Here is a 71,162-nt window from a genome sequence, read left to right as displayed (position 1 = left end):
AAATTGGGCAACATGAGATAATTCGATTTCCAAATGTGAAATGTGTGCCACATGTCAAAGAAGATAGAAGGGTTTGATTAACATACATAACATTGTGTCTCAATTGCACGAGCACGGAGGAGAATTTCCCAGTGTGCCTCCCCAGTTATCTTTGTGAATGCAGATGGTACTAGTAATACCTATGAGACAAAATTAAGACAGGATCACAATTCACAAAATATGCATCCCCTCTACACTTTCTATGATAGGATGGCATATTGGCATCCAATATAATCAATCATATTTCTTGTGTGAAGTATATTAGAATGAGTAACCACCTGTGTTTGATGCTTAAATCGCAAAATTTGATAAAGCTCTGGGAATCTCAAATCATAGCAAACAGTAAGCCCCAACCGTCCAAAAGGGCTATCCACAGCAACAATTGTATCGCCTAATAAGTAACAAGAGAGAGAAAACATCATATGGAATCAATTGCAGTTCAATATTACAACAGCAGGTACTACTTCATCCAAGACAGCACTATTACAGTACTACCGTAAAACAATATTCTTTCAGCCAAGCCAACAGGACGTTACTTCTACCACAATATTTTGCTCAACATAAGATATTCAGAAGTATAAGAATAAAAAAGGGAAGAATTGTTATAAACAAACTGCTACATGCAGTTCTTGAACAATCTCTAGGGGTCTGAATGATTTTGTATTGTTATAAATAGAAGAAAAAATTTAAAAGAACAAAGATGAGCAAAAGCATAAAATTTGTTTTTAATCGAACAACCAAGAGAACTGCATACCATTAGAAGCATATATTTTGTTCCAAGAGTAAATTTATATTTATAAGCCTGTTATGAGTATATTGTACATAATTTCATGGACTCATTGCCTGAAAAAACTAATGTGTAAAATTCAATCATATAGCAGCGGTTTGAACCAACGACGAAAAGTTTATATGTATTAGAAACAACAGATCAATCTCTGCAAGAAAACAGATATTTTTTGACATATATAATTACCTGCAGTTGTGAAACGACTTTCCTTGTACACCATATTGCCAGGTACATCAACATCAAACCTTCGCCACAGAAGATGAACGCACAAGGTGCAGTGCAGCAATGAGAAAATAGTAACAAGGAAAGAGAGAAAAGGAAGAATTTGACAGAATATTCGTAAATATACTTCTGTGCTAGGACCAGTATAGCTGAAATGTTTTCATGTCTTTGAGTTTATCACTATTAATGGTGTTTCCCTAATTCAAGAACAACCAACTCATAGTGCTGAAATAATGAAATGTGGCATCGTGTTTGCTCACTGACACAGATGGAAAAGAAAATAACATATTTTTTCCCATAACAGGATGAACCCCAGTTTCATTACAGGAGCAACGATATTACAGTTTTCTGCGAATATCATATCACGTTTTACCCTCAGCAATACAGTGTTCCATCGCCTACTGAGCTAGCAAGATGTACTAAAAATGACGATGCTGGAGGCTCTAAGGGCCTCAGAACTGGCCGCCACCACACCAACAAAACAACTCAACTGTGATTTCAAATGACAACACTGCCAGCAAAAGCCACTACAACATTATATAGAAAAACAGAACTATCACTAAACATCATAAAGATGTAATGTAAATCAGTAAATGGGTGATCAAGGCCATTAACAAAAGGTGTAGTAGGGGTTTTCTGTGGCTCAGGCGTGACAAGGTTAACGGAGGCTTGGGAGAAGATACAGCGGCCACTTCAGTTTGGAGGGCTGTGCATTCACAGTCTGGAGAAATTGGATTGGGTTCTTCGCATCAGATGGCTGTGGCTTGAGAAAACAGATCCTTCCCGCCCATGGGCTGGGTTTGCCCATTCAAGTTCCTCAAAATGCCCGAGTTTTATTCAGTATGACTATGGAATCAATTATTGGCAATGGACAGAGTACCTTGTTCTGGTTTGATAGATGGCTAGGCCAGAAGACAAACCCTGAAATGGCTCCTAATCTTCACAAAGTAATTCCCAAAAGACCTATGAAGTGTCGCACAGTGGTTCTTTCTGTACAGGTCCTAAGAGAGTATATTCTCGTTTGGGATCTGGTGGATGGTTCGGAGCTGCAGCAAGGAGTGGTTGGTCAATATCATTGGAAACTCACGAGGTCTGGAAATTGTTCCAGCAAGCCTTCCTATTGATGGATAAGTCTCATGTGTGGCTGGTCTTTGTGGGGCTATGATGCTCACATGGTCATGGTCCATGTGGCTGTTATTCTGTTTTTAGGACAACATCTTAGACTAGAGGACAGCATCTTAGTTAGGACAGCATATTAGCATCTTAGACTAGGACTAGCATCTTAGCATATGCTTGTCTGGCTAGTAGCCTATAAATATGTAACCCCAACCCCTCAGGTTGGTATGGCATTTGTGTGAGCTTGTGTGAGAAATAGACAAGAAAATTGCCCCAACTCCTAGTGTCATCCTTTCTCGACGAGAGTAAGAATTCTCCTACTACCAAGAGTGAGAATTCAGCGACTAACAACTGGTATCAGAGCCGTATTATCCTGTAGCCTAAGCATCTCTTGCTCATCTTCTCTCCCAGCCCCACAACAGCCCCAGCTGTTAGCAGCAGCAGCTCCTCCGGCCGCTCCTGTTCACTCCTCTCCTAGCTCGTCTGAAGCAGCCCTCTCCCCACGCAGCAGCCCCCTCGGTAGCGCGTCATGTCCGCAGGGCAGTCTCAGCGCTCGGTCGCCTCGAGCACGCGGCGTCGGCAGGAGGCCGAACTTGCCGCGGCAGAGGAACGCGAGCGAGCGGCGGCAGAGACCGCTGCGGCGGCGGCAAGGGCGTCGAGGCTGGCAGCGGCGGAGCTGGCAGCAGCCAGAGCGGAGGCGGAGGCAGCGGCGGCGGCGAATGCAGCGCGTGCGGCGGCAGCGGAGGTCGAGGCTCTGCGCGGCAGCATCGGCAGCTCCATTTCCGCTGACGACACCGCCGACGCGGACCTCGAGCTGCTAGGGAGGGAGGCAGCGCGAGCGCGGGCGGTGCAGTGGGCAGCCGCGCACGTCCACAAGCGTGGCGGTAGCCCAGACAGGCGCGGACGCGCCGGCGGCGCTCCTGGAGGAGGCGCGCACGGCGGTGGCGCTCCTGGGGCAGCCGCGCACGCCCATGAGCGCGGCGGCAGCCCAGACAGGCGCGGACGCGCCGGTGGCGCTCCTGGAGGAGGCGCGCACGGCAACGGTGGCGGACGGGTCGATGGACGGCCTTCACAGGCAGCGTGGCTCTCTCTCCCCGGATCGGTACCGACGGGTCGATGGAGAGCGCGGCCTTCACAGGCAGCGTGGCTCTCTCTCCCCGGATCGGTACCGTGGTTACCACGGGCTCCAGGCTGTTGTCAGGGACGTCGGTCCCGGCGGTGGGTAGCCTACCCTCACCAAGACCAACTACGTCGAGTGGGCTGCGGTGATGAGGGTAAAGCTCCAGGTGCGGCACATGTGGGAGGCAGTCCGGTACGGCGACGTCGACTACGACCTAGATCGACGGGCGCTGGATGCTCTCATCGCTGCAGTTCCGCCCGAGATGCAGTTCTCGCTTACCAGCAAGCGGACTGCCAAGGAGGCTTGGGACGCCATCGCTGCGGCACGCATCGGCAGCGACCGCGCCCGCAAGTCCACACTGCAGGCACTTCGCAAGGAGTGGGAGAACCTGGCCTTCAAGCCAGGTGAGGACGTTGATGACTTTGCTCTCCGTCTCAACACTCTGTTACAGAAGATGGTGCAGTTCGGCGACGACACTTACGGCGAGGAGAGAGCTGTCGAAAAGCTCTTCTGCCGCGTCCCCGAGAAGTACAAGCAGATGGCTCGCTCGATCGAGTCTCTGCTGGATCTCTCCACGATGTCGATCGAGGAGGCGATAGGTCGTCGACAGCGATGAGCCACAGTCCCTCTCGGGGCCCATCACCACTGGCGGGAAGCTCCTTCTCACTAGGGAGTAGTGGCTTGCCAGCCAAGGTGACCGGAGGAAGGGGGAGCCTTCTTCCGCGACAGGCGGCCGCAAGCGTGGCAAGCCACGCAAGGCGCGCAGAGACGCCCAGGCCGGGGCGCGAGGACGTGCCGAGGGTGATGCCCGCGGAGGCGCCCAGGGCGGCGCCGCCGGCAGGCACAAGCCGGCACGAGACGACGCCTGCCGCAACTGCGGCCAGCTTGGCCATTGGGCCAAGGACTGTCGACAGCCACGACGCGGCTAGGCCCACGTCGCACAGGCGGAGGAGGAGCCGGCTCTGTTCATGGCACATGCCAGCATCGAGCTACCTCCAGCGGCATCGGCCGCAGCGGCTCTCCTCCACCTTGACGAGCCAAAAGCACACGCCCTCCTCGGCGACAGCTCCGGCAACGACAAGACTGACGGGTGGTGCCTCGACACCGGCGCCACCCATCACATGACCGGTCGACGGGAGTTCTTCACCGAGCTTGACTCTAGCGTCTGAGGCTCCGTCAAGTTTGGGGATGCCTCCGGCGTGGAGATCAAGGGCGTCGGCTCCATCATCTTCACCGCCGTGTCTGGTGAGCAAAGGCTGCTCACCGGAGTCTACTACATCCCCGCGTTGAGGAACTCCATCATCAGCTTGGGACAGCTGGATGAGAACGGTTCGCGCGTGGTGGTTGAGGACGGAGTCATGAGGATTTGGGATCGTCGTCGTCGCCTTCTTGCCAAGGTATCCAGAAGCGCAAATCGACTCTACGTCCTTAACGTGCAGGTGGCACAACCCCTCTGTCTCACTGCTCGTCGGGACGACGAGGCGTGGCAGTGGCACGAGCGTTTCGGGCACCTTCACTTTGAGGCCCTGAAGCGGCTCAGTGCCACGGAGATGGTGCGAGGCCTGCCGTGCCTCGACCATGTGGAGCAGCTCTGCGACGTCTGCGTGTTGACGAAGCAGAGGCGACTCCCCTTTCCCCAGCGGGCGAGCTTTCAAGCCAAGGAGAGGCTCGAGCTCGTGCACGGGGACTTGTGTGGCCCGGTGACACCGGCCACACCGGGAGGACGACGCTACTTCCTGCTGCTCGTCGACGACCTCTCCCGCTACATGTGGGTGATGGTCCTCGGCAGCAAGGAGAGGCTGCGGACGCCATTAGACGCGCGCAGGCTGCTGCGGAGGCGGAGTGCGGCCGCAAGCTGCGCGTGCTGCGCACCGACAACGGCGGCGAATTCACGGCGGCTGAATTCGCGTCGTACTGCGCTGACGAGGGCATTCAGCGCCACTACTCCGCGCCGTACAGCCCGCAGCAGAACGGCGTCGTCGAGCGGCGCAACCAGACGGTTGTGGGGATGGCTCGGGCCCTCCTCAAGCAGAGGGGGATGCCGGTTGTCTTCTGGGGAGAGGCGGTGGTGACGGCCGTCTACATCCTCAACCGCTCGCCTACCAAGGCGCTCGACGGCAGGACGTCGTACGAGGCTTGGCATGGGCGCAAGCCGGCGGTCTCCCACTTGCGGGTCTTCGGCTGCCTCGCGTTCGCCAAGGAGCTTGGCCACATCAGCAAGCTCGACGACAAGAGCACTCCGGGAGTGTTCATCGGCTACGCGGAGGGCTCGAAGGCCTACCGCATCCTCGACCCGAAGACACAGCGTGTGCGCACGGCGCGCGACGTTGTGTTCGACGAAGGGCGAGGATGGGCGTGGGACAAGGCAGTGGACGACGGCTCGGCTCCGACGTACGACGACTTCACTGTCGAGTACGTCCACTTCGAGGGAACTGGGGGAGTAGGCAGTTCTTCTTTGGCGAGCACGTCTACCCCAGTCTCTGAGCCTCCACCGACCCCGGCACCTGCTACTCCGACAGCACCACGCTCTCCAGCCAGGACCTCGGCTGCGATGAGCTCTTCGCCGGCTCCACCACAGCCGGCAACGCCACGCACTCCAGCACCGACAGGCACCACTCCGGGCACGTCTACTCCACCACCAGCTCGTGTCGAGCACGGCCCGGTTGAGCTCGCTACTCCGCTCTCTCACGACGAGGAGCGCGTCGACGCGTACCACGACGGCGAGCCGTTGCGGTACCGTACGGTGGAGAACCTTCTCGACGACCAGCCGGTGCCGGGACCGGTGCCTCACGACCTGGAGGCGCAGTTGCACCTTGCGTGTGACGACGGCGAGCCTCGGTCGTTTGCAAAGGCCGAGAGACACGCGGCATGGCGCGCCGCGATGCAGTTGGAGATGGATGCGGTTGAGAAGAACCGCACCTGGGAGCTTGCTGACCTTCCTCATGGTCACCGCGCGATCACCCTTAAGTGGGTGTACAAGTTGAAGAGGGATGAAGCCGGCGCCATCGTCAAGCACAAGGCTCGCTTGGTGGCACGAGGTTTCGTGCAGCAGGAGGGGGTCGACTTCGACGACGCCTTTGCTCCCGTGGCACGGATGGAGTCCGTGCGACTCCTCCTTGAGCTAGCTGCCCAGGAGGGCTGGCGTGTTCATCACATGGACGTCAAGTCGGCGTTCCTTAACGGCGACTTGAAGGAGGAGGTCTACGTGCACCAGCCGCCGGGATTTACGATCCCCGGCAAGGAGGGCAAGGTGCTCCGCCTGCGCAAGGCCCTCTATGGCTTGCGGCAGGCACCGAGGGCGTGGAATGCCAAGCTGGATTCCACGCTAAAGGGGATGGGCTTCGAGCAAAGCCCGCACGAGGCGGCCATCTACCGACGGGGCAATGGAGGTAATGCCCTGCTGGTGGGTATCTACGTCGACGACTTGGTGATCACCGGCACCAAGGATGCGGAGGTGGCGGCATTCAAGGAAGAGATGAAGGCCACCTTCCAGATGAGTGACCTGGGGCCTCTCTCCTTCTACCTGGGAATCGAGGTACACCAGGATGACTCTGGGATCACGCTTCGACAGACCGCCTATGCCAAGCGCGTCGTTGAGCTAGCTGGGCTTACCGACTGCAACCCAGCTCTCACTCCGATGGAGGAGAGGTTGAAGCTGAGCCGCGACAGCACGACGGAGGAGGTGGACGCTACGCAGTACCGGCGTCTTGTGGGGAGCCTTCGCTACCTCGCCCACACACGGCCGGACTTGGCATTCTCCGTCGGCTACGTTAGTCGGTTCATGCAGCGACCGACGACGGAGCACCAGCAGGCTGTGAAGAGGATCATCCGCTACGTTGCGGGGACTCTCGACCACGGCCTCTACTACCCGAGGTGCCCTGGGGCGGCACACTTCGTCGGGTACAGCGACAGCGACCACGCCGGCGACATCGACACCAGCAAGAGCACGAGCGGGATCTTCTTCTTCCTCGGCAAGTGCCTCGTTAGCTGGCAGTCGGTCAAGCAGCAGGTGGTGGCCCTGTCCAGCTGCGAGGCCGAGTACATAGCGGCCTCCACCGCTTCGACTCAGGCGCTCTGGCTCGCTCGACTGCTTGATGATCTCCTCGGCAGAGACACTAAAGCGGTGGAGCTCAGGGTGGACAGCAAGTCCGCTCTGGCCTTGGCAAAGAACCCCGTGTTCCACGAACGCAGCAAGCACATCCGGGTGAGGTACCACTTCATCCGAGGTTGTTGGAGGAAGGGAGCATCAAGGCGAGCTACATCAACACCAAGGACCAGCTTGCGGACCTGCTCACCAAGCCCCTTGGGAGGATCAAGTTCCTTGAGCTCTGCTCCAGGACCGGGATGGTTCAACTCTCCCACAAGACGACGCACAAGACTTAGGGGGAGAATGATGGATAAGTCTCATGTGTGGCTGGTCTTTGTGGGGCTATGATGCTCACATGGTCATGGTCCTTGTGGCTGTTATTCTGTTTTTAGGACAGCATCTTAGACTAGAGGACAGCATCTTAGACTAGAGGACAGCATCTTAGCTAGGACAGCATATTAGCATCTTAGACTAGCATCTTGGCATATGCTTGGCTGGCTAGCAGCCTATAAATATGTAACCCCAACCCCTCAGGTTGGTATGGCATTTGTGTGAGCTTGTGTGAGAAATAGACAAGAAAATTGCCCCAACTCCTAGTGTCATCCTCTCTCGATGAGAGTAAGAATTCTCCTACTACCAAGAGTGAGAATTCAGCGACTAACACCTATAATGCTCTCTTTATGGGTACAATTTGTTTTGCACCTTGAAAGAGAACTTTACTTGGGATCCACTACGCTGCAAGTTCTTCGTGTGGCTTGCTGTGAGAAATTGGTGTTGGACTGCCGATCGACTTGCCAAGAGTGGGTTCCACATCCTGCTGCCTCCTTGCTTTGTAATCAAGCTGAGGAATCAATCCAACACATACTAGTCTCTTGTGTTTTTTGTGGGAGGTGTGGTGCACAATTCTTCAAACTCTGAGTCTGATCGCCATGTCGCCACAGCCCAACACTAAAAGGTCGGTGCCCAACTGCTGGTGTCCATCAGTCAAGTTGGTGCCCATGGAAATTAGGAATGGCCTGGGAGATTTGGAAACACCAGAATGAGCGTCTTTGATGGTGCAAGGATGAATGTAACACTGGTGTAGTGGTATTACAGGCCATTGCGAATGAATGAAACCTTGTGGTGTTTAGCTGGAGCTAAATGTCTTCAGGAGTTGCTGGTTAGGCCATCCCTCATGGATTTGGGGCGGCTGAACCCCTTTGGTACTTCTGGTCATCTTTAGCTTTCTCAAAAGGTGAGAGGTCTAGCCTTCAGTAGGTGGAGTGTGCTGTGAGTTCTTGGTTTGTGTGTGTTGCAGTGCTTTGTGCATGTGAGTTTTATTTGGAACCCTCCTCACCATGTACTCTCTTTTCTTCCTCAATGAAATGATGCACAGATCTCCTTCATGTTCGAGGGAAAAAAAAATGCAATGTAAAGTTCAGAGACTTTGTACAGTAGAGAAAAAAGCAAGTGATTAAGCTCCAGCTATTTGCAAATATTCCTAAAAGCATGTTTTGGCCAAAATGCGAACTTGAAGAACTTACAAATGTATTTTTCGATATGAGCTCCTAACTTTTCCAGTATCATCAATTAATACATGAGTATTGTACTGGTGAGAATCATCAGGTCCCTTTTCTTGAAAACCCCCAAGAGATAACCACATGCTTGATTCTCTGCCAAGTGAAGCTTTCATATGTCAAGTGCAAATTTCATAGTAGAAATCTGTATGTATCAAAAAAATTGTGAAGACTACCAAATACGCAGTTAAAGTGTAACATTGTTAAATATATGCTTGGGTGCATACATAGGGGCTAAAATATGTCTTTGTAAGCTAAAACAGATGGACAGGGGAGTATAACATGTACAAATGATAAAAAAAAAGATATGTGATGTGACAAAAAAATTCAATTTAGACAACCAGAATATAGATACCCTGAATACAGGAGCATTTCAGGAAATTAAATGATACAGTGTATAGTCTATGCACATTGAAATGTCACAGACGTGAAATATTAAAAGAAAAGCAACAATTTTGTTCTCACTAACTTTGCAAGTGAGCAATATCTCTGCATTATTGGCCCATCTAATGGTTCAGCTAGTTTAACAGATTCGCCATCCTTGGATCCAATGAATGAGAAGACCTCAGGGAAGCAAAGAAATTTCACTCCAGAGGCAGCTGCTTCCTAAATTAAAAAAATATATATATTAATGTAAGCTTCCATGTTAGTCTACTCAGCATTATTCATATATAAAAACCAGGAGCAATAGAAGAAACAGCTTAAGAAAACCATATTACAAAAGCCAGTAAGGTATGAATATGGGCAGTACAATGAGGCTACTGTCGTCCTAACTACAAAGAACTGTCAGTCTTATTGCCAACAGGTCTGTCAATATCAGATACACAACATTGTGTACAGCTCCATCTTTTGCAGGTTGATTAGCTGTCGTACCACCAAGGAAAGCTGGTTGCACCACGCTGTTGAACTATGACAATCGTGCTTATCTTCAAACACCATACATGTGTGCTCTCTCAAACTATAGTTGACACAGTAAAAGCAACACAACGTTCTAACCAGCAAGATTCGTTGACAATTACTTGTCTTCGCGTTCAGTGTTTACGTGAAATTGGAGGGAAATTTTGCATACCCACATGAGCATTTATCCTCTTTCATTATAGGTTGTATCAGTGATAAACAAATTGCATTTCCGTCATCACAATCCCCACCATCCAAAATACAAAACAGCCCCATTTTAACACGAACAAGTGAACAACCAGGTGCAGGACCAAGGCACAGCATCTGCTCTGCATCATCACAAAGCTACTTAATCATCAGTTGCAGAACACACCTACTACGCCCGGGACGGCACGGCGGCGGTCCAACCAGCGCTAGCCCCGTTAGCGGCGGCGGCGGGCAGTGGCCTATCTAGGGTCTAGGAGAGGGGACGGGGATACTAGAGGAGGGCTTGCCTTGGTGAGGCGGGAGCAGGTGGCGTAGTTGGCGTCGACGTCCCCGACGGAGGTCATCTGTACCACGCCCACCCTCGCCGGCGAGGCCCCTGTGGTCGCGCTCGCGCCTGGGGCGGCGGCGGAGGAGGAGGCCATGGCGCGGCCGACGCGGAAGCGGAATCGGAATCTCACCGCGGCGGAGGCGGCGGCGGTGGCGGCGGTTGGGAGCGAGGCCGCGAGGGAGGCCAGGGCCATGCGGCAGCGACCGCGACTCTGGCCGGGTCGGCGCCTCGTGCGCGGGTACACTCGACCGGGTGCGCGTACCGGCGGTGGCGGAGTTCACACTTGGACCTTTCCAGCCGTTGGATCAGATCAGAGGGGCATCCTCTGCTCTCCACCGTTGGATGTGAGAAGACCGCATGCGATGCGTTGCCTTGGAGGACCCACCTGCCAGGTGGAGGAGTCACCAGCTCCCGTCTCGTCACCCGGCGCCGTTGCTCGCCGCTGATACGCCCGCGCCGTCTCTGGACAGCAGAGGCGAGGAATGGAAGTTGGAAGGGACGAAATTTTCTGCCGAATTTTGTTTTCATATATGCTATAAATGCTAATATGCTACTACTCTACTAGAGGAAAGAAATTAAGTAGTTTTCTATTTCAATCTACGTCAACACATTCGGATTGAGATAAATATAAGTATTTATTATTTTTTCACTCCAATTCGTATAGACTGGTGGCTTGAAGTATAGTCAAACAAGCCGAGGTATCGTTTCACTGCACTAATTTACTCTCTACATGTATTGAGATGTTTTGAAGGAGGATTGATGAAAAACTAGTTACTTTTCTACTCCAATTTTCTGGATAGATGTGCAGCTAAATAAGCTTTAAATTTATATCTCTCTTGTCCCCTCTAACCCCTAGAGATCAACCGAACAACTACTTAGAGTGTTTTAGGATGGAAGTCAAGAATGTCATATTAAAATTTGATATACCTATAACCTTTAGCTGGCATTTGGTTCTACGTCAAATTTTGAGGTGTCTTGGAAAAAATTCACCCCGGCCAACTAGGGACAAAGATGTTATAAAAAAATGCAATATTTAAGTGGCCACCGCATGGCCCGCTCCCCATGCACACTCCTTCTCCATGCACATGCGCACGCTTCTCCCTCTCTTCGGCGGCGGCGGGTTCCGACAGCGCAGCGGCGGGTTTCGGCTCCTTCCCCACGCGCACGTGACTCCCTCTCTCCCCACGCGACGGCAGGTTCTGGCGACGGCACCGGTGAGGTGGGTCCTACTCCTCCTCCTGGATCTACGAGTTAGGGTTCTAGCGAGCTTCTCCTCTCTCTCTCTCTCTCTCTCTCTCTCTCATCCCCCTCATCTTCCCTAACTCCGGCGAGCTTCTCCTTTCTTTCCCAACTCCGGTAGCCTTAGAAGAGAAGGGTTTTGAGGGGGAGAAAGGCCGGCCAGGCGGTGAGGATGGCTGAAGGGCAGTTTAGGGACCCTGGCGGCGGTGGAGGTGGCCGGACTAGGTCGGGGCGGGGGAGCTCCATGGCCATGGCAGAGCTCTGACAAGAGGGGGAGAAGGCGGCCGCCAGGGCGCGCTAAGGTTTCATCGGAGCTCCACGGTGAAACCCTAGCGCGGCACGGCAGGGCGGTGAGCGGCGGCGGGGGTGAGGGTCGTCGGAGAGGGAGAAGACACCGGGAGGAAGAAGATAAGTTGTTGGGGCACAGATCAGATCGGCCAGCCGTGCAGGGTAGCCAGCGTCCAAAAAACTAGAGACGACGAAGATGGATAGCTGACCGGTGAGCGTTCTCCGTCTTTTTTCTTTTTGGCTTGGCCGACTACATAGGAGAAGCAATGACGTGGCAGTAGCCCAATGGTTATGCATAGTCCAATGTTAGCTACAAAATTCAAATGATAATATCTGTTAAATCATATATCCGATTTGCAAATGGTTTGTGGCACACTATTTCTTGTGATTTTGTTAACAAAACAAGATCCATATATTTTGACGAAAAAATATACAGTGAAATGGAAATCCTATATCCCATACTCACAAGTATGACAAAAGTTTGTCATGGTATCGATTTAAATGTGAATTTTTTCTCTCTAGATTCTAGGAATTAGTTTAGCCACGATCCAAACACAAACGAACCAAGAATATCAAACAAAAAAATCGACTCCTTTACCCCTCTATAGTAGTCTAAGATACCTTAACTATGATTTTTTTCAATTGATTACTAATCCACAGGAGCATCTACATAACATGATTCTTGTAATAATTTCGGATACACATCCTCTAGGCTAAATCATACAAAAACACAAAAAAGTGCCTAATCCTAGTAGCGAAGGTCGGTTAAACTCCACTCCGCAGTTAGCCTTGAGTGTAGATGAACCCAACTACCAATCTCAGCATTTCTACAAGCTAGAAATTTACACAACATCAGATGTGTGCAGGTCATGATCAGCATCAATAAACTTTATGGAAATAGAAAATAAAAAGAAACCGCAGTGTGCTAGGTTGTGCACTGCTACTGGCGGTCTCAACTAGGCTGAGGCCTTTGTGGGCTCTCACGGGAAGAGCGAGAAATGAAAACGAATTGGGCCAAGAGAAAACAGGAGGAAAGGAGGAGAAATGGACCGACTGAGCTGAGAGAAGAGTGAAGAAGAGACAGAGGGTTGTGTTTTGGTCTGGTGATCGACTTGAAAAAGAGAAACTTTATCTTTTTATTCAAAGCTGAGAATTTTAATTACTTTTAAAGCAAAAAAATAACTCAAAACAAGACGGAATGAAGACCAAGCACCGAATGCATGTTATTATTAATATATATGGATGCACAAAATTAGTTAGAAAGATAAACTTTTATTTAAAAGATCCTTAGAAAGAGATTCTAACAAATGTTTAAATTTAAATGACTTTGGGTTGGATTCATGTGGAGACTCATAACCAACGCTAATTTTTTTTTACAAAAAGAGAAAATGGTTTTAAATAAAACCTTAACTAGGTCAAAGACATGTTGGGAAAAGTTTTAACTAGAAATCTTTAGGTTGTAATTTTGAAATAGGGAAAAGAAGGAAAGTTTGGTAACGGTTTTGACTTGCTCCCTTCATTCCAAATTATAACACATTTTGGTTTTTCAAGATATATAGTTTTATTGTGTGCTTTAGATGTACACTATACCTAAATCACCGCCAAATGGGTTAGACGAGAAACGTTTCACTCAAGAATCACTAGAAACGTTTCTCGTTTTTATGCATAGTAAGGGGAAACACCTGCTAGCTGGTTTCGCGTGATTCTAATTCTTGCCCCCTTTAGCAACCATGATTTTTTAGTTAGTTCTTTTTAAATAAGATAAGTTAAAATATGTTGTACTTAAGTTGTTCTTCACCCACAAAAAGTTTTGAATTTTTTGAAAAATATTTTTATTGAAATATTTTTTATGAAAAAGTATAATTTTGAATTAGAATCCAGCCGAATGATTTCACGAAATGATTTTGATTCATCAAAAAACGTTTCTTGAGAGAATTTGAATATGAAATGTTCGAGAACCTAGATCCTTACCAAACGCACTCAGTCACTACACTTTGTCCACTTGTGTCACAAACCAAATATGCCCTTAATCTTATTTTATTTTGGAAGCTCGGGAACCTAGGTCGTTGAGCATCCATCCTCTAATCACATTTCCTAGTCACTGTAAATATGCATACATTTTCTTTTGCTTGGCCATTCACTACATACTCATTTCGTCGAAAAAATATATCTTGCTTTCATAAAAGTTTGACCAAATATATAAAAAGGAGAGTAATATTTATGATGCATGATAACAATTACTAGATTAGTCATATAATATTTTTTAAAATAAATTTATTAAAATAGAAAATAGGCTCCTCAAAAGGCGAGATGTCTATTTTTTAGGAGGGAATACGTAAAATGGCAACTGGCCACAAAATTTTTTGGGAGGGAATACGAAACCAAAATTGCCGAGTTGGCCCTGTTTCAAATTGTGACGCCAGCCCGCCCTAAACGCCTCTAAAACCCCAACCGTCGTCCACTCCTCTCCTGCGCCTCACCCCTCACTCCCCACGCCGCCGGGGCAGGGCCAAGACCCAAGATCCAGGGCACGCGCCGTCCCGCTGGCAAAACGCCTCCCCTTGTCGTCTTCCTCCTCCCGCGTGTTGCTGTGGGGGGCGCAGACGGCAGACCCATCCGGACCTGATTGATTTCTCCGTTTTGTTCTGCTGGTACGGGAGTCCTTCGGCGACCTTTCTTGGATAATAAATCGTTCGTCCTTTTTTCTGCAATAATACATTCCCTTGTTCGCTGTGACGGCTTAAATCCGAATCTTGAGTTCTTTCTTATCTCGTTCCCAATCGGCGTACGGCTCATCACAGATGCGGTTGATTGCGTCATACGAATTGGGGTACTACTAGTACTAGTACCAGCTCATTTCCCCAAATAGTCTTGAGGATTAATGTTAAATCCACCCCCTTTGAAAGTTAGGTTTTGTGACATGAAAGATATGTGCTTTGATTTCTCTTTGAAACAATAAATTTCTCTTTATCAACTTGATCTAATTAGATGTTGCATGGTCAAGCTGTATGGCGATTGTATTCCCCTCTGCATTGTCTTCTCAGATGCTCGGAAACGAAAAGAAATAGAAACCTTTCATGAACATGTAAACATTGTCGTGCCAAGAATACCTGTAATTTCTGGGTATGAGAGTTTTTTTTCTCTCTCGCCATAACAGGAAACATGGCCTGTTTTCACGTTTTGATTCTAGTTCATGTTGGTTTCGCAACCGTGCAATTCTAATTTGTTAGTTTTTCCGTTTTAAGTTGTGACACGACCAAGTAATTTGTTGGGACAAGATAATGTATTAATGTGGCAGAAGGAATATGTCAAAGTGCTTATGTGATTTTTATGCTCTAAGATAGTTTATTGGTTTCCGACTTGTGTTCTCATGCCTTCAGATAGTTTTAGTTCAACCTCTGCATTTGAGAGTAACAATGTCTTGTGAGCTTGCCAAAAAACTGATTTTTATGTTAGCCTTGCATTTGCGTTTGTTTATCTCACAGTGTTGCACAATTCCTAATGTAGTTCCGTAGTCTAATTTAGTTGTCCAGCCTGCAACTCCTTTTCACATTATTCCTGTCTTTATCCCTCGGTGCACATATATCCATAAAGTCACCATCTTATTAACAAATTCAGGTTTACATGGCTGCAAGAAAGGAAAGGCCTTTGCTTATTGCTGGCCAAGCAACCAGTGCCAGAATAACAAGATCTCAGGCTGCTGCAAATCGTACAAGATCTGGGCTGGCTCCTTATGTACCACTACCCCAGAAAACTGAGCATAAACATGCAGCGAAAGGAAAGATGAAAAGGGAAGCTTCAGATGAAAATGCTGCTGCTGATGCTGGAGCTTCAGCTCCTCAGCCTAAAAGGCGCACAGTTCTCAAGAATGTAACTAACATAAGCTGTGCTAAAGCTTCCAAAAGGTGCAATACTGTGACTGGGCTGAAGGTATCATGAAGTTCAACACATTACTACTTTATCCTACAATGATTTTCAATCTACATTTTGCCAACCATTGTCAATAGAATAATAAGTAGTTCCTTTGCTCCAGTTGGGTCCCTCCCAGAAGGTTGGACAGAGCATAAACAAGCAATGCACAAACAAGATCCCCAAGCTTCTCCCTCTGGCTGTTGCGGGGAGCTCACTTGTCAATGATTCTAATAGTGCTGAAGAAACACAAAAGGTAGACCTTTTGGCACAGAAAGAGAAGCAGATTGTTTTGCTTAAGGGGGCTTCAGCCATTACAAAATACTGAACGGAACAAAGACAGTGCTTGTGATGAGACATTCGTTGATGGAAGAAATGCCAGGAATATACTCGAAACTGCTGCCTTAAAGGCTGGTTAGTCCAGTTGCATCTTTTTTCCCCCAGCATTGAACATCTTGACTTCTCGTAGTTAAAATTAATATTATAGATGATGGAGTAATGCACATCCTGGAATGTACATCTTAAAATGTATGCAGCCATAATTAAAAATTAGTTAGAGGCCACAAGCACAGCTAATTCCACAAAAATGCTTAGGGCTACTATTGGCTTGTCATGTTATCCTGAGTTGCTGACTGGTCTGCATCTTCTCTGAGTAGACTTTTGATTATCATTTGGCCATTCTTCAGTCATGGATCATAGAAACAACAAAACTGTGACTGTAAATTTGTGTTAACCTGACTGATTCTGAGATACTTGAGGATCTCCATGTTAAGTGGGCATAACAGCTAAAGAATCTGTATTTTGTTACAGGGGTCTCTAATGGTTTAAACATTGTAGACATTGACAAAAATAACGGTGATCCTCAAATGTGTGTTACCTACGTTGCAGAGATATACAGAAATCTAATGGCCTCAGAGGTATGTTAATGTTTTTTTTGGTAAAAAATAGAACCTTCTTACAATTTCACAAGTCTTGTGATCTAGGGGACAAGTGTTATGTTCAGAGTACTTGTGTTTCATCTGTGTGCTGCATTTTGATATATTATTCTTGATTGAATGCATTCAGATTCTGTTTTGTGCTTGTCTTATGCCCAGCTTATAAGAAGACCTAGGTCAAATTACATGGAGACTTTGCAACAGGACATCACAGCTAGCATGCGAGGTGTTCTAGTTGATTGGCTTGTTGAGGTTTGTATGGATTGCTGTTGAGGAAGTTTATGCTTGCATTTCTATGATTTTAGGCCAATATCAGGTCACTAATCATTGGCATCTCTCTGCACAACATCATTGAATGGCCTGATATTGGCATTGTTGCGTGCTCACGTAAAAAGTATCTAGTTATATGTGAGTGCTACATACTGCATCTATGAAAATGCTTTCCCTCTCTGTCCATACGTATCATAGTCATCTGATGTCAGTGAAGAGAAATTTATATGAGATAATTGAACCATTTGATGATGACTGACTCATCCTTTGTTCTTTCAACACTTAACTTGGTGAGAGCATGATTTGGTGAAGTGGTCACTGTATAATGACTTCTGTCTTCAGCATTTGAATCAGACTATGCATTTCGTTCATGCTTTCAAGGCATCTGCCTCTCATGACTTCTCAACTTATGAAGTTTTATGCATCATTCTCAATGCAGGTTTCTGAGGAATATAAGCTTGTGGGAGATACACTTTACCTTGCAGTATATCTTATTGACCAATTTCTTTCTCAGAACTGTATTCAAACACGGAAACTACAACTTCTTGGGATAACTAGTATGCTGATTGCCTCGTAAGTTTTAGATTTTAATACTCAATTTTGAGAAGCTTTGCAGTTGCCCAGTTGATAGGAGAATGTATCATATAAAAAAATGTGGTTTACTTATAGCTGATGAGGCATCTTATTCTATAGAATGCATCAAATAGTTAAAAATAAATGAGTCTGCAAGTTTTATGTGATTATTTTTATTTGTGCCTTGGTGCCATTGATTTCCGTGTCACTGGTAATATTGTAAGTTTTCTTTTTGCAGGAAATATGAAGAATATTCTGCTCCTAGTGCTGAAGAATTTTGTAACATAACGGATAGTACATATGCAAAGGCTGAGGTATTTGTTTCTCTTGCAGTTTGAGAGATTGCTAAATTTATATGTAAAGAGCCCTTGAACTCCACAGCTGACATCTCCTGATTCCACAGGTTCTGGAAATGGAACAACATGTGCTTAATGATGTGGGCTTTCATTTATCTGTTCCAACAACAAACACATTTCTCAGGTCACCCTTGGTTGCCACATACATGTTGATGGATACTACTTTTTTCCACGCAAAGTTGTTTCTTCATTAACATTCTTTTTCTTGTTTTCTTTAATTTTGATCAGGAGATTCCTTAGAGCAGCACAAGCTTCTTGTATAGTAAGATCAGTACCCGAACCACATTGCAACAAGTCCTTTCAATTTATATGTATTGTCCTCAACACTAAGTTGCCAAACTACATTTCCAGGCTCCTTTGACCACTTTGAATTATCTGGCGAATTATCTTGCTGAGTTGACTTTAATCAACTACGGTTTCCTGAAATTTCTTCCTTCAGTGGTGGCAGCATCTTCAGTTTTCCTTGCAAAATGGACACTTGACCAATCTGACCATCCTTGGGTTTGTATGAAAACATTGCACATATGTGTCCACATCATCTTTAAAGTTTAAACTTATTTAACATTTAATCTGCGGTTTCTGTTTTACAGAACCCTACTCTTGAGCACTACACCTCTTACAAAAGCTCCAATCTTAGAACTTGTGTGCGGGCTCTACAGGAACTGCAGCACAACACCAGTAATTGCCCCCTCAATGCCATCCGTGAAAAGTATGGGCAGCAAAAGGTACATGAATTTGCTGTTTGAATTCCTTGCACGCCACTCGAATGAAGCCTCAGAATACCAACTTTCAAGTGAAATCTTGATTATCCTTCTTGTCTATGTGCAAGTCATAGCATGTTGATTTGTGCAACCATGTAATGAACTTTGTTCCATTGCAGTTCGAGTGTGTTGCCAACCTGAGGTCACCAGAGCTGCTGCAGTCACTCTTCAGTTGATGACTTGATGTGCCCCCCTGCTAATTCACAGCCATTTGCTGCAACGATCCTGACACCGTATCGTCAGCTTAGAGCATACCTTTTTTTTTTTTTGAACTTAGAGCATACCCTTCTTAGATCAACTTGCGCTGGCCCCCAAGCAGTTTCTGTTCCATTTTCGAACTTTCTTCAGTTTCAACCGGCATAGAATTTGCTTGCATGTAAAGCCATCACTGTGTGCAGGCTGCTGCCCAGAGTTGATAGTTATAAGGTACTGTAGTATCTATTGGTTCATATAATAATGACAAGATGGCATCTGTAAGATCCCACCACTGAAAACTTGTGCCAGGGATAAAGCATTCCAAGAGGGGAAACGGAGGGAATAGATGTAATAGTACTGGATGTGAATGCCTAATCCTCGTTAAGCTCAGGAAAGATAAAGGGGCAAAAGAAGTGACCAGCAATTTTGATTGAGATATTTGAATGAGTGTTTGTTAGAGAAACTGAGAGGTCAATAAAGGTGGTAAATCAAAATTTAAGCAAGCAACAAATGGGCTGGGGCAAAATATTTTAGTTTTGACACTATAGGATACTGAAATATTATATGTGGAAGTGTTTCCGTTGACATACGTTCTGTGACTTGGGTCACTGACACAAAAGAGGCGCAACACACTAATGTGTCAATTTGTAACTCAAAACATGTTACGCCTCTGAAAGGGACTGACAAATCATGAGATTAATGAAGTCACCATATATGCCTCATTGTTGATGAGCACATGGCCTACCACTTAAACAACACGCCGTTAAACCTGGAATAAATCCAAAAAAATATGAAAACCACATCAATGTCAATGATTTTAACATGTGTGGGTAAGTTCCACCATGAGAAACCTAACCAGCTAAACTATCAATTCACCAAAATATGTTACACCAGGGAAGGGAAAAAATATAAAGCTTTTGATTCCCTGTTGGAAAACCAGGTTTCCAGCAAATGATGCACGATAGGCCTTCGCCCAGCCGGGTGCCCTGGGCGAAGGTTCAGGGGTGTAATAAGTGGGCTCAAGGCACAATTAGGGTTTCATTAATGTACTCCTCAACCTCCTTTGTACAGAGTTTGAGCCCCCTTTTATAGGGCACTGCTTACTAGAGCTACTCTTTACAATTTTACCTCTTGTCGGTTATAGTACATTCTCGAAACATTCCTATGCCAATACAAGTTGCCTGGGGTAGTTTGGGTATCTTCTTCTTCGACTGCCTTTGCCTGTTGGGCCACCGTCGGCGGCCCGTCATCGGCCCACAACCCAGCGCTACCGCTGAGTGGGAGTTCTCCTGGGACCCGGGGCCTCCGCCCAGGGAAGCCTCCGTCGGGGCCCTTGCCTCCGTCAGCCCGAACCACAGCCTTCGCTCGTTCCGCAGGAGCCTCCGCCTTCGACCGTGTTCTGGTGCCTTCGCTGCAGCTCCTTGGCCTTCACCTCGGATGATCGGTCGGGCGAAGGCCTCTACCTTTTTTCCCTGCACACTTTTTCGTAAAACTCGTTAACCGTTAGTTCTTATTGCTGCTGTGAACTTTGCTCTCCGCGACTCATAACCGTGTCCCAACAGTTCCCCCATTGAGGGCTTGGTCTGATGCTGGCGGGCCTTGCCCTCAAAACATAGTCCTCAAGCTCTGAGACGCGGAGGCTCTAGGCGTACGCGGAGGCTTCCCCCTGGCGTGCCTTGCCCTAAAAACCTAGTCCTCAATCTCTGAGGGGCGGAGGCTCTTGAGCACGCAGAGGCTTCCCCTCTTTCCCCCTGGGACGCCTAGATCAGACCGTTGTGTTGGTGATGTGTCGCTACTTGATTCGTCGCGGTGGCTCTAGAACCGACGTGTTTTTGAACCGATGCGACCGTTGGCCCCGGAAGTCAAAGTGGCGTGGCGGGGGCTATATAAGGGTCGGTAGGTGAAGGCTCCTCCCATCCCCATCTGAGTAATCGCTTTCATTGTTGTTGCTTTCTACACTATTCCTTTACGCTTTGTTTTCGCTTAGTTGGTGTTTGCCTTCGCTCCCTTTGGGCTATCGCTAAGCAAGCCTGGGCAAAATACCCGATACCCATTACCCGTACCCGAATTACCCGAACCCGGACCCGAATTACCCGAACCCGAGGTACCCGATCCCAAATTCGGATAGCGATTTTGATTACCCGAAATTAGTTTGGGTAATTCGGGTAATATCCCCCGGTACCCAAACTATCCGAACTACCCAAAGATTTGTTTTTGTCTTTGTATTTATCATGTGTTGTTAGCTGAACCATTTAACTTATCACTTTATTAGAATATAATTCTCTCTATTTGAATGAGTGACTGTAATATATTATTCTCTACAAATTGCTATTGAAATTCTATACAAATTGCTATTGAAATTCTATACAAATTGCTGCCGAAATTATGTATAGATCGCTACTGAAATTTAGTGTAGTTGGTTGTTTTCTGTAAATTTGGGTATATCGGGTAATACCCGAACCCGAACCTGAATTATCGGGTACCTGAATTTGCGGGTAGTGTTTTTTCAGGAGTAATATCGGGTAGCAATTGCGCTAAGTCAAAGCTATCCATTCTACTACTTATATTTTCTAGAATTTTATCATTGGTAGCTACCTTCTTAGATAATCCTTCCATAAGTCTAGATTGGCTAGCAATTAATTCTCTCAAGGGTGGTTGGTTGAAGTTATTATAATTGTTACCTTGAGGGTTACCTTGGTAGTTACTTTGGTAGTTCGGCCTCTGTTGCTGGTTCCATCCTTGATTTTGTTCAGGACGATAGTAGTTATTGTTGATGAAGTTCACATCCTCATGGGTTTCAGGGCAGTTGTTCCCTGAATGCCCAGTGTTTCCACACTCTTCACATGTCATGCAGGAATCATGAATGTGCATGACTTCTTTCTTCTCATTAGCTCGGTCTTCGAGCTTCTTCATTAGCAGGTCCATCTTGGCAGACAACATGTCTACCTCCTTGAGTTGATGCATACCTCCACCTCTCTTCTGGATCTGAACACAGTTCTTCATTCCAACCTTGGTTGGAGGCCATCTTCTCTACAAGAGGCTGTTGCAGCTGGAAGTGTGAGTGACAGGAAAGCACCTCTAGCAGCAGCATCCATAGTCTCACGGGTACTGTTGGTCAACCCGTGGTAGAAGGTCTACATGAGTAGCCAATTTTCTTTCCCATGATGAGGACATTCTGATATGTAATCTTGAAAGCGTTCCCATGCCTAAGGGACAGATTCATCATGTTGTTGCTAAAAGCTTGAGATTCTCCCACACAGAGCATTGGTCTTGCCTGTGGGAAAGAACTTGACTAGAAGGTAGTGGAGTAGTTATCCCATGTAGTATTTCTATCTTTGTTGGCGTAGAACCACTACTTCGCCTTCCCCAAAAGTAAGAATAGGGAAGAGACGAAGTAGTATGGCAGTCCTTGGTTACTCCTTTGATGGTGAAAGTGCTACAGATCTCTAGGAAGTGTTGGAGATGTGCACTCGCATCTTCATGTGCCTTTCCACAAAACTGGCTAGCTTGCACTATGTTGATGAGAGCTGGCTTGAGATCGAATCCATTGTCTCCAACATTGACATTAGGTCCAGTACATATGTTGGCAGTGGTTGGAGCAAGAGAATTCACGAAGAGTCTTATCAGCCATGGCTTCAAATTCAGGTGTTAAGCTTCACCTTATCCGGTTGTCTTTCGATTCTAAAGCTATGTTTTTCTTGAGTTTGGATCTAGTTCAACTGATTAAAGTTTCTGGATCTTCAGCATAGTTTCTCAGAAGGTCAAAACCAGTCATACATTACCCTGTATAAGATATAAAAGTAGATAGAACAAGGGTAATCCTGTTTAAGCGGAGGTCAGTGGTTTATCTCGATCACATCAATAAGCATAAGTTTATCAATACTTCCTTTATCTAGCTACCTTCCCCGGCAACGGTGCCTAGAAATGCTTGTTGGTATTTATTAACTTGTCACTTTTTTTAGTAGCCACCTATGAATTACCTACATCTCCTAACATTACATTACTAGGTTGTCATCCCTAGTGATGGTGCTAGAGATGCTTGTTGGTACTGCCTAGCATCACTACTAGAATGATACTAAGTAGTTCTTTATCATTTTATGTGACTAGAAAGAATATAAAGATTTATAAATGAAAAGGAATCTGCAAGCGTATAGATAATTATACCATTGTAGCACTTCACCCGAGAGTATTCCAAGTATCGTTATTTATATTTTATCACAGGGAAGGTCTAGCATGGACAAGTATTGATAACTTATACCATTGATGGAGAAATAAACCATAGCCAATATTCTACTCATACCAGGAGTAAGTCATAGGATAAGAGATGTGAAAAGTATTGATCAATGATGATGATAAATCACTTAGAGTACTCCTTTCTATGGCATTAGCATGGTCAGGTAGAATATTAGAGGAATAATTCCTAGGTCATTCTTAATTACAAGTCAAAGCATACATTGATTAGTGCAATTACACCTAGTAATCATGGCTAAGATCATCTTTATATCTACACATAAGAGATATTACTAAGGAAGATTAAGAACAAAGCTTGCCCTTCCTTCGCAACCACATCCTACGTGCTACCTATATTAGGGAGTGAACTACAAAGGACTCAATGGGACTGTCACATCCGTGATCTACCACATGGCCTGGAATATAGGGTGTATCCATAGGTAAACAACGTATAAGCACCACGCTTACACAATATCGACCACTCACCCCATGTACTTTGGAGCGAGCGCTTTGTGAACTTATGCATAAACATAATGATAAACTAGCTATACTAAGTATATAATCAAAGTAGACAATGAACATTATTACAAAGAACATGAATAAGATGAATACTAATATTGTCATAGAAATTGTAGCAAGCATATAAAAATAATGGAGATACAAAAGAGAGGGGGTACAAGAATTATACCAAACCACGCTCTTGACATGATAGGGAATCCAAGCGAAGCTTGCTTGCCTCCCTCTAGACCTAACCTAACTAGCTATGCCCTAGAATTGATGGAGCTCTGAGAATGATTAGGGTTTCTATCTTCTTAAATGACTTGATGCCTTAGGGAGGATGGCAGGCGCTGGTATATATAGCCTAGAGCATCAAATGTAAGCCCTTAGATCAAACCTACTTATGGAATGACATAGATGCAACCTAGGAGGCGGTGGAGAACTGATATTGCAATGCGAAGACCGATAGGTGGGCCTAGGGGCTGGCCAGCCCTACCTGGCAGCCTCTATCTCTCTGCCTCAGCGTGGTGTCCTCTGGTGTCCTCTAGAACCTTCTAGTATCCGTTTCAGTGGCAGATAAGCGCAATTAAATCTGACATGTAGGTCCACCTTGACGGTTTTCTGGTTAAACGTTGTAGAAAATACAAATTCACCAAAACTCATGGAATTTATTAGTTTAAACCCCTAGACCTTTGTTGGTGATCATATTTATGCCCTTATTCATGTTTCTTTGATAGTTTATAATGGTTGTTAACTACCGTCAACACTAGTGCGGAGGCGTCGGAGTTTGTGGAGGATCTTTGGAGCGTTGAAGCCTCCAGTCACAGACCTCATTACAGCGAAAGAAGCGAAGGATATGGCTGGCCCAAGCAGGACATGGGATTTTGGGCCTTCGCTCCTGACGATGGATATGATCAAAGACCTACTGGAAGTTGGGTGTTTTTGGCGATGCTAAAGTGAAGCCTTCATAGGGGGAGATGATTCCTAAACCATAGGCCACTGATGCCATGATTTTTCAAGGACTTTTTCCTTTGCGGCCATCGCTTCCCAGCAGCACGCTTCCTTCACCAAGTTTTGGAAGCGTTCGAGGTATAGCTGCATCATCTTACTCCCAATGGTATTGTTACTTTGAGTAAGTTCTGCTGAGCCTGCTTGTCTTATGGTGTGGAGCCTAATGATTGGTACTTTCTACAAGTATTACAAGCTCCAAGCGTCAGCCTAAATGGGTTGGCGAAGGCCAGATGGTAGCAGTAGTATGGAAGCTGCGCTTTCATGCCGCGAAGGAATTAGAAAGGCGAGAAGTTGGAGATCTCCTTTGCTTAGAAGAACAAGTGATCGAAGGATTGGATGCAGTACTGGTTCTACGTGAGGACTGGCAGGCATGACATCTACCATCTCAGACGGGAAGAAGGACACTCGCTATCTATTGGCTTTAGTGATGACTCCGATGAAGCCTCTGACTCAAGGTAACCTAGATCCAGGGACTAGGTGAGGGTCGCAAAGCCTATGCCGGTACTCCGGAGGCTGTGATTTGGTGGAGATGGTGGCCGCTAACTACTGGCCCCTTGGTAGGAATAGGCCTTCCATGACCTTTGAGATGGTCAATCTTCCTGTCTTTGGTGAAGGTGTTGAGGTTCCATTTCCCCTGCTTTGGCTTTGAGAAGAAGGAGGGTCGGGCCGCTGAGAAATTAGTGAAATCCGCCGAGGCGAGGGAGCATGAGATACTCGGCTGAAATGTCTAACAAGGAGTATCTAGGCGCACCGAGCCCTCACCGGTACAATGCCCTGGCTCAATAGGGTTTTTGAGGAGTTCAGGATCCATCATGAGGAACATGATGTTCCTGCGAAGGTGCACAAGTCCTTGGAGGACAAGGCGAGGAAGGCCGCTAGCAAGAACGTGACTACTGTGGAGGAGGCGAAGAAGAGAAAAGGGGCCAGGCACGCCCAAGGTCATTAGCAAGAAGTAGAAGACCACGACTGCTTCTGCTGCTGCCTCCGCCACTGCCTCTACTAGGGCTGATGAGGAAGTCACGGAGAATGTTGGTGGAGGCTCTACTTCCGTGGGTGTTGGGATGGATATCGAGCGTTCTGCCGCCTCTTTAGATCTCAGTGGTGATGACTTTGTCGACATCGCCCTTCGAGGAATAGGCGGTGGCCCTACTGCTGAACCCTCCATCGAGGCGCCTATGCCTGGTGTTTTGGGTGATGAGTCTTCCGATCCTGAGGGCGAAGGTACCAGAAGTGGCGATGCCTCTCCACCAAGAGAAGAGGAGGCCGCTAGCGCTGATTGTCCCCATCCTGTAGCTGGTCTTGTGGAGGTGTCCGAGGATGAGACGGAGGCAAGCCCTCCAACTGCTCCATTCTAGAGCATGGCATTTCATGCCACAAGTCATCAGGCCCAGGATGCTGGTGGCTCAGATGCTATTCCGAGCCCTTTGCATCTGGGTGAGTTGCCTCTTAACTTGCTTGTGTTTTTTTAGTTTTATCAGGACTTGAATTGTTTTGATTATTTCAGCGGGTTTGACGAAGGCCCTCAGGAACCCTAATGGGAACCCCAACGATCCTTTGGGTGTGGACCTCGCCCGGATTGGCTTGGGAGCACCTCCGAGGCCTCCGCTTGCAGGCGCGACTCCTCGCCCATCTGGTCTGGGCTAGATGGCGGTGAACATTGCTTTTGCTTCTTGTTTTCTATTTTGAACTGTCTTTATTTTATTTGTCTTGCTGATGTTTGGTTGATGTTCCAGGTACCTCCAACATCATAATAAGTGGGTGGGTGGATGTCCTTGAAGCTATTTACAATGATATAGGAGGTTGCCTTTTCTATTTTTCTTGTTTTCTTGCTTTTGGTCTTACGCTTGATTTGCTATTAGGACGCCTTCATCACCACTTGAAGAATGTTGACTACTTCAAATTGTTGTGGATGAACTTGGAGCAGTAGCGTATGGTATGTTTCTTTTTCATTTTCTCTACTAATACTCTGTTGTGTTGTGGCTGACGTTCATCTTGACAGAGCCACTATCTTTCGAATGCCATTGAGGAATGTGGCACAGCAGGAGGTGGTCGACCTGCAACCTGGCCATCGAGGCTTTGAAGAAAGAAGTGAAAACTCTCAAGGCCGAGATGACTCGGTTCGTAGGGGAGGTTGGTGGCCTCCGCATAGCCCATGCTGAGTTGGAGGAGCTATAGAAGAAGGTTGATTTGCTGAACAAGAGGTGGATGGTGTGAAGGCTGCCGAGGAAAAGGCTATTGAAACAGCTGATAGCCTTCGCAAGGAGGTGGATGCCAAGAGGGAGTCCAATCCTACCTTGAAGGCACAAGTTGACATATTGACTAAGTGCCTTTAGGACCCAAGGCTACTGGATTGGCCATAGTCGAGCTCTATGTGGGTGCCCTCGAACGATTCGGGGGCTCTATGTCTTTGATGCCCCACCGAGCCTTCAGCCTTCAACATCTTTTCATGGATGAAGGCCAACTTCGAGAAGCTGCCTGACTTTGTTGGCAATGCCATCGACTTTGGAGCCCTGGCCTCCGCCACCAACCTTTCCAAGATGTTGATGCAGGATGGTTGCCTGGCATGTCGAAGGCGTGTAGGAAAAAGACCTTGAAGACCCAGATGAGCTCTGTGTGACTTTCCACGCTGTGAAAAATCTGTTCGTCACTTCATGAAGTCATTCTGGGTAAAGTTTGGTCAGGCGGAGGCTCGCTCGATGGTGGAGGCACGCCGAGCTGAGGTTAGTTTTTTCTTCGTGGCTTATTGTTTTTTGCTTAAGTTTCTGTCGCTTGTTTGTTGTTTTTATAACTTTGTATTGATTTTTGCAGGAGTTGCAGAAGAAGGAGTCTGCGCATGGTACTGCTAGGGCGTAATCTTCCTAGGATATTGAGGCATCGGCTCCAAAGGCTCCTTCCCCTGCAGCTGAGGTCCTAAAGTCTAGGGAACCTACGCTTGCTCCAGCTGACTCGGAGGAGTAGTGTCTAGGTTTTAGCTAGTTTTTTAGGTTTGGTCGAAGGCGATGTGCTATAGATGCCCACCCTTTTGTATATATCTAGGTCTAAATTGTGAACTTGTCCTACGTAGGTCTCCTTCTCTGGGCCTGTGTAGGACGTACCTCCTATCACTATGTATCAAGACGGAGTTTATGTTAGCGGTGAATTATGGCAATATTGGCGAGAAGCTTTTCCCTGGCATTCTGTTTGTAACATGTTTGCTTTCGTGAAGTATGATATTGATAATGAACGTGCCGAGTTTACTAGGTTGCTAGCCTGGCGAGGGCCTCAACCTTAGCTTTGTGTTGATTTATTTGACTAGGCCTTCGCGCCTTTGTAGCTGTTGCTTTGGAGGCTTAGCGCCTTTTGTACTTTGCTCTGTTATTGCCTTCTGGCTTTTGTATTATTGCACTTCTAATGCGCTATTGTTGTAATCATGTCCTATTTCTGTTTGAATAATTTTTTCTTGAAATGCTCAGTTACACACTTGTTTCATTGAAGATTCTGGTTATAGTTGCTACTTATGCTGAAGGGTTCTAGTTCATAGTGCTTATTTTCTTGCTCTTGCCTCCACTCTTCTCTTCTCTTGTCGACGCTGAGTATGAGTCTACGCATCTGTGTGAAAAAGCTAAGGTTCTAGTCTTCGTCCTTGTATGGCTTACGGAGGCTTCATCGTCTGCTTTGTTGCTCTGGCCTCCGTCTTTATGCTTGCTTAGGGTTGACAGGGGATTTTCTAGCATGTCGCAGCAGGGAAACTGAAGTGCTCGTATTTGATCTTGCAGTTGTTGTGAAGGCTTTGGTACAATTTGAGCATTCATCGGAGGTGTTGGTTTTTAATCTTGATGCTTCTCTAGAGGCCACAGAGCAATTTGAGCAAGCAACAGAGGTTGAAGAAGCATTTCTTGGACATTGCCTCTGCTTGCACCAGGATTGCCTTGTTTTTGCCTTCGGCCATGCTAGAGCAGCTACGCTCCTGTCGAACATGGTTGATGCTGGGTTGCGCCAGATGGTGTCTTCGGCTATGGGGGGATGTTACGAGCCTTCGTGCGATACCCTCCCGCAACCTCTAACATTGACTGCTTGCTGCTAGACTAGTGGTCATAAAATGCCCCATGGACTGTTGTACTACACCAAGTGGAGGATGTGTACAACTTCAATGTGGCCTTCGCTGGGCTACGCGAGCTGCTGGATTTATGAGTCTTCGCACGGTACCTTCTAGTCTCTCATTTCTAAGGAAACTCCGGCTTCCATTTTTGTCTTGCTTTGCTTATAGTACATTGGTTCTTGGTTGGTTTGGCTTCCCCCTAGTGCTCTTCTAGAGGTAGGGGTATGAAAATGCACTGATTGGGGCTGGTGCTGGGGTAAGGCGCTGGATTTTATTGTCTACTACTTGTATGATTTAATAAATCTTGGTGGTTGGTCGATGTTTAATGCTTAGATACATTTTGAAGTCATAATAAGACCGATGGATTTCTTTGTACCTGGTGTATCTTTGGCCTTTATTCTAGTTGTACTTTAGCTATTAATGCCTAATAGTCATCTGGTGCCTGATAAGGATAGGTCTTCGCCTTGTGTTTTCCTGCCCGATGCCTACAGGCGAAGGTAGGTCTTTGTCGGGTTTTTGGCTTTTTTGGCCGTTTAGATGAATCCTTGATGCCAAAATGTGGACAAGGCTTTGGCAAGGTTGTAGGCTAATTTAGCCATGGAGGTCGTTCCATGTTTTTTGAGCCTTAGGCTAAAGAAATGGAAGGTCCTCTTTGTCGTGATGTTGTTGTCGAATGCTGTGGCTCCGTTGCTAGCCACTTTCGACCTTCTCTTTTCATGTTATTCTTTGGGGGGAATTTCCTCTTAATATTTTCAGAGGTTTTTACATGGGTCCTACCTCGTTAAAAACCTCACCTCCGCTAGGAGCCCCCTTTGTGAGAAAAAGAGTGCAGGCCCTTTTGCATGAAATGTAAAGAAAATATGTAAAACTAGAAGAGGTGCGGTGGCCCTCGCTTATAGTTCCACGGAGGCCACCTTTTTACATTTAGATGTAGAACCTATGCAAATTATCGATGTTCTAGGTATGTGTGGTTGTTTTACCTTCGTCGTCTGTTAAGAAGAATGACCCTGGTCTTCCGGCAGCCTTCGCCGTGTATGGACCTTCCCATCTAGGTTGGAGCTTTCCTATATTGGCCGCACTGGGCTTCCTTCTTAGGACTAGGTCTCCATCTCGTATGAGCTTTCTGACTACCTACTAGTCTCTGCATGTTTTGGTTTGCTCTTGGTATTTTGTGATGTTTTCCACTGCTTCCTAATCTTGTGCCTTCGATTGTTTCTTTGGAGTATTCTTAGTCTTCCGCCAGGGCTTGTTTTATGACGCGGAGGCTTTGATACTTGACTTCCTCGGGCATCATTGCTTCTTCACTGTATAAGAGTTTAAATGGTGTAAAACCTATTGTTCTGGAGGCTGTGGTGTTATGGGACCACACAACCTTCGGCAGTTCTTCTACCCATTTGCCTTTGCGGAGGTTGAATAAGGTCCTTGATATTGTTGAGAATATTACTCTATTAGCTCTTTCCACTGCTCCGTTTGACTCTGGGTGGTAGACCGAGGCGAAGGCTATCTTGGTCCCTATGCTCTTGCAAAATTCCTTGAATTTGTTTGAGTCGAATTGTTTCCCATTGTCCACTATTAAGGTTCTTGGTACTCCAAACCTGCACATTATGTTCTGCCAAAAGATTTTTTTCACTGTCTCTGAGGTGATTGTTGCTAGAGGCTTGGCTTCAATCCATCTTGTGAAGTACTTGATTGCTACTACTATGAATCTGGTCCCCCCTACGAAGGTGGTAGTGGGCCTGACCAGGTCCATACCCCATCTTTGCAGTGGCCAAGTGGGTAGGATGAGTTGTGCTGCTGCCGAAGACTTTGACTAACGCGAGGATGTGGTCTGGCATGCTTCACATGTCTTAACAATTTGCTCTGCATCTTTGATGTGGGTGGGCCAATAGAATCTTTGCCTAATTGCCTTCACTAGACAATGCCCTTGGACCAATGTGAGAGCCACATGACCCTAAATGAATTTCTTGGAGGAGCTCTATGCCTTCACTCTGAGTTATGCACTTGAGCAATGGTTGGACTACACCTTTTTTGTACAAGACTCCATCTATTAGAGTGTAACTCCTTGCTCTTGCTGCTATTCTTGATGTGCTTGCTTCATCTTTTGAATGATGGATATTGTTTAAGTAATCTATGATTAATTGCCTCCAATCTTCAGATTCAGTGATTAGGATTGTTTTGAATGCCTTCGTTGTTACTTGTGTTGTCGGCGCTTGCAACACTTGGTAAAAGGTTCCACTTGGTGTGGGCAAGTTATTTGCTGCTGCCTTCGCCAGTTCATCTGCTTCTGAATTTTCTGCTCTTGGTATATATTTTAGGGTGAATCCCTAGAATCTTCGCTCAAGAGCCCTTACTGTGGCCAAGTATTTGATCAATTCTAGTTCCCGTGCTAAGTATTCCTTCTTGACTTGTCCTGCAACAACTTGGGAGCCTATTTTTGCTAGTAATGTTTTTGCTCCAAGTGCCTTTGCTTTGTTGAGGCCTAGTATAAGGCCTTTGTATTATGCTATAATATTTGTTGCCTTGAATTCAAACCTTGCTGCATATTTTGTGTGGAGGCCTGATGGTGCTACCAACACAGCAGAGGCCCCCAAGCCCCGTCTAAGTAAAGCGTCCAAGTTTGAACTTGGGGTTGTGACAGGCGGAAGCGCTTGTGATTTGATTGCCGTTCTTGATACGTAGTTGAGCTCGAACTAGGATAGTTTTGTTGCCCATTTCCCTATTCGTCTGGAGGCTTCTTTGTTGCTAAGTATGTCCCTGAGTGGTTGCGAAGAGGGCACTGTGATTTCATGTGCCTAGAAGTAGTGCTTTAATTTTCTTGAAGAAATAAACACTGCATATGCTATTTTTCTATCTCCGTACAGTTCAGCTTTGCTTCTAAAATGTAGTAGAGAGGCTGTTGAATGACCTTCGACTCTTCTTCTTTCTCTTGAATGAGCACACCACTGACTGCTTGGTCGGAGGCTGCAACTTATAACAGTAATGGGGCCTCTAGATCTGGTACTGTCACCAAGAGTTTGGTAGCCAAATAATTTTTGAGTTGCTGGAAGGCCTTTGACTGATCTGGCCCCCATTCTACCTTGCCTTCGCCCCTTAGAGATCTAAAGAATGGGAGGCTGTGTTCTGCTGACTTCGAGATGAATCTATTTAGCATTATTATTCTTTCGGTGAGTTTTTGGACTTCCTTTTTGGTTGATGGTTCCACCATTGAGATTATGGATTTTGTCTTGTCTAGGTTAGCCCTTATACCTTTGGGCCCTATGATGTATCCGAGCATTTTACCTCTGCTTACGCCGAAGACATATTTTTCTGGGTTGAGTTTTAGCCTGGCTTCTCTTAGATTGGTGAAGGTTTCTTTAAGGTCTGCAATATGGTCTTCTTCTCTTTTGCTCATTACGACGATGTCGTCAACATAAGCTATGATATTCTTCTACAACTAGGGGGCCGAGAGCTACCTTCGTCATTCTAGAGAAGGTTGAGCCTATGTTTTTTAGCCCTTCTGGCATTCTGGTGTAGCAATATGTTCCGAAGGGGGTAGTGAAACTTGTCTTCCCTTCATCTTCTTTTTTGAGCCAAATCTGATGGTACCCTGAGAAACTGGTCCAAGACTGAGAAGCGTTTGCATCCAGCTGCTTTGTTGACAGAGGTGTCTATCCTTGGCAGCAGGAACAGATCCCTTTTGCAAGCTTTGTTTAGGTCGGTGAAGTCTATGTGCATTCTCATATTCCCATTTTTCTTTGGCACTAGTACTACGTTGGCCAGCCATTCTGAGTACTTGATGTAAGGGACCGTGACGCCTAAGAGGGGGGGATGAATTAGGCAACTTTAAAATTCAACTTCTAACTATGGCCTCAAATTTCCACCTTAGCAAAACCTATGCAAGAAAGTAATCTATCCAAATATGCAACTATGGTTTTGCTAAGTGTGTTACTATATCTACCGCAAAAGAGTTATGCAACCTAGGTTCCAATCCTATCAATTAAGCTAGGAAAGTAAAGTACACACCAAGGTAGAAATATAAATGTGGAAGGTAAAGATGAGGTAGAGATGCAAACTTCCATCGACGACTCTGGTATTTTTATCGAGGTATCGAGAAGCACTCAAGCTTCCCCCTAGTCCTCGTTGGAGCCTCTCGCGAGGAATCCCTCGCAAGGGCTAAGCTCCTGGTTGGGTAACTCCGTGGATAGCCCTGGGCCTTCCCCATGCACAAGTGGGTCTCCAGTGTGCCTTCTGGCAAGGCTCTCCTAGACCGCTCTCCTCTGTCTTCACTATCAAGCTTTCAGCCAAACCGCCGTGGGTCTTGTTCCCTTCGGTACACGATGGCGGCCACACCACAAACGAGGTTGGTGTGATCTCACAAGACTACAAGCCCCTCCGATATACAATAATGGTGCGCGCAAGCATCGAGTGATAAGAGGTGTGCAAACCTCACTAAACACTAGGCCTAAACCTAGAGCAAGCGCATAAGCGGTGGTCTAATCAACCTAAGCACTTCATAAAGCACCTACACTAATCACCTAATGAATCACTAAACACTATGCAAGTGGAGATCACTAAAATCATGTATCAACACCCTTGATATATTTCCTTAGCTCTCCACACCTCAAATGGCCGGTTGGAGGCATATTTATAGCCCCACAAGTGAGAACTAGCCGTAGGACCCGTGACCCAACTTTCTGGTAGTGACCGGACACTGGCCACATCCTGATCAAATGTGTCTGGTCCTGCCGACTGTTGGAGCGCACGCGTTGATTGGACTCTAGGCTGAGTCCGGTCTCACTCGATCAGACGCGTCCGGTCACGCTAGCGCCACTCTGAAACCTTTCTAGACATGATCGGACGCTACTTCTTGGTGCGTCCGGTGATGCTGAGAATGGAGCGGTGTCACCTATGCATCCGGTCACTACTTTGCTCAGTGTTTGGTCATCGCGTCTGTCACTATGGTTGCACAAGCAATGATCGGACATGTCTGGTGCCTTCGTGGCAGCGTCCGGTCGTCTCTGCTGAGCCCCTTCTTCATTCGTTTCTTCACGATCCTTGCATCTGGCTTGGTTCCCATCTTCATGCTTGGAGCTTGCTTGATATCTTGGGTCTTCTCTTGTACTTCTAGGGTCTTGCTTAGGGTGTTGATCGTCGGATCATCATGTCGCCTTCATCCAAGTCATGTCTTGCACCATATTGAACTAAAAAACAACTACTTGCAAATTCATTAGTCCAATTTGGTTTTGTTGGTCATCAAACACCAAAATCCAAAGTAAATGGGCCTAGGGTCCATTTTTCTTGCAATCTCCCCCTTTTTGGTGATTGATGACAACACGGCCAAAGCAAGCAAATAATAAAATCTCTGGAATTAAAAAAAAACTATCGACTTGCTAGGATGCAATGCAAAGGCAAGTTTATATGATGAGGAAAGATATCACTTGTGAAAAACTTTGGAAACTTATCTTGCCCTTGCAAATGTCCTCAAGTGGCATTATGGACTTAAGCCTCCCCCTAACTCCATAATCCACTATCCTCCCTTTCTCGGACCATTACCACTTGTATTATACTATGATTGAGCTTGCTTTTGGTCCTACAATTTCTCCCCGTTTGGAATCAAACACCAAAAAGGAAGACATTAGTAGCACAAGGGATGGTCAAATTTTGTGATCCATTGAATGTGGAGTGGAATAATAGATCACAAGACTTGACTCTCATATTACATGGACTAAGCTCCCCCTAAATATATGCATACATATGGTGGATGGAAAAGTATATGCATAATTGGCAAATTAATGCACAAGGGAGTTTAATCTATATAATGTATGGAGAAAGCATATAAATACCAAATTGAAATCAACATGATAATATTGGTTTAGGAACACCACATGTAGATACCAATTTAATTGACACCACTTGCAATGGGTGGTGGATTTTTGAAGCATGATGCTTATCTCCGGGGACTCCATTTTTCTTTCAATGAGACTACTACACATACTAATCTTGAAAAGAATGTTAGTCTCAAAGCATCCAACTTGTAGAGTAACCTCCCACTAAATTTGTGCATACAAGCATGTAATACTTGTAGAAGACATGCACATTGATTTTTAGAATAAAAAATACCACTTGAAAGATGATATCTCATGAATATAAGAATCATTTTAAAAAATGATATTCAGGGGGAAAAGTATATACACTTTGGACTTTGGCACATATTTAGATAAATAATTGTAAAACAAGCTATGTGTCGTGCTCCTAAACAATTTAAACCATATAGGTTTGCTCCTAGGGTAAGAGTGATGTCGAGCAAGCGTACCAAATGATTTACCTACTGTATGCATGACAAAAGATTAAACATGCAAATGCAAACCTAGGCATGAAAAGGAACTAGATGCTAATTGTGATTGCAAGAAAGTTTGTAAGAAAATACATCTAGTTACCTAACATGGGGAGGGGAATTTGGGTCCATAGTATTCACTAACTCACTTGGCAATTACCTTGATCATCATGATGCACCCCATAAAATGCACCCATACTATGCAAAGTCACCAAATTCCCCGTAGTCCATCGAACTTCTCACTTCCCTTTTAGGATCCAAACTTTTTTGGTGCTCTTCATGTTGAAAATAATCTCCTTTGGCACCTAAATGCATTTGGTCCCATTGTTGGCTTGCTTGTTCACCTTGATGGCCACCACCTTGTCATTCTTCTTCTTCTTCAAGAGATAAGGTGTGGAGGTCTTCTTGTCCACCTTGTTGGTGTAGGTGTTGGAGAGCTTGCTTATTTGCTTTTTGTTTTTCTCTTTCTTCTTTTCTTCTCCCCCATTCTTCACCTTGCACTCATAGGACTTGTGGCCTTCCTTGTGGCATACGTAGCAAACCATGGTTTATCCTTCATCAAGCTTCTTCACTCCCTTGACGGTGTTATCTTGATGAAGTTGGGCTTGCTCCGTCTTGCCTTTCACTTGAGTCAAGTCCTTGGTGAGGCGAGCCACTTCTTGCTTGAGTTGCTCATTCTGCATTGCGACATCTTGTGTGCATGTTTCTACAACAACTTTCTCAACACAAACTTGGTTGCATAAGGGTGAGTCTAAACATAAATTATTACAAGAAATAGAGGCATCCTTTTTAGGCATGTCAAAATTGAACCTTTCTTTTTAGGTGCCTCGGTGAGGGTTGTACCGACGGCTTTAAGATTTGCAACTTTATTAGTTAGCTCATCACAATGTTTGTACATAGTTTCCATTTTAGCGAGCAAACTTTTATAAGCATCTTGTGAGCTAGCTAACTTCTCCTTTAATTTTTCATTTTTCTTTACAAGTTGCTCATCATTGATTGTGCAATTATTTGTGTTTGCACTAGTCTTAAGTTGCTCAATTTTAGTAGATAGCTCCATATTAAGATTGACAAAAGTTTTATATTGTTCAAGCAAAGTAGCATAAGCTTGTTGTGAGCTATCTAGTTTTTCTTTTAATTTTTCAAGCTTCTTTTGTGGACTAGTGCAAACTTTAGTAAAGTTAAGATTTTCTTGCACAATTTCATTATAAGAAGGTAGCTCATCATCACTATCACTATCATTGTCACTATCACTAGGGATAGGCTTTTTGTTACCTTGTGCCATAAGGCATATACGTGAAGTGCTTGATGATGAGTGCTTGTGCCCAGCGCCTCTTTTGGTGGTCTTCTTCTTCACTTGAAGAATCATCCCATGACCTTATTGATGTGAGGGCTTTGTCCTAGGCATGCCTTCTTCTTTGTCTTGGGTGTGGTCTTGTTTGGACAAACTTCCACAAAGTACCCCAACTCACCGCATCCATAGCATATTTTCTTTCTTTGCTCATTTCTTTGATTAGTGAAGATGAAATCTCGAATTTGGATGGGCACACCCTTGATATTGAGCTTTTGGATCATCTTCTCCATCTTGTTGATAAGCTTGATAGATTCCTCATCAAGGTCGGAGGTGGAGGAGGAAGATTGATCATCATCACTTGATTCTTCATCATCATCCCTCATCTTTACTTGAGGAGCTTGAGGTTGAGCTTGTCTCAACTTGCTTGCCCTTCATCTTCTTTTTCTCACTACATGCGAGAGCTTTGCCTTTGCTTCATGAAGAGGCTTCTTCTTGACCCATCTTGCATGACATTTCAAATGCCACTATCTTGCCAATGACTATGGCCAGGGGTCATGGTGCTCAAGTCCTTCATGTTGTGAAGGATAGTGATGATGCCTGCATATTTCTTTTGTGGTAGCATGGAGATGATCTTCCTCATGATGTCCGCATCACCTAGCTTTGTTAATCCTATAGAATTGAGCTCATTGATAATTAGATTCAAACAAGAATACATATCATGAATAAGCTCATCGTCATTCATTTCAAAAGAATCATAACTTTGTTGAGCTAGGCAATGTTTTTGCTCATGGACATTACTTGTGCCGTCATGGAGCTCTTGTAATTTTAACTAAATTTCATGTGCCGTATTTAAAGTGAACACTTGGTTAAACATATCCATGCTAAAAGATTCAAACAAGCAATTTTTAGCTCTAGTATTGAAATGAATTTCTTTTTCTTCACTCTTTGTAGGTTTATCGGGATTCTTAATGGGTTTCATCCCGTCACTGAGTGACTCTCCAAACACCCAAATATACCGTCTCAAGGTGACAAGCCATTCTAACTTTATAGTAGGGGAAGTTAGTGTCATCAAAGTGCGGAGGCCTACAGGTATCCATCCCAACCACTCTAAATAGTGTCGGCTCAACGGCGGTGAAGCCAAAGGTCCAAATTGAGCCAATCGGCTCTGATACCACTTGTAAGGGACCATGACGCCTAAGAGGGGATGAATTAGGCAACTTTAAAATTCAACTTCTAACTATGGCCTCAAATTTCCACCTTAGCAAAACCTATGCAAGAAAGTAATCTATCCAAATGTGCAACTATAGTTTTGCTAAGTATGTTGCTATCTCTACCACAAAAAAGTTATGCAACCTAGGTTTCAATCCTATCAATTAAGCTAGAAAAGTAAAGTACACACCAAGGTAGCAATATAAATGCGGAAGGTAAAGTTGCAAACTCCCGTCAACGACTCTGATATTTTTACCAAGGTATCGAGAAGCGCTCATGCTCCCCCCTAGTCCTCGTTGGAGCCCCTCACAAGGGTCAAGCTCCTAGTCGGGTAACTCCGTGGATAGCCCCAGGCCTTTCCCATACGCAAGTGGGTCTCTGGTATGCCTTCCGGCAAGCCTCTTCCGAACTGCTCCCCTCCATCTTCACTTTCAAGCTTTCGGCCGAACCGTCGTGGGCCTTGTTCCCTTCGGTACACGGTGGCGGCCACACCACAAATGCGGTTGGTGTGATCTCACAAGGCTATAAGCCCTCTGATGTACAACAATGGTGCGTGCAAGCACCGAGTGATAAGAGGTGTGCAAACCTCACTAAACACTAGGCCTAAACCTAGAGCAAGCGTATAAGCGATGGTCTAATCAACCTAAGCACTTCGTAGAGCACCTACGCTAATCACCTAATGAATTACTAAGCACTATGCAAGTGGAGATCACTAAAATGATGCATCAACACCCTTGGTATGTTTCCTCAGCTCTCCACACCTCAAATGGCCGGTTGAAGGCATATTTATAGCCCCACAAGTGAGAACTAGCCGTTGGACCCGCGATCCAACTTTCTGCTAGTGACCGGACGCTGATCACGTCCTGATCGGACGTGTCCGGTTCTACCGACCGTTGGAACACGCGCGTTGATCGGACTCTAGGCCGAGTCCGGTCTCACTCGATCGGACACGTCCGGTCACACTGGCGCCGCTCTAGAACCTTTCTGGACATGATCGGATGCTACTACTTGGTGCGTCCAATCGTCCTACCGTCGTCTCCGGTGATGCTGAGAACGTTGCCGTGATGATGAACAGTGTCACCTGTGCGTCTGGTCACTGCTTTGCTTTAGCATCCGGTCATCATGTCTGTTACTGTGGTTGCATGGGCAACGATCGGACATGTCCAGTACCTTCATGGCAGCATCCGGTCGTCTCTGTCGAGCCCCTTCTTCATTTGTTTCTTCGCGATCCTTGCATCTGGCTTGGTTCCCATCTTCATGCTTGGACTTTGCTTGATATCTTGGGTCTTCTCTTGTGCTTCTAGGGTCTTACTTAGGGTGTTGATCATCGGATCATCATGTCGCCTTCGTCCAAGTCATGTCTTGCACCCGATTGAACTACAAAACAACTACTTGAAAATTCATTAGTCCAATTTGGTTTTGTTGGTCATCAAACACCAAAATCCAAAGTAAATGGGCCTAGGGTCCATTTTCCTTACACTTGACTTCTCTGATAACGTTGGCATCTAGCAATCTTTGGACTTCAGCCTTCGCTGCCAGGATTCTTTCTTCTGACATTTTTCTTTGACGCTGCTTTCTCGGCTTTACTTTTGGATTTGAATCAAGTGAGTGCTCTATAATATTCCTGTTTCACTCCCTTCAGGTCAGAGGCTGACCAGGCGAAGACATCCCTATTCTTGGCTAGAGTTTGTATGAGCTCTACTTCTTCTTCCTCCGATAGGTTGGCCCCAATGATTACTTTTCTATCTAGTACTTCATCATCCAACGGTATCAATTTTGTTTCTTCTTGATCTTTGAGGTTTGTTTTGCCCTTCGGCATGTTCGGAGGCTCTAGTGAGTTGCTTCTGATTGCCTCGACCGAATTGATGTTGCGCTGTGATTTGTAGATTGCTCTTTCTATGTTTCTTGCCTCTTTCTGACTGTCGTGGACTATAATGGTTCTATGCAAGGCTAGAATTTTCATACACTAGATAGCCCATGTGGATGGCTATGTTGAACTTGTTTGCAAACCCTTGTTCCGAAGATGGCATTATAAGGATAGTAGAGATCTACTACTGTCGAAGGTCATGTATTCTGTTCTTGCGTTTTCTTGACCTCCGAAGGAGACTGGCAGGGATATTTTTCCTAATGCCTTAATCCTCTTTCCTCTGAAACTAATTAATGGTGAGTCCGAAGGCTGCAGCTGACTCCTGCTTAGCTTCATCTGGTCGAAGGCATTGACAAAGATAATGTCTACAGAGCTTCCAGGGGTCTATGAGAACCCTATTGATTTCCCATCCTACAATGTTGGCCTTGATCACCATGGCATCGGTGTGAGGGTAGCTTTTCAACTATAGATCTTGTTCTGAGAAGGTGATTAGGCGTCTTCGACCAATCTATGTGGTGCACTGGGCTTTGGACTGCTACGTTGTTGATCAACCTGAGGTGATCTTTCTTCTGCTTCTTTGTCTGGAACTCCATCGAGGAGCCTCTGGCTATAGGCAGTATCATGCCGATGGTAGGTAGTGGTGTGTGAGGGTTAAGTTGGTTCTCTAGGTTGGGTTCATTTTTGGGTGTTGCCAGCTGTGTTGGTGGAGGCGAAGGCAACACCTCTAGCTACCTATTGTGTACTTGAGATGGCTAGTTGGTCTCGAAGAATGTTATGTGTGGAGGCCTCGTGTTTATGTAGGTGAGGTTGGCTTCTGCCCAGTTGGTTGCTAGTCTTGCCCCTGCTGTTGAGTACTTGGTCGCCATGTGGGTAGGAAATTTAGATAGTAAGCGGCAGCTAAGGTGGATGGGTGGAGTTGGGTGGAGTTTAGGCTTGGGTATATTGGGTAGTATTGCTGCTGAGAAGATGCTACGAAGGTATGGTATACCTCTCTTGGGGGTTGTTGTGGCGGAGGCTGCGGATTTGCTCTGCTTTCAATCCTTTCTTGGGTCTACTTGGCATCTAGACAATCCCTGGTGATGTACCCCTTATTCTCTCCATGAAAGAAACAGTACTGTCTTCGCTGCTTTTGGTTTTGGTTTCTATTCTAGTTTCTGCCTTGGCCATTTCTCTTGCCTTCGGATTGTTTCTGAGGTGCACTATTTGGGCCTGTCTTCGCCGGCTATTGCCCTTGCTGGCTGCTTCCTTGTTGTTCTGTATTAAAGACTTGCTAACTTTGCCCTTGCTATTGTTGTGGCTGGCCTTGGTTTCTACTACCTCTCTGGACGTTCCTGCCATTGCCCTCGAACTGCTTGCCCTGGTTTTGCTCTTCTAGCCTTCTGCGGAGGTCATTGTCAGATCTGCAATACTTCTCAAATTTGTTGTATAGGTCTTCGATGATCCTTGGCTTTTCTCTGGCTAGATGAGCTGTGAAGGGTCCTATGCTGAAGGCCCTTGATCGTTGCTTCGATAGCAACGTCTTCTGGGACATTGGGTGCTTTTGCCTTCATTTGCATGAATTTCTAGAAGTAGTCTTTCAAGGCTTCTCCTTGATTCTGCTTGCATTGAAACAGATCCATGGAAGTCAAGGATTCACTTGTGAATCCCTTGAAGTTTGCTAAGATCTTGTCGCGAAGATCTTTCTATGAATAGACAAAAGTTGGCTTCAGCATTGAATACCAGGCTAGCGCGCCACCTTCAGCTGCGATGATGAAAGATTTGGCTAGTACCGCTTCATTTCCACTGGTGGAAGCTACTGCTGCCTCAAAGCTCACGATGAATTGGCGTGGATCTGATCTTTCCATTGAATTTGGGTAAGGTGATGGGTTTATAGGAGAGAGGCCAATGTGAGTTCTGGATGCCCTCGGATAGTGATGATTTGGAATCAATGGTTCTGTGGATTTGTGGTAGGATGTAGGGCGTGCTAAAGGTTGGCTGAGCTGTTATGTCTGGCGAGGGGTTGGGTTGGCTTTGACTTGCAGAGTGAAGCTGGTTGGGTGTGCTGGAAGGGAGTTGCGGAGGCTGCATACTTTGTATTTCGGCCGGTAAGACGGCTAGCTGCTGCCTGATCTCTGCTGCCTAGGCTGATGTTTGGGATGCCTGTTGGTTTGCAGCGAAGGCTGCTGCGACCATATCCCTTTCTCGCTGCATGTTTTGTAGCTACGCCTGTAGCTGCTAAAGCTCTTGTTTTGGGGTAGGATTTGGGGCTTGCTGTTCTTCAGGTGCCGGAGGCTGGTCCTCGCCGGTTGGCTCCTCTATGGCTTGGTCTTCCGTGGTAGTGGCGTAAGCGCTACGGGTGTTACGTCTGGGTCTTCCCCTTGACGCAGGATCCGTGGGTGCCCTCGCAGAGGCTGCTCTCTTTCTTGCCATCACGGTTTTTGCTCGGCCAACATGCGGTGGGCGCCCAATGTTGGAAAACCAGGTTTCCAGCAAATGATGCACGATAGGCCTTCGCCCAGCCGGGTGCCCTGGGCTCAGGCACAATTAGGGTTTCATTAATGTACTCCTCAACCTTCTTTGTACAGAGTTTGAGCCCCCCTTTTATAAGGCACTGCTTACTAGAGCTACTCTTTACAATTTTACCCTTTGTCGGTTATAGTACATTCCTAGAACATTCCTATGCTTATACAAGTTGGCTGGGGTAGTTTGGGTATCTTCTTCTTCGACCGCCTTTGCCGGTTGGGCCACCATCGGTGACCCGTCATCGGCCCACAGCCCAGCGCTACCGCCGAGTGGGAGTTCTCCTGGGACCCGGGCCTCCGCCCGGGAAGCGTCCGCCGGGGCCCTCGCCTCCATCGCCCGAACCACGGCCTTGGCTCGTTCCGCAAGAGCCTCCGCCTTCGACTGTGTTCTAGTGCCTTCGCTGCAGCTCCTCGGCCTTTGCCTCGGGTGATCGGCCGAGCGAAGGCCTCCGTCTTTTTTCCCTGCACACTTTTCGTAAAACTCGTTAACCGTCAGTTCTTATTGCTGCTACGAACTTTGCTCTCCGTGACTCATAACTGTGTCCCAACAATTCTCATACTTTGTTTCTCCATTTTATTTCTTTTATTTGTTATTAGTAAGAATTTTTAGGCTGATCTTGATATTAAATTTTGTTCCCAAGTACGCTTTCCTTGTTTAGATTTTATGCGGTGCCCATACATTCCAAAACTCCAATATTGAGATTGAAAGAATCCAATGGCCCAAGTGGGGTTGAACTGGGGCATAAATTTTAAAGAACAAATTTAAACCTTAATGTATCCTACTTCACTACTTGTCTTCTAAGTCGTAACTTACAAGCTAGTACTTGCGATAAAACATACTACAATAAGATCTGCAGAAGATGCCTACCGCCGCTAGAATCATAGATTCAACTCCGGAATTTTACATCAAAACTTGTCTGAGTGATTCCCCCCAAGTTCCCCGAAATTTTACAAATGAAACACCTTGCAACCATCAATGGAGATCGATTCTTCTGTGGATTTGGGGAGAAATGGGGTGTTGTTTAATGGATTTGGTAGGGCAGGATGGATTTTAGGCAGGTGAGTCGCAACCACCACGACGTGCGGACAGAATCCAAAGAACGGAGGCTTTGGAAGAGATGAATTTGGCCAAAGACTACTAACTCTGGATAAACGTCATATAATGACACATTTCTTGTAGTGGAGGATCAGCGACGAAGAAAGCAAATCCACACAAGATGAGAAGGGAAAAATAAGGGAAGTAGGAGAGAGATAAATTGTGGCTGATATATTACTTCTAGAACCAGACATCCATCACGATACAGGATAACTCAGGACTATAGCTACCACTACTTAGCTACTCCCTCCGTAGACATTACCTTATATTTAGGTGCGTAGCAAAAGTTATAAATCTAGAAAAACCAAAACATCTTATAATTTGGAACGACGGAGGGAGTACAATTTTAGGGTTCATATTTCCTAGTGATATCCCCGACCAGGGAGACAAACATACTCCCTCCATTCTTTTTTATACAGGTCCTAGATTACTAATAGTGCTGAATTAGGATGCTGCCAAAACATACTCTCTTCATTTTTTTATAAGATACACATGCATATCAAGATTTAAGCTTTAATTTTTTTTACCAGTAATTTAGCTAACAGATTTTAATTATTATAATATAAACTCAATACGGTTAGATTTGTAATTAAATGTATTATCTAATTATCATAATTTTATAAGTATAAACAATATAATACAAAATAAATAAATGTCCAAGGTGCAATTTAAGAGGCCGTATCATACCGTACATAATATCAAACTATGCCTTATAAAAAAGAATCGAGGGCATCTCCAAAAGAATACAATTATCACTTTTCGAGGAATCAAACGATTTAAAATTTAATTAAAGTTAAAAAATAAATATTTATATTTATGATACAAAATAAGTACCATTACACTAATTTGAAATATATTTTTGTAGTAAATCAAGTTGGAGACATACGCTCGGGTGGCTAGGTGGGCGTGCAGCTGGCGCGAGTTCGATTCCTAGGAATCGCACTCACGTCTCTTACCGGGGTTCACCTCCAATAAATTCTGTTGCCTCTCAATATTACTCTTTACTATTATCATCATTTTTTGTTGAATTACTAATGACAAGTTTGTGCAAATATGTGGCACACACGAATTTCTCTTTTTGGATGGACCCATATAACAAACCAAACATGATCTTGTACCAAATCTTATCATTTCATACAGTTATCCAAACAGAAATCACATATCATCCTACAGATAACCAAACAATCAACATATGCACCACTTTATTCAGAATTCTCTCATCCATAATCCATCCATACAGGACGATCCATCCAACCAAACACTACCGAAGTGTTTGGATGCTCATACTTTATATGATTTTAAAAATCATAGTATTGCTGTAGTTGTAGTCTTTTAAAGATTTATAAACTTTATTATAAACTTCTTTTTTCTAAACCATAGTTTTGCACATCTATATAGGTTCTAAAAGCCTATAGTTTTTCAATACAACACCCGGACAAGACCTAAGTGCATTTAGGCGCAAGGCAAAGCTAAACTAAGGCCATATTTGATACAGTAACTTAAATTAATTGTAGTCGGCTAGCATGTTGGATAACGACTAGCTAAAAACTTCTAAAAAATAGTCCTCCTGTCTGGATGTACTCAGCTAATTTAAGCTAAAATTAGCTAGCTAATAATTAAATAATAGCCTTTGGAAGGCCGATGTGCTGACATAATCGGTGAAACGGTACTGCTGGTGCTAAAACTAGTAGCCGCTGGATGACAATGTACATAGTCGGTGAAATACTGATGGTACAGCTGGTGCCGAATTGGGAGTCATGCTGCTGGTAGCAGAAACTGAAGAGAGCTGAAGTAGGGGCCACGTAATCGGACTATTTGAAGTTTAAGGATTCTCGTACAAGACCCCATTTGTAAGCCAGATCGACTCCCGCCAATGAAGGCATAGCAACTAGCAAAATGACCATATAACATGAAAGTATGCCATGTTTGCCGGCACAAGGAGCCGGCATGCAACGCACGATTCGAAAGTTCCACACAACTCCGACAACTCAGACTCAACAGAAAGACTCGTTCCATTATTTAGACATCAGGCACCTATCATGTTAACAGGAAACACTACCGAATACAGATCATACTGGATTCTTATCTTGACGAGGACAAAAACTAGCTCCTCTTGTCGGCGTAGCTGTCAGGCTCATCGTCCTTCAACATATCATCCATGATTTCATCATTCTTGTTACCGCTTAAGTCACCACCAAGTGTGCCAGCAGAGAACTCATCAGCATCAGTGGAACCACCGGTTGCGTCAAAGCTACCAGCAGGGTTTCCACCAAAACCACTGTCAGCACCAAAGTTACTGCTGGCAAAGCTGTCATTACCTCCAGCAGCAAAGTTGCCTCCAGCTCCACCTGCAACTCCATAATCAGCACCACCACCACCATAGCCACCACCACCCCTGTTGCCACCATAGCCACCACCGTATCCACCGCTGCCACCACCATAGCCACCGCCATATCCACCGCTGCCGCCACCACCATAGCCACCGCCGCCGCCATAGCCAGCACCACCATAACCACCACCACCGCTGCCGCGGAAGCCACCTGTCCTCTCGTTAGCATGATTAACCCGTATGCTCCGTCCATCGAGAGTCTAGTACAAGAAAGAGTCAGGTGTAGGCAGAGTAATTATATGTTTCAAGTGCAACCTACCTAAATAGCAACATTAATGTACAGAGCAAATAATAAACAGAACAATAAAAAGTTGAAATTTAAATACGAAATCAATAAAAAGTTAAAGAACAATTATAAAGGAGTGTCAGAAAAATATTAAAGCGTAATCATAATGAAACAGTTTCATTTATATGACTATAAAAAGACATGATCTCTTGTTGATCAAATACCCTCCATCTCAAAAACCTGTTATTCTAAGTTTGTCCTAAGTTAGCTATTTTAAGCTTGACCAAATTTATAAACATTGTCATAATTTACGAGACCAAAAAATATGTTCCATGAAAAATTTAATTGTATTTATTTGGTAATACAAGTCTAAGAATTTTTTAACTTAGTCAAACTTAAGATAGTCTGACTTAGAACAAAATTAGAATGTCAAGTTTCTTGGGACAGGGGTAGTAACTCATTAGTGCTGCCCAAGATACAAGTTACAACTGACTGGAATTCATATTAGCAACACACTTGAACTAAATTCCGGTGTTGACATAACCACATACCATGACCATGAATGACAAACAACACAGCATCACTATAAATTTCAAAAACCCCTTACTAGCTATCAACAACCTAAATCTATCATAGCTTCTATTTTAGTCTAATGCATAAAAATTAAGACAACAGGGTTAGTTAGGATTAATAGATTCTGGCATATATTAGCCTAAATTAATGTTGAGGGTGCAAATCTAATAAGAATTAGCCAGTCGTAGGCAATATCCTAACTGAGACATGATGAAATATCACTACCATAAATCACAATCATTCAAAGTATGAACTAACCTTTCCATCCATGGCAGTGATGGCAGCTGAAGCCTCCTCAGAAGATGTGTAAGTTACAAAGCCAAAACCTCTAGACCTCCCAGATTCACGGTCAAGGATAATCCTAGCTGGACAGATTGAAGCATAACTGGTCAGTAAAAGGTAGAGCCAAGGCAAGTGCAGCAATGGGAATGATACCTTCAACAACTTGTCCATATTTGGCAAACTCATCTCTGAGACTGTGATCATCAGTTCCATAAGAAAGCCCTGCAACAATATTTACAGCTATCAGGAAATCATAGAGAACAGAAAATTTTGACAAGCAGATACAAATTATAAACAGGCTAGAACCTCCAACAAAAAGCTTGGATGACATGCATCTGATTGCTTGATAGACCGACAGATTTGAACTCGTAGCTTTCTTGAGCAGACCACCAAGCTTATTAGCCAGCGCCATTGTACCAAACTGCAACAGGGTAAGATTCTGAGATATCAATAGATAATCCAATACACATATACAATCAAGGAGGGGGTGATGTTTTGAAGTACTTAAGTCCTAAGTTTACCAGGAATAAATAAATGTTCTAATCAGACATAACTAAATGAATGGCTACCTTCCAATTGGTTGAAAAATTTTATAGATTGCAATAATTATAAATGTTAACAGGCATTGATACCAAAGGGGAAAGAAACAGTTGCCCACCATCTTGTTATAACAGAGGATGAAGGAAACATACATCCTTGCCTTGTTTAAGGCATAAAAAATGCACACAACGTTATAGAAAAAAACTGTACGGAGATTCAGGTTTTAAATATAAACATAATGGAGATACTATTGTATGATGATCGCATGGTAACAAAGTAAAGAAAAAAAAAAGCTTCCATAATGGTGACATCGATATTGAGTGTTGTAGCATCAAGAGACAGCCTAAGTAACAGCAGAAGCTTGGGTGTTACACAGTGGTTGACTAGAGCTACCTAATACACCATTTCTTATGATGAAACATTGTAATCGAAAGAAAACAAAATGAAAGCATTCCATTTGCCCATTTGCACCATAAGGACCCATACAACATGTGGCACAAATGGCTACAGACGCAAAAAGGATGAAAACAGCAGCTTCATGTTCACACAGGCACGAGAGCATGCCGCGAGTAATAAAGTAATAACAAGTTAATCACCCATCCTAGAAGTTCGGAACCACGAAGCCGATCGATAAAGACCAAAAATGCCCATCTCGCGGGGATCCAGGCAAAACCCTAATCACCGAGCCGCGCACGAGCGCCAACGACCATAAACGGCCCACGTCCAAACTTATACACGAAATCATAAACCCTAGAACACACTACTTCTACTCCCCAATTGCCCCCCAACGAGTCAACGACGCAAGGAAGCCGAAAAAGACACGGATCGCCAGCGCTCGCGGCATGGGGGCGCATCATCCACCGCGACGGGTTGCATCAGCCCGACGGAGAACAGGCTGAAATAATAAATCGAAAAATTTAGCAGCTAGGGTTTAAGCACGCACCTGAGAAGGACCGGGGGTGGGGAGGGGTTTAGCGGCCGCGACGAAAGGCGGCGGCGGCGGCGGGGGCGGGGGCGGACGCGAGTGAGGCGCAGGAGGTGCGGGGCGAGGATCGTGATATAGGGCTCCTGAAAGCCTCGCGGCCGTCCGATGGGCTCGACGGCCGCTGGATCAGCCGTCCATTCGATCCACTGCCGCGGGTGGGCGAGGGCGACGGATATTTTTGGAGTACAAGGGGTTGCGTGTAGCGTCGATGGCATGGGGGTCCCACAGACGAGTTGATCGCATTGTCAGTGGCTGGGGCGGGTTGTCCTCTCCTCAGTGAGGCCGTGTCGCCCGTCTGCTGCAATTTCGGGGAAGCCTAGGGGCCGAAGCGGAAAAGGGGAGCTAAGCCGACTGACTCCGCCGAGATCGGCGGCGGCGGCGGCGTGCGGCGATCATGGCCGCGCAGAGGGAGAAGTCCGCCGCGGCCGTCGCGGTCGCCGCAGCACACGGCGCTGCGGGGTCGGGGTCTCCTTCTCCTTCGTCGTCATCTGGAGGTCCGGCGGCTGCGGCGGCGGCGTCCTCGTCGGGGGAGCGGTGGAGCGCCGCGATCGGGAACCTGGGGGAGCTCGGCGCCAACGTGGACTCGCTGCAGAAGTTGCTCGGGCGGAAGGCCGTCTTCGTCGACGACGACATCTTCTCCAAGGCCTCCCTCGCCGCCGACCAGGCCCGCACCATTAAGGTATATACGCAGTAGCTGCTGGATCAGACCATGAGTCCCATATCGCTGTCCTCCCCTCTCTATGCTCTGCATCCGGGTTCTTGGATCAGCGGATGCCGCCTCCGAAGGGCGTAGATTCGGTCCCCTTCACTTTAAATGTGGAATTCACTGCTCAGAAAGGAAGAGGGGATCTTGAGCTGGTTGTGATTTTGAGTGCTTGAATGATTCAGTTTAGTGCGACTTGTGTCTCTTTGGCATAGGCTTGTAGAGCTAGGCAACTCTGGTTCCGCATCCAGTGACATGGAATTGATTGACCTTCCATGGAACGTAATTCAAAAGCAATGGGTAAACTTGAATTCAAAAAATGGTACTTTGTGTTCCATTTTTCCAAATCGGATTTCTTTGCATTTGTCTTTGTTGTAGGAGAATGTGTTAGACTTAATACATCCAAAGGCGAGGTTGTTGTTTTACTGCAATTATCCAACATCAGTATGATATGAGTTAAGCCTTATTTTGAAGATAAATTGATGTAAAAAGTGAGCAGCTTGGACCTGAATTATTGATCTAGTGACTTGAGGAATTATTACAAAGGTCAGAGGTGAACTTATGCGCCCATATTGTGGATACCAATTTATGTTTGCTCAAAAATTGTTCCTTCAGATTTTCCGTATTTTGTCAATTTGGAGATGTAGAACGCAATAACCTAATCTTCACATGCAAAAGTTCATATTATCCTTCTAAGATTTATTATGTTGTAAGTTTGTACTCCTAGGATATAATATGTTGTATCTTGTGTTTCTTACCACTGATTGCTTGGAGCATTAACTCTAGCTTAATTAACTCATAGTGATCTAGTTTCAAGTCATTTTACGCAAAATCTTAAGACATATGTATTTAGTTGACTTTGTTGTAAAATTGTATTTCTTATTTTGAGTTCAAATGAATTTAGTTTATTTAGATTGCAGAAACTTTCATATATTGGGATCTCTAGAGAAATTATTAATAAGTCAATGAATAAACGTTAAGTTCTTATCATTTAATGTATACGTGACAATTAAGTGTTATACTGGTAAGGTAATTATTACAAACAATGTAGATACCACAACCGCAGAAGATCAAAACATATTGTTTCCTTGATTTGCATTCACTGATCAGGTTTGATAAGTGTAACCAGAGGAACTATATGTGGTTGACTGTTTGACTCTGTTACAGTACAATTAGTTCTTGATGGGGAAATAGCCAAATAGGCCATCATGTCTTCCAAGTCAACCATTATCCCATAAATCATTGACCTAGTTTATTGTTGTTTGTGTGTCAGGTTCTTGACCAGAGGGTGCAGTCTCTGGAACGCGAACTCGATGCCGCCATTTCTGCAGCAGCACGAGCTCGTACAGAGAAACGTCAGGCCGAAGCTGCACAACGAGCTGCAGAGTTACGCACACAGGAGGTCACAAAGGAACTGGAGAATACTGCGAGTATGTACCGCCCTGTTTCTACAATAGCATTAGCATGCATAGTATTTGATTAGCTAGCATTTTTTGAGAAAATGCTGTCTTTGATTGCGCTTACGTTTTGCAGGAGTGTTTGAGCTGCACATGGAGGAGTTGCGGCTGAAGCAAGAGGAGATTGCGAAGAAAGATAGCGATATCAAGGTGTTAGAAGCGATAATACGAACCCTTAGTAGCAAAGATGATGATGGATCCAGCGAATAATTGCCTATTACAGTTAGCGAGGCTTTTTTGTTCAACTGTCTCAAGGCATGTTTATGTTCTATTACTCAGATGGATGTACATTGTTTCGACAAGATTGGAATTCAGAGAGTTTTCAGATGAACATAAGCACTCTTACGTTTACCTGTTTATATCAATACTGATGATATGTTCACCTCCACTTATTTACCTGTGCCTAATTGTTATATCTGTCAGTCCTCGATATGGCCATGCCCATACGGGAGGGAGGGAGGGAGGGAGGGAGAGAGAGAGAGAGAGAGGGAGGGAGGGAGAGAGAGAGAGGGAGGAGGAGGTTTGTTGTGCACCTGTAGAAAGAGTTGTTTTTTGCCCACTTTTCTGAATCAACTGTAGTCTGTAGATTACAAATGTTGCAAAGGCATGATAATCACTATGATCGTTTACTTTACCCCACTATTCGTTCATGTGTATACCCCCCACCCCACCCCCACACACCCCCACAAACCTCATTACTAGCTGCCGGAGCCCTCCATGTATTCGAGTATGTCAAACACTTGAAATGTGCCCTTGGCTTCGTCAAAGTATCAAGAGTTATGTCCTTCGAATTTCATCAGAGATAGAGAGCCGACAATTCAACAAGTAACTTGATTGTTTTATACCATGGGAATTACTAGCGCCCGGACGTTCAGAGCACATGAGTGCGTTCGGATGCCCCACGCATGTTGCTTGCCCCAGCCCCGCCCCGTCTGCCCACGCCTGCTGCTGCACCGTATCGCTCTTGCACGCGCACGTCCGCCCCCATCTGCCTTGCCCCCGCCCCACACGCGTACCCCGCTGAAAGGTCCTTGTGTGGTTTTGGTAATTAAGTGACAACCTTGGTGGACTAATTGTGTTTATAGTGAGATACACATGTGATTAGTCCATAGGTACATGTGTGTGAGCAACATATGCCATGGAGGTGGAAATGGCTCGAAGATGTTGCAAAGCTTACACATTTGATGATGAAGGAGCTCATCGCACATGAGGCATGATATTGAGTCTATGTGATCAAGGTGGAGAAGATCAAGATATGACTTGGCTTGATGGATCGGTTGCAAACGTGAAGGGCAAGTTGGAGGCTTTAGAGCGATGGACCACGTGGCGGTGAAGCTTAAGCAAGACTTGACGTCGATGGACAAGCAACGGTGAAAAGCAAGTGAAGTCAAGATCGATGAACCAATATGATCACGTGATGATATGAAGTGGATCATATCATTGTTGATCGTGTTGGTGCATGTGTTGCATCGACATTGGAGGAGATGGAATAGAATGCTGCAAGGCAAAGGTATAACCTAGTGAAGGGACCGTGACGCCTAAGAGTGGGGTGAATTAGGCAACTTAAAAATTCTAACTCTAAACTATGGCCTCTTTTTCTAACCCTAGCAAAACCTATGCAATAGATAAACTATCTAGATGTGAAACTATGGTTTTGCTAGTGTGTTGCTATCTCTACCGCAAACATAGTAAAGTAATCAATGTAAATACGGAAGCTAAAGAGCAAGGTAGAGATATGCAAACTCTCATCGACGACTCTGGTATTTTTACCGAGGTATCGAGAAGCGCTGCAAGCTTTCCCCTAGTCCTCGTTGGAGCCCCTCGCAAGGGCCAAGCTCCCGGTCGGGTAACTCCGTGGATAGCCTCGGGCCTTCCCCACGCACAAGTGGGTCTCCGACGTGCCTTCCGGCAAGCCTCTCCCAGATGCTCCATGCCGTCTTCACTATCAAGCTTTCGGCCGAAACGTCGTGGGCCTTGTTCCCTCCGGTACACGGTGGCGGCCATACCACAAACGCGGTTGGTGTGATCTCGTAAGACTTCAAGCCCCTCCGATGTACAACAATGGTGCTCACAAGCACTGAGTGGTAAGAGGTATGCAAACCTCACTAAACACTAGGCCTAAACCTAAAGCAAGCGCATGAGCGGTGGTCTAATCAACCTAAGCACTTCGCAAAGCACCTACACTAATCACCTAATGAATCACTAAGCTCTATGCAAGTGGAGATCACTAAAATGGTGTATCAACACCCTTGATATGTTTCCTCAGCTTCACACTTGCCAAATGGCCGGTTGGGGGGTCTATTTATAAGCCCCACTGAGAAAGTAGCCGTTGGGGTCGAACTCCCGCAATTCTGCTACTGACCGGACGCTGAATCGTCCTGATCGGACGTGTCCAGTCGTCCCGACCATTGAGCCGGCAATGTGCTGATCGGACGCTGGCTAGCGTCCGGTTGCCTACCACCGGACGCGTCCGGTCGCAGATTTGCCGCTCTGGAACCTTACTGTACTTGATCAGACGCTGCTGTCCTACGTCCGGTCGGTTGCCGCCAGCGTCCGGTCGCCTGGCTGCCGAGCCACTTGCCCAGCATCCGGTCGCAGCGTCCGATCGCTTGTCCAGCGTCCGGTCTAGCATCTGGTCACCACAGTGAGCTCATTTCTTCGCGATCTTGCATACAGCTTGGTTCTAATCTTCATGCTTGGACTTTGCTTGATCTCTTGTGTCTTCTCTTGTGCTCCTAAGGTCTTGCTTGAGGTGTTGATCATCGGATCATCACGTCGCCTTCGTCCAAGTTACGTCTTGCACCCTATTGAACTACAAAACAAACACTTACAAATTCATTAGTCCAATTTGGTTGTGTTAGTCATCAAACACCAAAATCCAAAGTAAATAGGCCAAGGGTCCATTTTCCTTACAATCTCCCCCTTTTTGGTGATTGATGCCAACACAATCAAAGCAAGCAAATAATAAGAATTTGAAGTTAAAAACTACCTACTTGCTAGGATGCACAAGAGAGTTTAATCTATATAATGCATGGAGAAAGCATATAAATATGAAATGAAATCAATATGATGATGCCAATTGAAGAATGATGTTTAACTCCGGGGACTCCAATTTCCTTACAATAAGACTACTACACATGTGATAGGTTTGAAAAATTGATACCATTTGAAAAGGTGTTAGTCTCAAAGCATCCAAGTTGTAGAATTACCCCCCCTAAATATGTGCACACAAATGTAGAATACTTTGTAGAAATCATGCACATTGATTTTTAGAATAAAAAATACCACTTGAAAGATGACATCTCATGAATGTGAGAATCATTTTCAAAATAGATATTCGGGAGAGATTATCTACAATTTGGACTTTGGCACATATTAGATGAACAATAGTAAGACTAGCTATGTGCCAGTGCTTCCTAAACAATTTTGAACCATGTAGGTTTGCTCCAAGGGTTAAAAAAGAGACCGAGCAAGCCTACCATAAGATATACCTAGTGTATGCATGACAAAAGATATAAGCATGCAAATGCAAACCTAGGCATGAAGAGTAACCAGATGCTTAAGATATCAATTTGTAAGAAATACCAATTGAAAGATGTACCAATTAAAAAGTAATAACATCTAGTTACCTAACATGGGAAGGGGAATTTAGGTCCATAGTATTCACTAACCCACTTGGCAATGATTTTGTCCATCATGATGCACCCCATGAAATGCACCCAAACTTTGCCAAGTCTCCAAATTCCCCATAGTCCGACGGACTTCTCACTTCCCTTTCGGGATCAAAACCTTCTTGGTGCTCTTCATGTTTGAAATGATTTCCTTTGGCACCCAAAAGCGTTTGACCCCATTGTTGGCTTGCTTGTTCACCTTGATGGCCACCACCTTGTTATTTTTCTTCTTCTTCAAGAGATAAGGTGTGGAGGCCTTCTTGTCCACCTTGTTGGTGTAGGTGTTGGAGAGCTTGCTTGTTTGCTTTTTCTCATTCTTCTTTGCTCCTCCCCCATTCTTCACCTTGCACTCATAGGACTTGTGACCTTCCTTGTGGCACACGTAACAAACCACGGTTTATCCTTCATCAAGCTTCTTCACTTCCTTGACGGTGTTATCTTGATGAAGTTGGGTTTGCTTCGCCTTGCCTTTCACTTGAGTCAAGTCCTTGGTGAGGCGAGCTACTTCTTGCTTGAGTTGCTCATTCTCCTTTGCAACCTCTTGTGTGCATGTATCTACAACAACTTTCTCAACACAAACTTGGTTGCACAAAGGTGAGTCTAAACATAAATCATTACAAGAAGTAGAGGCATCCTTTTTAGACATGTTAAAGATAGAACTTTTCTTTTTAGATGCCTTGGTGGGGGTTGTGCTAACGGCTTCAAGATTAGCAACTTTATTAGTTAGCTCATCACAATGTTTGCACATGGTTTTCATTTTAGCAAGCAAACTATTATATGCTTCTTGTGAGCTAGCTAACTTTTCTTTTAATTTTTTATTTTTCTTTAAGAGTTGCTCATCATTGATTATGCATGCATTTGTTGTTGCACTAGTCTCTAGTTTCTCAATTTTAGTAGATAGTTCAACATTGAGATTAGCAAAGTTCTCATATTGTTCAAGCAAGGTTTTGTATGCTTTTTGTGAACTATCTAGCTTTTCTTTTAAACTTTTGAGCTTCTTTTGTTGACTAGTGCAAGCTTTAGCATAATTAAGATTTTCTTGCACAAGTTCATGATAAGAAGGCATATCATCATCACTATCACTCTCACTAGAGGAAGAGCTTTCGTTACCTCGTGCCATAAGGCACATACGAGAAGAGCTTGATGATGAGTGCTTGCGGCCTCGCCTCTTGTGATGGGGTTCTTCTTCACTTGAAGAATCATCCCATGATCTTATTGATGTGAGGGCTTGGTTCTTGCATGCCTTCTTCTTTGTCTTGGGTGTGAGCTTGTTTGGACAAACTTCCACAAAGTGCCCCAACTCGCCGCATCCATAGCATCCTCTCTTTCTTTGCTCATTTCTTTGATTTGTGAAAATGAAATCTTGGATTTGGATGGTCACACCCTTGACATTTAGCCTTTGGATCATCTTCTCCACCTTGTTGATAAGTTTGATTGATTCTTCATCAAGATCGGAGCTGGAGGAGGAAGATTGATCATCATCACTTGGATCTTCATCATCATCATCATCATCGTCATCTTCTTCTTCATCTTCACTTGAGGAGCTTGAGCTTGAGATTGTCTCAACTTGCTTGCCCTTCATCTTCTTTTTCTCGCTACAAGCGAGAGCTTTGCCTTTGCTTGATGAAGAAGCTTCTTCTTGACCCATCTTACGTGACATTTCAAATGCCACTAACTTGCCAATGGCTATGCTCAGGGTCATGTTGCTCAAGTCCTCCATGTTGTGAAGGATGGTGATGATGCTTGCATATTTCTTTTATGGTAGCACGGAGATGATCTTCCTCACGATGTCCGCATCATCTAGCTTTAATAATCCTATAGAATGGAGCTCATTGATAATTAGATTTAAACGAGAATACATATCACGAATAAGCTCATCATCATTCATAGTAAAGGAATCATAGTTTTGCTTTGCTAGACAATGTTTTTGCTCATGGACATTGCTTGTGCTATCATGGAGCTCTTAGAGTTTTAACCAAATTTCATGTGCCGTGTTTAAAGTGAATACTTGGTTAAAAACATCCATACTAAGTGATTCAAACAAGCAATTTTTAGCTCTAGCATTGAAGTGCATTTCTTTTTCATCACTCTTTGTGGGTTTTTTGGGATTCTTAATGGGTTTCATCCCATCACGAGTGACTCTCCATACACTCAAATTAACCGCCTCAAGATGGCAAGCCATTCTAGCTTTATAGTACGGGAAGTTAGTGCCGTCAAAGTGTGGAGGCCTAGCGGTATCCATCCCAACCATTCTAAATGGCGTCGGTTCAACGGCGGTTAAGCCAAAGGTCCAAATTGAGCCAACCGACTCTGATACCAATTGAAGAGACCGTGATGCCTAAGAGGGGGGGGGGGTGAATTAGGCAACTTAACAATTCTAACTCTAAACTATGGCCTCTTTTTCTAACCCTAGCAAAACCTATGCAATAGATAAACTATCTAGATGTAAAACTATGGTTTTGCTAGTGTGTTGCTATCTCTACCGCAAATATAGTAAAGTAATCAATGTAAATACGGAAGCTAAAGAGCAAGGTAGAGATATGTAAACTCCCGTCGATGACTCTGGTATTTTTACCGAGGTATCGAGAAGCGCACAAGCTTCCCCCTAGTCCTTATTGGAGCCCCTCGCAAGGAATCCCTCGCAAGGGTCAAGCTCCCAGTCGGGTAACTCCATGGATAGCCTCGGGCCTTCCCCACGCGCAAGTGGGTCTCCGACATGCCTTCCGGCAAGCCTCTCCCGGATGCTCCCTGCCGTCTTCACTATCAAGCTTTCGGCCAAAATGCCGTGGGCCTTGTTCCCTCCAGTACACGGTGGCGGCCACACCACAAACGCGGTTGGTGTGATCTCACAAGACTTCAAGCCCCTCCGATGTACAACAATGGTGCTCACAAGCACCGAGTCATAAGAGGTATGCAAACCTCACTAAACACTAGGCCCAAACCTAGAGCAAGCGCATGAGCGGTGGTCTAATCAACCTAAGCACTTCGCAAAGCACCTACGCTAATCACCTAATGAATCACTAAGCTCTATGCAAGTGGAGATCACTAAAATGGTGTATCAATACCCTTGGTGTGTTTCCTCAGCTCCACACTTACCAAATGGCCGGTTGGGGAGTCTATTTATAAGCCCCACTAAGAAAGTAGCCATTGGGGTTGAACTCCCACAATTCTGCTACTAACCGGACACTGAATCATCCTAACCAGATGCGTCCGGTCATCTCGACCGTTGAGCCGGCAATGTGCTGATTGAACGCTAGCTAGCGTCCGGTCGTAGATTTGCTGCTCTGGAACCTTACTGTACTTGATCGAACGCTGTTGTCCTACATCCGGTCGGTTGCCGCCAGCGTCCGGTCCAGCGTCCGGTCGCCTGTCTGCGGAGCCACTTGCCCAGCGTCTGGTCGCAGCGTCCAGTCCAGCATCCGGTCACCATAGTGAGCTCATTTCTTCGCGATCTTGCATACGGCTTGGTTCCAATCTTCATGCTTGTACTTTGCTTGATCTCTTGGGTCTTCTCTTGTGGTCCTAAGGTCTTGCTTGAGGTGTTGATCATCGAATCATAACATCGCCTTTGTCCAAGTTACATCTTGCACCCTATTGAACTATAAAACAAACACTTGTAAATTCATTAGTCTAATTTGGTTGTGTTAGTCATCAAACACCAAAATCCAAAGTAAATGGGCCAAGGGTCCATTTTCCTTACACCTAGGGCATTTCATTTCATCGGTCATAGGTGTGTAGAGAAGTTGATGACCAGGTTTAGGACAGATGGCCATACTATGAAGAGGGGCAAACTTGTTTGCATATCAGTCATCTAGTGCCACTTGAGTGATCTAACTTTGCATCATCATTAGGATCAAGTGGCGTGGCAAGTTGAGTGGCTAATCCTTTGGAAAATGATTGTGAAAATGCTAACACACACACATGGTGGTGTACACTTGGTGGTGTTGGCACATTTACAAAGAAGATGAAGTTGGAGTTGATGTGGATCAACTCAGTGATGAAACGGAGGTGAGAAGGGGTCACTGTAAGTGACCGGATGCTGGCCTTAGCAGGACTGGCATGTCCGGTTAGTGGCAGTAGTGAGCGCATGGTCTCGGTCTTGTGATCGGACGCTGGCATGAAGAGTGACCGGACGCTCAGGGCTTGCGTCCGGTCAGTGCTGACGTATGTTGACATGGTGGCGTAAGGAACAACAGTGACGCGTGGCAGTCGGAGAATGACTAGACTCAGGTGCTGTGTTTGGTCATGCAGGAGCGAATGCATCCAACCACAAAATAGAGGCTCGGGGAGCTCTCTGGAAATGACCGAACTCAGACGTAGCAGTGTCCGGTCATCCTCACTGTGCTGCGTCCAGTCATCACTTGACCGTTGGCGCGTGAAGTTACCATTGAGATCTGGTGGCTTGGGTTGAACGCAGAGCAACACGTGGACGGCGTAGCGTGACCAAACACTAGCAGGGTGCGTTCGGTGAATCTGACCGGTGCATCTGGTCACCCCAAGTTTTGCCCAGTGAAGGGGTAACGGCTATTTTAGCCCATGGGGCTATAAATAGAAGGTGGTCTCTGCCATGGTGGAGGTTGAGCACCTTAGGGGACTTTGTGTCCATGCTTGAGAGTGCTTGGGAGCCCTCTAACTCACTCTAGCTTGATAGTGTTCATCCGACTGAGTGAATGAGCGATTCTAGTGCGATTGCATCATGAGATTGCATCGAGTGGCACTAGGTGATCGAGTTGTAAGCCGGTGGTGCTTGTTATTCTTGGAGGTTGCCACCTCCTAGACGGCTTGGTGGTGGTCTCCGTCGAAGCCCGCAAGAAGCTTGTGCGGTGCTCCAGAGAAGAGCTTTCTGAGGGGCATTGTGCTCGCCCCGCAGGAGCCGCGAAGAGCAACTCTAGTTGAGCGTGTCATTGAGCTACCCACACTTTTGGGGTAGGTCTTGCAGTGCCCGATGTGCGGGCTTGGTGGATGATGCCAATTAGCCACGGAACCACCAAGTGAGCGGTCGACAAAACTGGGGACGTAGCATGTTGGCAAGCATGTGAACCTCAGGAGAAAATCACCATGTCAACATTATTCTTCCCGTTGGTTTGCAATCCCCTTACACAAGCTTGTAATTACTTTCATATACATTGTGCTTGTGTAGTTGCTCTTGTAATTAGTTAGCTTGTGTAGCTCACTAGTTACCTTCTTGGTTATGTAGCATAGAAGTAGCTCCCTTGCGTGGCTAATTTGGTTTGTGTAACCTTGTTAGTCATATTGCTTAGTTTGTGTAGCTAAGTAATTATGCTCTCTAATTTTGCATTAGTTGCCTTGTTATTGAGCATTGCTAGTGAGCTTAGGAGCTTTGTGCTTTTGCTTACTAGAATTGTGTAGGAGCTCCCCGGTGTGCAAAATACTAGTGGCATAGGTTTGTGTGACATTGCTCCTAGAATTAGAATAGGTGAGCTCTAGCTAGCCCGGCACCTTTGTTGCCTAATTAGGATCTTTATAAGGTACTTGTGAACATCGATAGAGTGGTGTAGTCTTGGCTAGATCGATTGTTTTAATTCCACTATTTATTTCGGTTAGCCGACACGATTAAATTTAGAAAGGACTATTCACCCCCCCTCTAGTCACCATCTCGACCTTACAAGTGGTATCGGAAGCTAGGTCTCTCATTTGTGGTCTTTACTGACCCGAGAGGATGGTGGCTTATGGGCTAGATGTTGAGTGTGACTCACACATTTTTTATGGCACAAACTTTACACTTTGGAAAAATTGCATGCTTGATCATTTTCGTGTAAAGGGACCTAAGTTTTGGTGGATTGTCACTAGTGGTCTCACTCATGTCTTGGACCATAGAAATATCACCAAAGCTCAAAGAGTTCTCTATGAACTTAATGCACATGCTTGTTGTTTTCTAACGAATGCATTGATTTTTGATTTGTGAAATAAATAAACTACACAGGGAACTGCTCGTGAGATATGGGAGTCCATCAAGCGCACCTTCGGTGATTCCTCCACATGGGATGATGGCAAGTTTAAGAAGGAGGAGCCCAATAAGGAGGCGCATGAGTGTGTTCAGCATGACCACAATTCGGTGATTGTGAAAGATTGCTCCACCTCATGGTCAAGTGATGATGATGATCGATCCACTATAAGTTCACTTGACAAGGTTGATGATGGTGCCACAAGTGTTGCATATGAAGATTCTACCCCATGCACACTTGATGGTGATGATGGTTCATGCTCGGGCCATGATTATGATGCTACTACAAGCCCATCCACTACACCACATTGTTTCATGTCACAAGGTGACACCAAGGTATCAAATGATAATGTGGTTGACCATGTTGATTCATATGATGAGCTTGTTAGTAGACTTGCTAGCATAACCATGTCTTTAGAAAATGAGAAAGCTAAATCATTGAAATTGGAAAATAAAAACTCATTTCTAAAGAACTCTTGTGAAGAACATAAGAAATTATTTAATGTTCTTAAATCTTCACATTGTGAGCTAAAATTGAATCATGAGACACTACTTGCATCTCATGAAGAATTATTAGACCAACATGCTTCTCTCATTAAAGTGTTTACAAAGAAACTTAAAAATAATGAGAGCTCATCACATGGATCAAATGATAAATTGCAAAATGTTGCTAACCCTTGTGATGTAGGCAAGAAGCATATATCCACCTCTTGTGATAATTTATTAGAAATGCCATGTTCCTCACATATAGATGCTTGTTCTACTTCTATGTCTTATGAGACTAACCTTTTGAAGGAGAACAATGAGCTCAAAAATGAAGTGAAGAATTTGAGCAACAAGTTAGAGAGGTGCTATAACTCAAAAGTCACCTTTGAGCATATGTTGAAGACTCAAAGAAACTATGGTGATAAGTATGGCCTTGGCTTCAAGAAGAAGATGACAAAGGGCGAAAGAAAGATAGAAAGAAAGATGAAGAAGCTACAACAAAGAAAGCTCTCTCATACCATGTGCTACTGGTGTCATGAAGCGGGACACCTTGCAAATGGTTGCCCTAACATTGAGAAGCTCAAGAAGATAAAAGAACAAGAGAGGCTCAAGCATGTGAAGTGTTTCAAGTGCCGCACTTGGGGTCATCTTACCTCAATGTGCCCAACCAAGCAATTGGTGAAGCAACTAGAAGAGCCCCAACCAAAGCCACAAGTTGAGCAAGAAAAGACATCCCAAGAGCAAGTCAAGATCTATCATGAAGATGGTGGTGACTTGATGATGACGAAGAAGAAAACTAGAAAGGGTGGAAAGGTAAGACATCCAATGCAAACTCAAGATGCCAAGATGACGAGCAAGACACAAGATGAGAAGAGAGTCTATGCTCATATCAAGTGCTTCAAGTGTGAAAATATGGGACACTTTGCCTCTAAGTGTCCTACTGAAGCTTGAGAAGAAGGCTCAAGCAATCCATGAGAGGCAAAGCAATGGAAAGCACCATATGAGCAAGGAAGAGAAGGCTCAATCAAAGAGAAAGTGCTACTCATGACGGAAAAGATGACACATGGCACATTCATGTCCTCTAGGTAACACTCCTAAGCCTATTTCAATTGATGATGATTCTATGCTTAGGAAGGATGGTAATGGTACCTCTATGGTTGTTATTGCAAAACATCCCGCTACTCATACTAAGGCTATGCCTAAGTATGTTGCTCCTAACTTGAGAGGACCCAAACTTGTTTGGGTACCATCAAAAAGTGGATGATTAATTGTAGGTACCATGGCATTAGAGGCTTGATTCAATTGATCTCACATTATTCATCACATATTGAGTCAAGTTATGAAGCTTAGTGCACATCCTATCCTAATGCCAAGCCAAGAATTAGTGAAGTCCAAAAGTGCTACAACATACAAGTGTCATATTCAAGTTGTGGATGATTTATTGGATATATATATTTGATGGCTTACAAGAAATGGAGTAGAAGCTTGCAAATTGATTGATCATGAGCTAACTAAGGTATATCTCTTGTTGATTATTTTATTTGGGTGCATATGAGTTGATTGAATTGGATAAATATACAACTGTTGCTTACTATAAGATGTTTAAATGGATAAATAGCTTAGTAATTAAGTTTGGATTGATTTATGTTGGATAGTTTATAAGATGACATTTAGTAAGTGGATTGAATGGATTTATGTTTTGTGAAAGTATTCAAACAAGTTGATTTTAAGTTTTATTCACATTAGATGAAGTATAGCTCAAGTGATTGAAATCTGTCCTATATTAAAAATCTGAGTGAGCTGTGATCTTAGCCATGTTCGAGTGATCAAAACTTATTAGATTAGCATAAAAATTGGTGTACATTCTCTAGACTTATGGTATAAGATGCTATACAAATTTCATGAGAATTGGATAAGAAATGCTTTGATTTTGAAAGTAGATCTTGTCAACTATAATGCAGCAGTTTTCAGCATGCAACAGTGGTGGAAGAATTAAAATCTGGTAGCAATATAAAAGTCAAATGAAGTTTAAATTTTTACAGCCGCTAGATAACTTAGTGAAGCACATCTATACCAAATTTCATGGTATTTGGATGCAACACCCTAAAATTTGTCTCTTTTAAAAATAGGTATAAAATGATTTATTTTTGAATTTTGTGCTCATAAAATATAGAAAAATAAAAAATTCATTTAATTAAAATTCATCATAAGGTTTAGCAACATGTTTGTGCATACATGCCCTTGCATTTGATGTATTTGATTGAAAATTTAAAATGGTCAAAATTGCTTTTGCAAATGAAATTAAAAACGACTTCGAAGTAAAAGAAAAGAAAGAAAAGAGAATTAGAAAATAAAAGAATTTAAAAAGTTATAAAATTTATTTTTTGAAAACTTATAAAAATTTCTCATTTTTATTTGAGTGAAAAGTACATTTGAAACTCTATTTGAATTTGAGTTAGTTTTGAAAACAAAATGGAAAAAAGATTTGGAAAAAGAATTTTCTTCTCCCTCCTTTGCTTTCGGCTTGTTGGCCTGCTCCTCTACGCTGGCTCATTTTTCCGCGGCATGCTCTCCTTCGCTCCAGCTCGACTTGTTCTGTGCCCACAGTCATTCTGGTTTCCATAGGCCCAGCCGCTCCCACTCTTGAGCCGCCGCTCTCATTCTTCGCCTAGCCCTATTTCGCCTCAGCAACGCAAGCGCCCTAGGCGAAGGCCTGTGTCGCCCGCGTCCTCTTCTCTCTCGCGCCAGAGCCACTGTCAGCTGGGCCCCGCCAGTCAACACCTTCATTCTACTTTAGCTCGTGTTCTACCCGGACTCCTTCGCCGGTGTTCATGTCCGGCTCCATGACGCGTCCCCCTCGGTAGCTTGTGCCCTACGCTGCCCGGCTCGATAAATAGTGAGCCCATGCCTGTCGCCTCCCTATCCCGCACCAACGCTGCAGCCGAGCGCCCGCAGCTGTGCCGCCGTCTGCCGTCGACCCGCCAAGCCATGCGTCGTCTCCTCTTGCTTCGCGCCGCCAAAATCCCCCTGGGTGAGTTCGACCTCCTTTCCTCTCTCTCTCCTAGTGTCCTCGCCTTGCGTTTTGGTGGCCGTAGACCGGAAACCAGTGAACGCCGCCGAGCTTTCCTTGTCGGCCATGGCGCCACCGCCGTCTGTGTCACCGTCGGCGACCTCATCTCCCCCTCTCCGCTCTCAACCGTCCGATCTTAAATCAAGAGTCCAGATTAGATCATACTCTTCATGCTAGATATGCAAAAGAGCCCCTCTAGTTTTTTTGTTTTCCAAACTCGCAGTCCAAAACATTTTTCCCGACTTCGTTTTCTTCTTTTGAAAGCGTATTTTGTTTCGGTTATATTAAAAATACGTTTTCAGCTATTTACAGTTTTGCCACTAGAATTGTTTAGGCCATAACTTTTATGTTTTAACTCCGATTTGACCAGTTCAAATTGCGTTAGGTTCATAATTTCATAATCTATATGATCATACTACTATTAGATATGTTTTAAACTATTAAAATTCTAGGTTAGATTTAATCTATTATTTTAATAAAGGAAATCTTGTTTATTTCATATCTTCTATGTTTTAGCTCCGTTTAGACCCATTCAAGTTGCGTTAGATTCATAGCGACGAGATCTACGCGTTAGTAACAAGTGTTTATCATGTCACTAATACTGGAATTTCATGGTTTAAATCATATCTTGATTAATAATTATGCAACTGGATTTTATAAATAAAATATGATTTGTTTTACTTTAGTTTCATAATTTAGATCTAAATTTGACTTAATTTATAATATCTATAAACTATCTTACATATGTTTTTATATAATTAGAACACATGAAGCTAATAGTTTTATGAGTAGATCTCTCGGTGGTTGTATCATTTCCACCGTAGCTCTGATTAGCGTGCTTTTCGCGTCTGTGTGTTCGTAGTGAGATGTAGATTCATTTTATAAACTTTTCATCTTGATTTTATGTTTGGTGTACTATTTTGATTTAGTTCTATTGTTTGCTTCGTGTATGATTGTATGGATGTTTGTGTGGTGCTTTATGATTTCGTCCAGTCGGTGAGACAAACGTGGTGATCAAGAAGAAGAAGAAGAACGTTGAAGATTAAAGCTTACCGAAGGATCGGTGTTTAAGACAAGTATAGCATAGGATCATCCTTGTTATTCTATACATGTTTAATCATTTAATTCATGCTGCATGTGTCTACTTTGATTGCCACTAAGGATTTCCTAGTACTTTGTTACCCTGTACCTTGATATCTTTGGGTTATTGCATTGGGTAGTATGATGCTAGTGCTCAACTACAACCATGATCTTGTAACTTGACTAATGGTATATGCAATAAACACTAAAAGATGCTTTTTAGCAACATAAAACAAGGGGGCTAGAGCATTGGGTTATTTTTATGGTGCCCTAGATTCCTCTCCCTTAGGACTTATCTATAAGTGATCATTCGGGACTTACAGTACAACTGTGAGGGCTATATGGCTCTGGCTTTAGCTCAGTATGAGGACCTTTTCTAGCTTGTTTATGGTTATCTTTATTGGTGTAAGAATGGCTTGATGAATCGGGTATAGTGCGGCCTTTGTCCCCTTGAGTATAGGATGCGCGTCATTGTGCCATCGGGAAGGGGGGGATCTATATCTGCTTGCCGAGTGAATCTAATGGCCCTAACTTGTTAGATGAACCTTTGAAAGGCTTTATAGTGAACCCTACTGACCTTCCTTGGTAGTGGGTCAAGAGGTTGATCACGTCGGGTGAAAGGGTAAATCACGACTCACAGTGAAAGTGTACAACCTCTGTAGAGTGTAATACTAGTATATCAGCCGTACTCACGGTCACGAGCGGCCTTGGAACCCTTACAGAATAGATGATGAACACTAATTATATGGATAATGAAGATGCTCACTAATGGTTAATTGTTTATGCTATTCATTATTCACGTTTACCTAATCATGTGTTTATATGGGCTTGTGATGAACTTGTTGCCACTCAATTGCTAAAAGTTGACTCATTAAAAGCTAATCGCAGTTAAATCAGTGTTAGCCTTTTGAGCCTCATGAACCCCATGTTATACTTGTTGAGTATGACATGTACTTACACTTGCTTTATTTTTCAAATATTTGGATGAAAATTCCGGATGGGTACTAGATTGCTAGAGTTTGGAGGAATTAGGCTTGTGATCAACCGGTCAGTTGTCCCTGTGGATTTGGTGTCTTCGCCTAAAGATTGGAGTTGTCTTTCCGCTGTCTATACTTTGATGTTATATTCTTTATACTAATATGTTATGTATTTAAGCATTGTCTATTAATATTACCCTTATGTGAGATTTGACTTTCTAGGGCTCACATATGGTGTGTATCTGGGTTTGTTCTTAAAACTGGGTGCTACAGAGTGGTATCGGAAGCAATGCTGACTGTAGGACGTAAGCCAAGATAGAACTGGACGTTTTAGCATGGTTTTATCTTTGCTTACTTCTTGTCCCCCCCGACCTTGTTATTTTCTAAAATTTATGCTCACTTCAGCCTCTGTTCTGTTATGAAAACTTTGTCTCTATTCTCAATCCTCTCTCTTCAGTCTATATAGATGGGTCGTAATGAGGTGACCACCAGCATCAAAGGTCAGGAGGACTAGGCTACATTGTCCATAAGCGCATTCGACATGGAGAAGCTTGTAGCTATGCAACAACAACTACTTGAAGGAATGACTCAATATGGGAGTTCTCCACAGTGCTTGCCACAAGGTCAAACCAACATACCAAAGGGACCAGTGAAAGAGACAAGTGGCAGAAGCTTTGAAGAAAATGAAGTCCAATGAAGGTGTTGATAGCAAGACTCTTGGAAGTCAGGATCCCTGCCTAGTGTTGTAAGCATTATGGTTTTCCCTATCTTTAGAACAAGTCTAATAAGAGGGAAGTCAAGATGGACCAGAGTTGTGAAGCTAATGTGAATAAGAAGAGGAAGGCAAACCTACTGGAGCTAGTATTGGGAAGCAATCAACATTCGAGTTCCACTATGTTGTCACATCCAGCTCTAATCCCTAGATAGATAAACTCAGACTCTAAAGTGTCAGAAGTTTCTCAAGCTAAGACTACTCCACTCTTTTCACATGAGGTATGCATAGGTGGGTGGATGATCACCTATAAGGAGTTTCAACCCCGAAAGATCAAATGGGCTAAAAAGCGATCAAGTCTAACAAAGATGAACCTTTGGAGTCAGCAAGCTAGCAACACACCTAGCAACAATTATGTGGAATTTTACACACCAAAAGATATAGCTAAGATCATGTGTTATCATTGCCAACAAGAAGGACATTATGCTAAATTTTGCCCACTGGAAGAATCAACAGTTGTACCATGGAAGTGGCCAGAGTCGGATCACTACAAAGTTGCTACTAGAAAGTGTCAGTAATACCCAACCCAAAAGAAGCATTCAGTGAGAGTGACGAATGAAGAAGTCATGCTAGGCTACCCAAGATCCCTAGTTAAGGAATAGGAGTTTGTGCCTTTATGTAATAAAAACGATAGTATCGTAAGTGAAATCAATGATTGAATTGTGCACCTTTATTGCTTGTTGAGTCGGCATTATGCTTATGATTGTTTTGAATCTTTGTAATGATTGCAATAATCTTGTTGGGTATTCCCACAATTTCATTTAGTCTATTGGCCTAAGGTATAAGGATCAGTGCAATAAATAGTTGTGTTATGGTATTCTTCTATTTCCTCTATCCTGTCTTTTCGGAGCAGCCTGCACTCTTTATCTTATATATCTATTCTTGGACAACCAAAAATCATGAGAAAATTCTGGACAACAGTAGACTTCAATATTTCTCTCTGAGCGCAAGAATCAGCTTGATAGCTATTTTGGTTATGGAGATACGAAAATCACAAGGCGATGTATCTGTGCTGTTTGAGACCCGGAACAGTTTCTGTTGTGTACCATTTTCGACCAAGTTAATTGCAGAATTTGAAAAAGTGTTCTATAAGTAAGTTGTGGAGAATTTTATAAGCTTTCGAACGGTATAATCTACAACTTCATTGGATTAAAAGAATGAGAGTTACACCCTGTTTTACTGACACTGCTATTTTTCTGCCCGCGAGGAACTTCTGATTTCTTGTTCTTGCCCATACACAAGAGTATCATTGAGATGTCAGAACATCTTGATACTAGTTAGTTTATCTAGAAGAAGATGTAAGCTATACTTTGGTGTCCTCTAGTTTATCTTTTCTTAAGGGGGTAGCCAAGTTAAAGAATTTGTAAGATGAAGAATCCTATGTTCTAGTTTGCGTAGCGGGAGCGTGGTGTACCTAAAGATGTGAGAGAAACTTAGAGTCTCAATGAAGTTTGATTAAAGGTTCAAGGGAGGTTTGTCCTAATATCATCAAGATATTGATAATGCTACTAGAAGATGTTTTAAGTTAGTTTGGATCCAGAAGCCTTAGGCAAATGTCAGAAGGAGTCCAAGAAGAGGTTGAAGTAAAATCTAAGTATTAGCTTTGCCAGATCCTGGACGAGAGCTTTATATCCACTAGGATGCATCTTGTCAAGGTGTGAGATGTGTCCTTAAACCAGAAGAAAAGTAGTGGCTTGTTCATTAAGTCAATTAAGGAAGCGTGAGTTAAACTATCTAACACGTTATCTAGAGTTATCCCTTGTGAAGCATGGAAGTACTGTCTTTTGGAAGTAAAAGTGACATATAGGAGGATCATAAGAGTCTATAGGACATCTTCACTAAGTTGGTCTTGAGCTTATGATATCCTCGTTGGAATTAAATTGATTATGACTTAGGAAAAAGTGCTATCACTCAGAGAAGCAAAAAGTCATGGCCGATGACCTTAGCAACGGAGAATTGTGCTAAGAAGGTTCGGGTGACACCGAGGAACTAAGAATTGTATTCTAAGTTTGAACAACTTGATCGGAATCATTAATGTTTTGAAGAATGGTGGTAAATTCTCCTTCTGATAAAGAGATTCATCAGGTTTCATTAGAAGGTGAATATTTTAAGAAAAATGAAATGATATTACTGGACTAAAAAGGAAAGGTGGCCTAGTGATTGTAGATACCTGAGAGTTGTTCAAGGTGCCTATTACAATCTTGAAATTAGTTTGGCAAGTTAATTGGAGTAAGATCAACAGGTATGCAAAGTAAAGTGAGATCCTTATCAAGATGATGGAACTGCACGAGGAAGTAAAGAAGAATCTAAAGATGAAATATCCCTATCTCTTAGTCGACGTCTTCCAAATCTCAGGGACGAGATTTATCTTAAGGGGGTAGAATTGTAACACCCTAAAATTTGCCTCTTTTGAAAATAGGTATAAATGATTTATTTCTAAATTTTGTGCTCATAAAATATAGAAAAATAATTTTTTTCATTTAATTAAAATTCATTATAAGGTTTAGCAACATGTTTATGCATACATGCCCTTGCATTTGATGTATTTGATTGAGTGGTTTTGATTGAAAATTTAAAATGGTTAAAATTGCTTTTGCAAATGAAATTAAAAATGGCTTCGAAGTAAAAGAAAAGAAAGAAAAGAGAATTAGAAAATAAAAGAATTTAAAAAGTTGTAAAATTTATTTTTTGAAAACTTATCAAAATTTCTCATTTTTATTTGAGTGAAAAGTACATTTGAAACTCTATTTGAATTTGAGTTCGTTTTGAAAACAAAATGGAAAAAAGATTTGGAAAAGGAATTTTCTTCTCCCTCCTTTGCTTTTGGCCTGTTGGCCTGCTCCTCTGTGCTGGCCCATTTTTCGTGGCCCGCTCTCCTTCACTCTAGCTCGTCCTGTTTCGTGCCCGTAGCCGTTCTGGTTTTCGTAGGCCCAGCCGCTCCCACTCTTGGGCCGCCACTCTTCTTCTTCGCCTGGCCTAGTTTTGCCTCAGCAATGCAAGCAGCCCAGCCGAAGGCCTATGTTGCCCGCGTCCTCTTCTCTCTCGTGCTTGAGCCACTATCAGCTGGGCCACGCCAGTCTGCACCATCATCTACCTCAGCTCGTGTTCTATCGCGGACTCCTTTGCCGGTGTTCATGTCTAGCTCCATGACGCGTCCCCCTCGGTAGCTTGCACCTTACTCTGCCTGACCCCATAAATAGCGAGCCCGTGCCCGCCGCCCTCCTATCTCGCACCAATGCTATAGTCGAGCGCTCACAGCTTGCGCCGCCACCTAGTGCCGCCGTCCGCCGTCGACCCGCTAAGCCGTGCGCTACCTCCTCTTGCTCTGCGCTGCCAAAATCCCCCTGGGTGAGTTCGACCTCCTTTCCTCTCTCTCCTAGGTGTCCTCGCCTTGCATTTTGGTGGACCGTAGACCAGAAACCGTGAATGCCGCCAGAGCTTTCCTTACCGGCCATGGCGCCGCCGCCGTCTGTGTCACTACCGGCGACCTCATCTCCCCCTCTCTGCTCTCAGCCGTCCAATCTTAAATCAAGAGTCCAGATTAGATCATACCCCTTCATGCTAGATTTGCAAAAGCGCCCCTCTGGTTTTTCGTTTTCAAACCCACAGTCCAAAATATTTTTCCCGACTTCGTTTTCTTCTTTTGAAAGCGTATTTTGTTTCGGTTATATTGAAAATACGTTTTCAGCTATTTACAATTTTGCCACTAGAATTGTTTAGGCCATAACTTTTCTGTTTTAACTCTGATTTGACCCGTTCAAATTGCATTAGGTTCATAATTTCATAATCTACATGATCATACTACTGTTAGATATGTTTTTGACTATTAAAATTTGAGGTTAGATTTAATCTATTATTTTAATAAAGGAAATCTTGTTTATTTCATATATTCTGTGTTTTAGCTCCGTTTGGACCTATTCAAGTTGCGTTAGATTCATGTCACTAATACTATAATTTCATGGTTTAAATCATATCTTGATTAATAATTATGCAACTAGATTTTATAAATAAAATATGATTTGTTTTACTTTAGTTATATAATTCAGATCTAAATTTGACTTAATTTATAATATTTGTAAAATATCTTACATATGTTTTTATATAATTAGAACACATGAAGCTAATTGTTTTATGAGTAGATCTCTCGGTAGTTCTATCTTTTTCCACCGTAGCTTCGATTAGCGTGCTTTTTGCGTCTATGTGTTCATAGTGAGATGTATATTTCGTTTTACAAACTTTTCATCTTGATTTTATGTTTGGTATACTATTCTGATTTAGTTCTATTGTTTGCTTCATGTAAGATTATATGGATGCTTGTGTGGTGCTTTATGATTTCATCCAGTCAGGTGAGATAAACGTGGTGATCAAGAAGAAGAAGAACGTTGAAGATTAAAGCTTACCGAAGGATTGGTGTTTAAGACAAGTATAGCATGGGATCATCCTTATTGTCCTATACACGTTTAATCATTTAATTCATGCTGTATGTGTCTACCTTGACTGCCACTAAGGATTTCCTAATACTTTGTTACCCTATACCTTGATACCTTTGGGTTATTGCATTGGGTAGTATGATGCTAGTGCTCAACTACAACCATGATCTTGTAACTTGACTAATGGTATATGCAATAAACACTAAAAGATGCTTTTTAGCAATATGGAACAAGGGGGCTAGAGCATTGGGTTGTTTTTATGGTGCTCTAGATTCCTCTCCCTTAGGACTTATCTATAAGTGATCATCCAGGACTTACAGTACAACTGTGAGGGCTATATGGCCCTAGCTTTAGCTCAGTATGAGGACCTTTTTCTAGCTTTTTAGTGGTTACCTTTATTAGTGTAAGAATGGCTTGAACGAATCAGGTATAGTGCGGCCTCTATCCCCTTGAGTATAGGCTACGCGTCATTGTGCCATTGGAAATGGGGGCTCTATATCTATTTACCGAGTGAATCTAATGGCCCTAACTTGTTAAACAAACCTTTGAAAGGTTTCATAGTAAACCCTACCAATCT

General features: G+C 44.4%; 3 protein-coding genes, 1 non-coding gene and 1 pseudogene across 4 annotated transcripts in view; 3 read left to right on the top strand and 2 right to left on the bottom strand.

Moving 5' to 3' along the window:
• LOC136508053 (deaminated glutathione amidase, chloroplastic/cytosolic) overlaps positions 1 to 10,606 on the bottom strand; it is an 11,706-nt gene extending 1,100 nt beyond the window's left edge. The window contains exons 1-6 of the mRNA XM_066502661.1: positions 10,319 to 10,606; positions 9,397 to 9,533; positions 8,895 to 9,023; positions 1,013 to 1,071; positions 318 to 430; positions 87 to 179 (exon numbers count right to left, since the gene is read on the bottom strand). Coding sequence (XP_066358758.1) covers positions 87 to 179; positions 318 to 430; positions 1,013 to 1,071; positions 8,895 to 9,023; positions 9,397 to 9,533; positions 10,319 to 10,552 — 765 coding nt within the window. The 5' untranslated portion in view covers positions 10,553 to 10,606. The remainder of the gene's footprint in view (positions 1 to 86; positions 180 to 317; positions 431 to 1,012; positions 1,072 to 8,894; positions 9,024 to 9,396; positions 9,534 to 10,318) is intronic.
• Positions 10,607 to 14,386: 3,780 nt separating this feature from the next.
• On the top strand, positions 14,387 to 19,153 carry LOC136509109 (cyclin-A2-1-like; annotated as a pseudogene).
• A 2,888-nt stretch (positions 19,154 to 22,041) lies between these two features.
• Positions 22,042 to 22,150, top strand: LOC136509712 (small nucleolar RNA R71). Its single transcript, XR_010772460.1, has one exon. It is a non-coding gene; the product is annotated as a small nucleolar RNA R71 (small nucleolar RNA).
• Positions 22,151 to 44,853: 22,703 nt separating this feature from the next.
• On the bottom strand, positions 44,854 to 48,089 carry LOC136508032 (glycine-rich RNA-binding protein 2, mitochondrial-like). Its single transcript, XM_066502636.1, has 5 exons — positions 47,933 to 48,089; positions 46,756 to 46,870; positions 46,603 to 46,671; positions 46,426 to 46,532; positions 44,854 to 45,568 (listed from the first exon to the last, which is right to left on the bottom strand). The coding sequence occupies exons 2-5, from the start codon at positions 46,859 to 46,861 to the stop codon at positions 45,083 to 45,085; spliced, it is 768 nt and encodes a 255-aa protein (XP_066358733.1). The 5' UTR covers positions 46,862 to 46,870; positions 47,933 to 48,089; the 3' UTR covers positions 44,854 to 45,082.
• A 130-nt stretch (positions 48,090 to 48,219) lies between these two features.
• Positions 48,220 to 50,520, top strand: LOC136508033 (golgin IMH1-like). The gene is made up of 3 exons (XM_066502637.1): positions 48,220 to 48,653; positions 49,951 to 50,107; positions 50,211 to 50,520. Exons 1-3 carry the CDS (start codon positions 48,369 to 48,371, stop codon positions 50,342 to 50,344), a joined length of 576 nt encoding a protein of 191 aa, XP_066358734.1. The 5' UTR covers positions 48,220 to 48,368; the 3' UTR covers positions 50,345 to 50,520.
• Positions 50,521 to 71,162: the final 20,642 nt, after the last annotated feature.

This window comes from Miscanthus floridulus, chromosome 15 (genome assembly GCF_019320115.1).
Source record: "Miscanthus floridulus cultivar M001 chromosome 15, ASM1932011v1, whole genome shotgun sequence".
Classification (NCBI taxonomy): Eukaryota; Viridiplantae; Streptophyta; class Magnoliopsida; order Poales; family Poaceae; genus Miscanthus; species Miscanthus floridulus.
This window is presented reverse-complemented; position numbering and strand designations above follow the sequence as displayed.

Bases quoted from the DNA above. Each gene is read 5' to 3' on its own strand.
- LOC136508032 (XM_066502636.1), bottom strand. From the start codon at position 46,861: ATGGCGCTGGCTAATAAGCTTGGTGGTCTGCTCAAGAAAGCTACGAGT. The intron at 46,672-46,755 runs GTTCTAGCCTGT...ATATTGTTGCAG, and splicing joins ATCCAAGCTTTTTGTTGGAG to GGCTTTCTTATGGAACTGAT. The intron at 46,533-46,602 runs GTATCATTCCCA...CAATCTGTCCAG, and splicing joins ATATGGACAAGTTGTTGAAG to CTAGGATTATCCTTGACCGT.
- LOC136508033 (XM_066502637.1), top strand. From the start codon at position 48,369: ATGGCCGCGCAGAGGGAGAAGTCCGCCGCGGCCGTCGCGGTCGCCGCA. The intron at 48,654-49,950 runs GTATATACGCAG...TTTGTGTGTCAG, and splicing joins ACCAGGCCCGCACCATTAAG to GTTCTTGACCAGAGGGTGCA. The intron at 50,108-50,210 runs GTATGTACCGCC...TACGTTTTGCAG, and splicing joins GGAACTGGAGAATACTGCGA to GAGTGTTTGAGCTGCACATG.